The sequence below is a fragment of the Hibiscus syriacus genome, unplaced genomic scaffold (genome assembly GCF_006381635.1).
Source record: "Hibiscus syriacus cultivar Baekdansim isolate YM2019G1 unplaced genomic scaffold, ASM638163v2 tig00110777_pilon, whole genome shotgun sequence".
In the NCBI taxonomy this organism is placed as follows: Eukaryota; Viridiplantae; Streptophyta; class Magnoliopsida; order Malvales; family Malvaceae; genus Hibiscus; species Hibiscus syriacus.
The window spans coordinates 223,710-295,798 of NW_024062858.1; the positions used below are offsets into that span (position 1 = coordinate 223,710).

A 72,089-nucleotide genomic window follows, 5' to 3' on the forward strand; every position below is an offset into this window, starting at 1 on the left:
TTGGAGCACCAAGAAAAATGAAAGCTCCCTCATCATGCTCATCTAAAATTCACCTTGTATTAGCTTAGAAAATTCTTGGCAAAGAGCATCATTTGTAGAACCAAAAATTATATCATCAACATAAATTTGTACTACTAATAAATTTTACCTTTTCGTTTTAAAACAATGTAGTGTCAACCTTCATTTTTGAAAACCCTTTTTTAATTAAAAAAAATTGACTTTCTTTCATACCAAGCTCTAGGAGCTTGTTTTAAACCATATGAAGTTTTTGTCAATTTAAAAACATGATTAGGAAATTTTGAATCCTCAAAACCAGGAAGTTGTTCCACATACACTTCTTCTTTAATAAAACTATTTAGAAATGCACTTTTAATATCCATTTGATATAATTTAAATCCATTAAAACATACAAATGCTAATAACATTCTTATTGCTTCCATTCTAGCTATGGGAGCATATGTTTCATCAAAGTCTATTCTTTCTTCTTGAGTATACCCTTGAGCAACACGTATAGCATTGTTCCTCACTATGTTACCACTTTCATCTAGCTTGTTCCTAAACACACATTTAGTACCTTCAGTAGATTTATTACTAGGTCTTTCAAATAATGTCCATACTTTACTTCTCTCATATTGATTTAACTCTTCTTGCATAGTCATAATCTAATTTTCATTGTTTAATGTTTCTTTAACATTATTAGGCTCTATGCATGAGATAAATGCAACATAATTACAAATATTTCTAAGAGAAGATCTAGTAGTTACCCCTTTTGATGGATCACCTAAAATATCACCATCCTTGACATAGTTTTACTCCCTAGGGTATGTGACTTCCCTTTCTTCAATGGTTAGATTCTCAAAGGCATCTTGAGTTTCCTCATCCTTTACCTCTTTCTTTGATGATGATCCTCCCACGTCATTTGCATTCAATTTACCTACGTCATCATCAACACAAGAATCCTTCATCGGAAGGGGATCATCATCGAAAATAACATGGATAGACTCTTCTACCACTAACGTTATTTTATTAAACACACGATATGCTTTAGAATTTAAGGAATAACCCAGAAAAATTCCTTATCACTTTTAGCATCAAATTTGCCAAGATTGTCTTTACCGTTGTTTAAAACAAAAATTTGCGTCCAAAAGGATGAAAATAACTAATGTTAGGCTTTTATTTTTAAAAATTTCATATAGAGTTTTCTTTAAAATAGGCCTAATCATTACTCAATTTATCACATAACAAGTGGTATTTGTGGCTTCCGCCCAAAAATATTTTGGCAAATTGTTTTCACAAAGCATGGTTTTAGCCATTTCTTCTAAAGTTCTATTTTTCCTCTTAACAAACTTCATTTTGTTGAGGGTTCTAGGAGCTAAAAAATTATGGCTAATTCCATTTGAATTACAAAAATTAGTAAATCCAAGATTTTCAAATTCAGTTCCATGATCATTCCTAACACTTGAAATGGAGTAACCTTTTTCATTTTGGATTACTTTTGAAAAAGTGATAAAATTTTCTAAAGCTTCATCTTTAGTACTTAAGAAAAGAACCCAAGTAAACCTAGAAAAGTTATATACCAACACAAAAGCATATTGTTTTCCACCCAAACTAGTTGTTCTAATTGGCCCAAAAAGATATATATTGATCAATTGTAATACTCTTCTAGTTGATACATCATTAATAAGTTTAAAGGAAGCTCTCTTATGTTTTATTTTTGCACATGCATCACAGATTTTATCATTATCAAATTTTAGTCTTGGCAAACCTCTTACTAAATTACCTTGAATAAGTCTTTGTAAAACACTCATACTAGTATGTCCTAGTCTCCTATGCCATAACCAACTATCATGCTCATCTTTGGAAACTAGGCATAAATTAGTCATGTTTATCGAATCTAAATGCACCATGTATATGTTTCCTATTCTATGACCAATAAGAATAATCATATTAGATGCAATGTCAACAATCTTACAACCGTTTGATTGAAACAAGATATTGTATCATTTGTCACATAATTGACTAATACTTAATAGATTATGCTTTAACCATTTCACATATAAAACATTTTCTATTTGTATGGAAGACGTATTACCTATAGTACCTATACCTTCTATATAATCTTTTGAGTTGTCACCAAAGGTTACTACTCCTCCATTTTTGTCGTTAAGCTCTGAAAACCGGCTCTTGTCTTCGGTCATATATATTGAACATCCATTATCAAGGTACCATGAATTTGATCTTGTATTTCGTGCCTTGTAGCAATGCTCCTTTACTTGAGAATCCTCCTCAGTGGCCATTAAGCACAAGTTTGCTAATTCTTGTTCCTATTCATCGGATGATTCATCATTACACCAAGTAGCCACGTGTGCTTTATGCTTCTTCTTTGAAAGACCATTCTTCTTCAATTGTGGGCAATCAAATTTAATATGCCTATGCTTTTTGCACTCATAGCATATGATTGGGTCCTTCTCATTGGACTCATTTTTGAAGCCTTCATTGCGTTGGAATTTTCTTCCTCTATTGGGTTTCATTAATTTTCTGAGTCTTTTGGCAAGCAATGCAATTTCTTCATCCTCGTCATCGTCAGAGTCACTCTCAACTTTGGTGGATTTGAGAGCAACACCAATGTTCTTCTTCTTCTCCATCTCATTCTTTGCATCGTCATTCTTCTATTGATCTTCCTCATCTTTAATCATCATTTCGTGAGTGAGGAGATAACCAATTAGCTCATTGAGGGTTAAAGACTTTAGGTCTTTAGCTTCGATAATTACATTCTTCTTTGATTGTCAAGCTTTTGGAGGAGAATAAATTATCTTCCTCACAAGTTTCTCATTAGGGATTATTTCTTCGAATCCCTTGAGACCATTGAAAATTACAGAAAATCTATCCATTATAACTTTGATATCTTCATATGGTTTCATTTTGAAATTTTCATAGCTATGATTAAGAAGACTAATTTTGGTTTCTCTTACCTCGTCAGTTCCTTCATGAGTGACTTTGAGTTTATCCCGTATCTCTTTTGCGGTTGAACAAGATGATATTCTCCCGTATTCATCCGGTCCAAGTGTGCAAAATAGAATATGTATTACGTTTGAGTTGAGCTGGAATTGTCTCGTCTCTTCTTCACTCCACAGATCCATGTCTTTGGATAATACAAAATAACATTTCATCATGATGTTCCAAGCTCCCATGTCACTAGCTTGAATGAATAACTTCATCCTATTCTTCCAATAGGCGTAGTTAGCACCATTGAAGAATGGAGGCTTGTTGACGGGCTGAGAATCAAGAACGAAGTCGAAATTTGATGTAGAGGCTATAGATGACTTAGATAACGATTGAACTCGTCTCGGATCTTCTCAAGAGGTGGTAAAACATTCAAATGAGTCAAGCTCTGATACCAATTATTGTGTCAATCGATCGGATAAAATAGCCAAGAGGGGGTGAATTGGCAATTAAAATTTTTGGTGGAAACTTAACAGAAAATAGAAATAATTTGCACAACGATTTAGAGTGATTCGACTTTCTCAACCAAAGTCTACGTCCACTACCTTAGTTATCCACACTAAGGATTTTCCACAAATTTACTAATTTGTCTTTGTTTTGAGGACAAAGAGTAACCTTATAACTCCCTCAAGAATTATACCCCAAATTCTTGAGACACACTCTCTCAAAGAGAAAGTTATAAATTTCGCAAACTTATAAGAAATCCTCACAAGGAAAGATTGTTTGCACAATTCAGAACAAACAACAACACTCAAGAAATAAATACAAATGAGCACAAATTGTGTTCTTGGAAAGCAAAATGAATATTGAAAGAATGTTGGCTTAATTTGCTCAAACTTGATGTTTAAGGCTTTCTCTTGTTTTTCTTCTCAATTCATGTTTACCAATGGCTTCAAAACTTGTTTAAATATCCCTTGAATGAATTCTAAACGTTGGGGATGATCATGGAGTCAATATAGTCGTTGTTGTATGTTTTCCACTTCAAAAAACTGTCGGGAGCATCTGGGTATCGATACTCCACTAAGGGGTATCGATACTACCTGTTATAAATTTAAATATTTCAACTGTTCCAATTCAACAGTATCGATATTGTTCAAGGAGTATCGATACTAATTTGTATAGTAGTATCGATACCGTCCAGTGAGTATCAATACCATATTTGCATTCTGTTAAATCTTGGAGTCAAAACCAAATGAGTAGTATCAGTACCAATGATCATGGTATCGGTACTACTATAGACAATGGTATCGATACCGTGTAGGGTATCAATACCCTTTTTGCATTCGATGTAAGGAGTATCGATACTAATAATGCAGTAACGACACTACCCTATTGAAAATCTATTTTTGACTCGATTTACGTTCAAGACACTTTGTAAAAATTATTTCAAAATTGTTTTTAGAGTGAAACTCAATTTTTCATTTAAGTAAGGACTAAAATATGACATTTTAAAACTTTTTAATATTCGAATAATTAATTCGAATATAATATTTGAAATAGAATATAAAATCTTAAAATTCATTAACACATTTATTTATTATATCGAAATATCAAAATATTTTCAACAAAAAGGAAGAGATGAGGGTTGAGAGGAGAATAGAACATTCATGGGGGTTTGAGGGAAGAGGGAAGAAAGTGGAAGAAAAAAGGGAAAAGTGGAAGAGAGAAACGTCTTAGGGTGATTAGAAAAAAAATGAAACAAATGGCTAGAGTTTCTCATCTTACCTAAAATACCATATATGTTTGGGCACCAAAATGACGTCGTTTTGTGTCTTGGCTCTTGGGGAGGGGGTAAATTACGTGAGGACTCCATTTAGTTTCATGTTGTTATATTTTGGTCCTCAAAATCGAAGTTTTTTATATTTTCTGATTTTGTCTTTAAGTTCCAATAATGTTGCATTCTGGTCCCCAGGCTCAGTTTTTTCTAAAGTTTCATTAGTTTACGCATTTGACATATTATTTGTGAGATGTTCATTTTAATCCCAAGATTATTATGGTTTTATTATGATTTGACCACAGTTTTCCCTTTTGTTTGTTGTATGTCATCCCTTTTTGTTTTTGCATGTTTATCCCGAATATGTTACTCGTATAAGTTATGCAAGCTATGTTTAAACCATTTTACTGTCTATGTTCATTTATTCAAGCATTGCATGTTACCACTTTCCAATTTAGTTCTTTTTCGTTTGTATGTAGTGTAATTTGTCTAATATTTTACATGTTTGTTTGCATATAAGTTTTGTCACATTTTTATTTGATATGTATGATACCCTCACAGGTATGACTAGACTCGACCAAATAACTGGATTAAAGGTAATGCCCTTGTATTTTATCATTATCATGAGATGACTGTCTTAAGGCATAAGAGTGTCTCTCCGATAATTTTAAAATGAAAAGGTATTCCTACAAGTGAAACCCTGGAAATTTGATTACACCTAAAATTTGGAAACGAGGGAAAAAGAAATGTTCGTCTATTTAAATTCTTAAAGAAAAAATCGTTAGAACTTATAAAAAGTCTGATCTCGATGTCTTTAAATAATCGAATATCCTTATTCTTTCTAAAAGGATTGACAATTTCTAATTAAATTTGATTTATTTTATCATTATTCATGCACTTTGAGATTTAAATTAATAATGAATTTTAGAATGAAATAGCAATATTTCTTTATTTCGATTGGAGTGAGTATTGACTGCTTTAAGGAGCGAGAGGTCTTTTCTTCTCGATAGGAAATAATTAAATATTATTGTGTTTCATCCTAAAATTCAAAGAATATTATTTGAAGGGATCTTAAATTAAATTAAATTCGAACTCTTAAATTTCATTGCAAATACAACTAATTAATCGACTAGGTACCGATTTAGGGCGTTGTAGGGGTGCTAATCATTTTCCACGTGTAATCGACTCTCAAACTCAATTTTTTGTACGTAGACCTAAGACATTGTTTTAATAAAATTATTTTTATTAAAATGACAATTTTTTTGTGCCCAATCACACCCTAATCAAATATTGGTGGTGACTCCTCAAATCACACTTAATTTTAAATTAAATCTATTTAAAAAAAATTTGTTTCGACAATCTCTATTTACTTCATCCTAGTTTAATATTTTTAAATCTTTTTTGGAATTTAATTACTCTTAGCTCGAATTTTCTCATTATAAAGACGGAGAAGAACGTCGTACAAGCAAAAGAGGTTAGTGCTTCTTTAGATTGTAAGACCAGTTGAAATGGGACTAGGAATCTATTGTTAAGTCGTAATTTGTTGTGAGATAATTTTGAATTTAAGCTTGAGATTCTCACCGTGTCTTGTTGCAGTGATTGTAGGAAAAGTTCTGGCGGGATTAGAATTGATTTTATCTTCCATTATTCATTTTGAGGACTAGTTTCATATCTCAACCCATAATTTAGTGAGAGACTTGTTAAGCGCCTTTGGGATAGCTCCAGGCAAACTTATCGAAATTTCTTGGTGGATTCTCATCATATACTTTATTTTCTTTCATCATGGGAATAGGTGCCTTTGATGCTATGTTACAAAATCTATTTACTCTGAACAATGTTGAGCAGAAGACCTGTCTTGATATATTAAGCTTTACGTGGAAATGTACAAAGGGTTTTGAGTTTATTGAGCACATTATTGATTGGAACAACGAGTTAAAATTGGACTTGGATTATTCAAAATTTATTAAGGTAATTGTTGTCTGTTAATATGTTGTGTAAGTGTTCACGTAAGTGACAAGTAATATTATATTGAGAGAGTATTGTCTCCACAGAGATTGAGTTATGACTTTTAATCGATTAATTATTACTCACATACCACTTAAGAATGGATATAACTAATTGGAATGTAATGACTATAAAAGGTGTGATTTAAGAGGAAATAATTAACTAAATATTCTAATTTATTTTAGAAAAGTAGGAAGATCGTTGAATAACTCAAACAAGATTAAATGATATGATTAAGGCGATATGGACTACTAAAAGATAATCTAATGCTCTGAATAATGTTACGACTCAATTTCTCAAGTATATGGGGGTATTTATCTGCTGACTACTAACCTTAGGATGACCATATTAGTGAACTAGATATGTTTATAGAACTAAATATGATGTCTTTTTTTCTAAACTTGTGAAGGACGTGTCTCAATGTTTAGAGTTGCACAAAATATAACTTCGTATATTCTTCTTAAATTACTTAGTCATGAATTAATTCTTCTAACCTTTTCAGAATTAGGTTAATCATTATAAACCTGCATGGACAATCTTCAAAGTGAACATTCAAAATAATTAAGTAAAACAACCATGTAATTTAAACAACACTTTAAACATTAAACATAATAATAAGCATACATACAAACAGTTCTAGCCAAAGGAATTTAGTTCAAGGTTAGACTTAAAACCAAAGTTAAGTATAATATCATCATCATTAAATACAATAAACGAAAAGAAGAAGAAGAAGATGGAAGCTAAAAGTATGTTATTACAATCATCTCATGATTGGTTTTGAGGCATTCTCTAATATTCTGCTGAAACTGAGACTAAATAGAGGGGATTAGTAAGAAAGATGGAAGTGGAACGATGGACTAAGAGTATTGATGTAGCGGTTTGGAGTCAATGGGGTTAATACGTTGGCACCAGTTTTTACAAAGGCATAAGGACAATACCAATAAGATAAATGAGGAAGCATCGTCAATTTATCATTATTTTTAACTCGAGTGAATATTGTAGAAGGATACAATAAAAAAAGGCATATAATCAATGGAATATATGTATAGTTAATCTTATTTGAAATGTAAACTATTTGTATTAAAGCATATCGTAAATGGAAAAAAAGATATCGATTGCATTTGTTTCAGGATTAGATCAGATCAAATAGCGAATGTAAAATACAGTGTGGTGGCGAACCACTGAACTTAAAATTTAGCTCACTTCAAACAGGAAACAACAACATTCTTGACTAGTTTATCCACTCAAGTGATCACAGTTTTTCATGACCTTTTGAGATTCTATATTTTTTCATATAATTTTGTGATAGTATCGGTAATCTTTAATATGATCATGATAATTTTTTCCTTAAAACTTTGATGATTGAAGCATAGTAAGGATTCATGTGTCAGAAAAGCATCTATGTTTTGTCCAACTAGATCCCTGTCTAGTTGATGTCAAAAAGCCCTTCTCCGCTTCAAAGAATTTTGTGATAGTATCTACAATCTTTTGTGATTTTACATGATTGTATGCAATTCACTTCTTTTAATTTTAACAGAAAGTCGTAGTCGATAATTTATAATATAATTATAGACAATGAATATCGTCTGGTTTTAGAGATCTAAAGATATAAGAGATTAACATATATACAAACCTTTACCTTTACTGTTGTAGTCAGACCTAGGACCATATTAACTATTTCACATAAGACCGTCGATGGTTACATCATAAGATTATAGCTGATCAAAAATATAGAAATTCAAAGATTTAGAACAACGCTAAAGATACATCCTAACGTAACATGCGGAAGATCTATGGAGGAGGTATAACACTACCTAAATTATCATGAGTCATTATTCTACATTGAAACCTTGTTGATTTATCCATGTCCAGGTTCAACCGCAACCAAAATGAGTTTAAGATTGACTAGTGCCTAACACCACGTGGAATATGAATAATCCTATAACACCTACATGTGTTGATAACGAATTCACTGAAATAGGTTTTTTTTCCCTTTCTTTTTCTCTATCTCTAGTTTCATGCCGGAGTCAGTATTATCATGTCATCTTAGAAATTGGGTCGAATATATTCATTCTGAGTGTAAGAGAGGTGAAAGAGAAGGAAGAGCTTGCGAGACACATTGATCAAATGATATATGGGCGTCTCAATGTTTTATTGTGTGCAAGTGTTGGCAATGATTACAGTAAAGTTTCATACTCCCAAAATAATTCCTTTGTTTCATGTATCATTCTCTTAATTAATTTGTGGTCTGAAAATCAATTTGTTTAACAGGTGACTAATCAGTATCAAGCAAAGGTGGTTCAAATAATCATGACCCATGTGAGTTGATTACATGTCCCAACGGTACAGCAAATTCAAAGTAGTACAAGGCAATACCAAAAACTAATTTTCATAAAAAAGATTGTCAAAATAAAGTAGACCATTTATTAATGAAATAAATAAAAAAAAGGAGAATTACGCGTTACGTGTTTGGTGTAATACATACAAGCAGATATATATAAATATAGATTTGTCTGACACTGCGAGACAAAGTTATGTACAATTCAGCAAACAACCAGTTAATAAGCCCAGGCAACGACTGTTTAACAGAATTTGAGCAAATCTTAGGTGTTTTGTGTTTATTGTCTTCCTCTTTGTAGCCAATCAAATGAGTAACGGTTCACAGTTTCGGACTAAGACTTTCCATAGGAGGTCTTAAAGCAAAAATTGGTAATTCTAATATCATTGTTTCTGCTAATGTTCAAAGCATTGGATCCGATATATCTAGGGATACGTATTCGATCGAGTTTAATCAAGTTAAAAGATTTCGAGTTAGTCGAGTCCTATTTTATAACTCAAACATTGTTTGATGTTCCAAAGAAAGCCTAAATACCCAATCTGAAGTAGCTTTTAGCTCTCATTTGTCGTAAAAGAATACGAGAAATCATCACCACGTTAATGAGAAGATAATACAGTTCCTCACTAAAAAAAACCAACAAGATTCAAAATACATGTTGAAAATTCAAAGTTGGATCTGTTGAAGCTGAATTTTGTTGAATTCAAACTTGGGCAGCTAGAATTTAGGCAGCCAAAATTATTGAATTTTGGCAAACACATGGGCGGCAAATTTGTTTATTATTTTGTAATAGGTATAATTACAAAATTGAGTCATTGCACTTTAGGGTATTTTCAAAGATTAGTCTCTAAGTTTCAACTATAAATATCCTAGCTCATTTAGCTTCAAAATCATCCCAAAAATCATTTCTTTCTCCCAATACTAGAGAGCTTTCTTGTGAGTAGTGAGTGTTTTGTAAACACCTGTAAAATTTCTCTCTTAGTAAAAGATCTGCAGCAGTCCGGAGACATAAGCAAAATTGGCTGAACTCCGTTATCAATTTCGGGTATTATTTTTCCGCTTTTATTTCGCATTCTCACTAATCTGGTTATAGGGAAATTACTTGTACTCGATTTATTTCCTAACAACTGGCATCAGAGCTTTTGGTTGTGAATTCTGTCAATTTTTTACGAGGTTACTATTCAGGTTACTATTCATATGAATAGTGAATTTCATGAATAGTGAAATTCGGTCGGCGATACGAGTTTGTCGACGGAGGTGTTCTAATACATGACGGTTCGCAGAAATTGTCAGAAACGATCCAAACGAAGCCAGATTCGAGTGGGAGCGATGGCTGCAGACGAAGGGAATGTGAAAATTGAAAAGTTCGATGGTGCGGACTTTGGATTTTGGAAGATGCAAATTGAAGATTTTCTATACCAGAAAAATCTATATCAACCCCTCTCAGGAAAACAACCAGAGGGCATGAAGAATGAAGAATGGGCTCTTCTCGACGGACAAGCCCTCGGAGTTATCCGACTGACGTTATCCCGCAATGTTGTTTTCAACATAGCAAAGGAAAAGACCACGACGGGTCTTATGGCGGCTCTCTCCAGTATATGCAAGAAGCCATCGGCCTCAAACAAAGTTCATTTGATGAGGAGATTATTCAATTTGAAATGACGGAAGGCGCATCGGTGGCACAACACCTAAATGAACTCAACACAATCACAACCCAGTTGAGTTCAGTGGAAATTGAATTCGATGATGAAGTTCGAGCTTTAATTCTCTTATCATCTTTACTAGACAGTTAGAATGCTACTGTTATAGCAGTCAGCAGTTCGTCGGGAAACAGCAAATTAAAATTCGACGATGTTCGGGATCTGGTACTTAGCGAAGAAATTCGACGGAGGGAATCGGGTGAAGCATCAACCTCCTCAGCCTTGCACACGGAGTCTAGAGGGAGAACTTCAGAAAGAAATTCAAATCGTGGCAGATCCAAATCTAGACGGGGAAAATCAAGAACATGAAATAAAGATTTTACCTGTTATAATTGCGGCAAGAAGGGTCACTTCAAAAGAGATTGTCGAGCACCGAAGAAAAATACCGGCGCACAAGAATCTGCCAACATGATGGAGGAGACAGGTGATGCCATGATTTTAAGTGTCAACAGTCCGATTGAATCATGGATCTTGGATTCAGGGGCATCTTTCCACTCCACCCCATGCCGAGAAATCATGGAGAACTATGTCAGTGGTGATTTTGGGAAGGTTCATCTAGCTGATGATGAAACCTTGAAGATCGTCGGAAAAGGAGACATCCGACTAAAGCTGCCAAACCAGACCACCTGGAAGCTGACAGGAGTAAGACATATTCCTGGCCTAAAAAGAAATCTGATTTTTGTTGGACAGCTTGATGGAGAAGGATATAGTACAACCTTTTCAGGTTGTGAATAGAAGATTACCAAAGGAGCACTCGTCATTGCTCGTGGTAAGAAGACTGATACTCTCTATGTAACCTCAAATTTAGAGAATATCATTGCAGTAGCAGATGCTGATGGAAAATCAAACCTATGGCACCAAAGGCTTGACCATATGAGCGAGAAAGTGATGAAGACATTTTTGTCAAAAGGGAAGCTGTCGGATCTAAAGAATGTAGATGTCGGACTATGCGAGGATTGCATCTTTGGCAAACAAAAGAAAGTCAGTTTTGCAAAGATTGGCAAGACACCCAAGACGGAAAGGTTAGAGTTGGTTCATACTGATGTATGGGGACCATCTCCAGTTCCATCTCTTGCAGGCTCACTATATTATGTCACCTTCATTGATGATTCAACAAGGAAGGTGTGGGTTTATTTTCTGAAGAAGAAATCAGAAGTCTTTGATACATTCAGAAAATGGAAGGCCATGGTGGAAAATGAGACTGGTTTGAAAGTCAAGCGGTTGAGGTTTAACAATGGAGGAGAGTACAAAAATAGTATATTCAGAGATTTCTGCGCAAACAATGGGATCAAGATGGAGACAACAGTTCCCATGACACCATAACAAAATGGCGTAGCAGAGCACATGAACAGAACTCTGAATGAACGTGCCATAAGCATGAGGATACATGCCGGATTGCCTAAATTTCTATGGGCCGAAGCTATCAACACTTCTGCTTACCTGATCAACCGTGGGCCCTTAGTTCCCTTGGATGGTGGAATACTAGAGGAAGCTTGGAGCAAGAAAGAAATAAACCTTTCACACTTAAGAGTATTTGGTTGTATTTCTTATGTACACATAGACTCTGCTGAAAGAAGTAAACTTGATGCTAAGTCTAATAAATGTGCCTTTGTTGGTTATGGTGGTGATGAGTTTGGTTACCGATTTTGGGACTATGAAAATCGAAAGATCATCAGAAGCAGAGACGTCATTTTCAATGAGAATGTGATGTACAAAGACAGGTCAACCATAGAATTAAGTAGCTCCAATACCGAAGCTGAAACAAAGGAATTTTCTGAGTTCGAGGAGATTTCTGGAAATGATGATCAGATCAATCCTGTAGTTCAAGAAGAACCACGTACACCAGAACTGAGACGCTCCTCCAGAATTCCTAAACCAACCCAACGGTATTCTCCTTATTTGCACTACTTGTTGCTGACTGACAATGGTGAACCAGAGTGCTATGATGAAGCAATGCAAGTGGAGGATTCAGTCAAGTGGGAGTCTTCCATGAAAGATGAGATGGACTCGCTTATGTCAAATCAGACGTGGGAATTAGCTGAATTACCACCAGGCAAGAAAGCGCTCCACAACAAGTGGATTTACAGGATCAAAGAAGAGCACGATGGGAGAAAACGCTACAAAGCAAGATTGGTAGTCAAAGGTTTTCAGTAAAAAGAAGGTATTGACTACAATGAAATTTTCTCTCCAGTCGTGAAACTGTCTACTATCAGACTTGTGTTGAAAATTGTAGCTGCAGAAAATCTACATCTTGAGCAGTTAGATGTAAAGACAGCTTTCTTTCATGGTGATTTGGAGGAAGAAATCTATATGAGGCAGCCAGAAGGCTTCATAGAGGCAGGCAAGAAAAACCTGGTATGTAGGTTGAAGAAGAGCTTGTATGGTTTAAAACAAGCTCCTAGACAGTGGTACAAGAAGTTCGATAGCTTTATGAGTAGCAGTGGTTTTACCAGATGCCAAGCAGATCATTGTTGCTACATCAAGAGGTTCGACAATAGCTTCATTATTTTATTGTTGTACGTTGATGACATGCTCGTTGCAGGCTCATACATGCAAGAGATTATAAACTTGAAGCAAAAATTGTCGAAGCAGTTTGCAATGAAAGATCTGGGTGCAGCAAAGCAGATTCTTGGGATGAGGATCAAGAGAGACACAAAGTCGGGGACTTTGATGTTATCACAGGCTGAGTACATCAACAAATTACTCTCCAGGTTTAACATGCAAGATGCTAAACCAGTAAGTACACCTTTAGGTGTTCATTTTAGACTCTCCAAAGAACAGTCACCAAAGACGGAGGAAGAACGTGCACAAATGGTGAAGGTGTCGTATGCCTCAGCAATTGGAAGTCTGATGTATGCCATGGTTTGTACCAGACCAGATATTGCTCATGCAGTGGGAGCTGTTAGCAGGTACATGAATAATCCGGGCAAAGTACACTGGGAAGATGTCAAATGGATCCTCAGATATCTGAGGGGTACTACAAACAAAGCACTTTGTTTTAAAGATGGAGATACGATACTGACAGGCTATGTAGATGCTGACTTAGCCGGAAATGTTGACATCAGAAGGAGCATTACAGGGTATGTCTATACTCTAGGAGGTACTGCAGTGAGTTGAGTTTCTCAACTACAGAAGATAGTTGCTCTCTCCACAACTGAAGCAGAATATGTCGCTGTTACGAAAGCCAGCAAGGAGATGGTTTGGCTTCAAAGTTTCTTGGAAGAGTTAGGAAAGAAACAAGAAAACAATGTCTTGTATTGCGACAGTCAAAGTGCTATCCATCTAGCGAAGAATCCATCTTTTCAGTCCAGGACGAAGCACATACAATTGCGATATCATTTTATCTGGTCTCTTCTAGAATATGGGATTTTGAAAATTGAAAAGATCAGTGGAGCTCAAAATCCAGCAGACATGTTGACAAAGACGGTGACTACGGACAAACTGAAGTTGTGTTCAGCTTCAGTTGGCATGCTAGAATAACAAGACCAGAAATGCTGCTGCATTAATCAATGTGTGAAGACAAATTAAAATCAATCTTCAAGTGGGAGATTGTTGAAAATTCAAAGTTGGATTTGTTGAAGCTGAATTTTGTTGAATTTAAACTTGGGCAGCTGGAATTTAGGCAGCCAAAATTATTGAATTTTGGCAAATACATGGGCGACAAATTTGTTTATTATTTTGTAATAGTTATAATTACAAAATTGAGTCATTGCACTTTAGGGTATTTTCAAAGATTAGTCCCTAAGTTTCAACTATAAATACCCTAGCTTATTTAGCTTCAAAATCATCCCAAAAATCATTTCTTTCTCCCAATACTAGAGAGCTTTCTTGTGAGTAGTGAGTGTTTTGTAAACACCTGTAAAATTTCTCTCTTAGTAAAAGATCTGCAGCAGTCTGGAGACGTAAGCAAAATTGACTGAACTCCGTTATCAATTTCGGGTATTATTTTTCCGCTTTTATTTCACATTCTCACTAATCTGGTTATAAGAAAATTACTTGTACTCGGTTTATTTCCTAACAATACATAGCAGCAATATCAATATGTCCAGAACATTAAGACCAGAACATAAAGACGGTCAACAAGGAGAGGTGAATTGCAAGAAAGGAAACAAGCTTTTAGTCATAAAAGTAGCAGGTGCATAAACGATATTGCTATTCACCTACTCCTCAATGAAAGGAGAGGCAGTAATTCTCAATGAAGGAGCTCCTCTACTCCTCAAAGGAAGCTCCTGCATAAATGATGCCCACTGAACACCAAATCCAATATCAAAGTCCACAATGTGAATTCGATCAGCACCATCAAGAGCTTCAAGTAGAGCCTGGTTGCAGGTAAAATTTACAAATTGGATAACCGGAGAGACTTCAGAGAAAATCTTGTAAGCCCCCATTTTGAAGATAATATCAAAAGGGGCGGGGCTCCTCGGTGGTGGCGGAGAGACAGTTATTCATGAGCAGTAATTGCAAAGCCTCCTTGAAGTAGAAAGCAGCCCTTTGAAGGGGCTTACCTACTGGAGACACTTGATGATTGAGCCGCGCCAATATCCCTTGCGCGTTAGAAAAATTCCCAGTCCATACCAGCTCTGCAGCCTTGTAAAGCAGTTCGAACAATGTGGCTTGCCGTTGCTTGTGTAACTGGTTCAGATGCTGCTGCTGTTGAGCCATATCCTCTCTTGGACTCAACATTTCCTCTTTTGCCACCATCGGCTGCTTCTGCTGAGGAACAAACTGGGAACCCTGAGGAAACCCCGTATGTTATTGCAGCTGCTTTCTAGTAAACAACTCGTGCCCGGAATCAGAAAACGAGAGTTTTGGGATCTGAGAATAAAATTCCAAGTTACTAGGATTGAGACGCTTTGACAAAAGTTGAAGGAGGTGCTCTTCTTGAGGTAATGGCCAGGTAAAGTTTGGATTTTGAGGAAGCCATTGTTGATCCATGGAAGCAAGTGGGTTAAAAATCTGTGGTTTCTCATCTTGGGTTTCAAGATATTGAACAAGCTGCAGCTGCAGAGAAACGGGATGACCAGTATTGTTAGGTGGGGAAGTAAAAATCATATCTTGGATGTTTGTATTCAACCCAACAGTAGCACCAATAATCTTTCCATTCCCATTATTATTGGCATTTGGTACAAACCCAGAACCAGGAACACCACCGATATTCGGGACAGCGCTTGAAATCATATTACCAGGACCAGAACCAACAAGGCTACCCATTGAGTCAACAACCCACGGCCCTGTATTGCCTTCAAAATCAAATCCCAGATTTGGACCATTAATCTCACTCTGAAGTAGCTGTTTGAGACCCAAGGATTGGTCACCACCGATCCAACGCAGAAGCGAGTGGTCTTCACTCGGTGAGATGGTTGATTCTGACAGCATGGTCTCCCAATCTTCATGCCCCGTAATAAGGCCTATTTCTCTAGGAACCGGTTGCAGAAGCGGGTTCTTAGGTGTTGCTACGGTGGCCAATGTGATGGTGGTGTTTTCGGTGGAATCACCTCCTCCACCCGCATTGGCGGCACCGTCGTTGAAAGATGACGAGAGAGTGGATGCTGATGTGGGTGGGCTTTGGCTTCTTCTCATATGAACAGAAATTGGTTCTTTGCAGTAGAAGCCATTTGCAAAGGTAAAGCTATCACCTTCTTGCTGCTTTATCCACTTGTCTTGTTGACAAATCGGACCAAAACCCCCGAGTTCTACAACCCCGTCAGCCTGTAATTCAAAGTGCATTTGTACCGTATAGAAACGAAAATACAAATAAGCTGTTTTGGAAGAATTTGAGATCAAAAGAAAGACAACATTTTTATTTTCCTACAAAGCAAGAGAAATAAATTATATATATGGTTTCCTTCAAGATTTATCAAAACCACTCCAGCTTTCTTTGTATTCCATGAAATCAATCTACAAACTTCAATAAAAAAAATACCAATTTATCTTGTTCTTTCTCTTCTTTTTGAACTCCATCCTTTTTCTCATCTCCTCTACTCAATCTTGCAACAATTCCATTTTTTTCTGATTTCAATCTCTCTCTTCTGGAAAAACTTGTTCAGTTTGTAGACTTCTTGTTTACTTGTATCCCTCTTTCTCTCTCTCTCCCGTGGTGGTGTTGCTTCTAGTTTATTGTTTGCAGCTATGTAGTTTCAATTTTTTTTCTACCCTTGTGTCATCGCAGTACTCTGTACCCTTCTCTGTTCTGCCATGGATGCGTGCATCACAATAAAAGGAAATAAATTGCTTTCCCTCTTCTCAATTACTCTCTTCCTCTCAATAAATTTTGTAGATTTTTTCATTTTATACAGCCACGAGCCATCCCTCACCCCACCCTACAGTATTATTTTTGCCTCGTTTTAGAAGGCTATATATTGTGAAGTTCTAGGGATGTGAAATTCACGATAAGGTAAAAAATAAAACAACTATATTAGAAAAAGTTGGCGATTTTACAGAAAAATCACTGACATAAAATAATTATCTATTAAATAATATTTCGTCAAATTTTATTAATTTAACACACTTTTTGACAAGCTGACGTCACGTAAGAAAATACGCATATCACCATCAACACCTTAACATTTTAAAAATTAAAAAAAATAAAACTATAAAGACTAACATCATTATTTAATACATATTAATTCCTTAAGTTGAAGAGCTTAATGGGTTAGCTTATATAGGCATATTGAAGTATTTGGGTTATGTTTCTTGACAATGTGAGATAAAAATTAAAAGGTGTATTTATTGATGGACATATTTATATGTATTTACATTATCTTTAATTAGAAATATTAAGAATATAAAGTAAAATTTATGTAAAAAAATATGATAGTTTATATATTATTATTATTTTTATTTATTAAGTATTGATTGACATATCTTTCACAGATTCATGTTATTATTATTATTGATCGACGATGTCATCATCGACCATCGACCAATAATAACAACATGAATGGAGTGAGACTGTCTTCAAGCCTTTCATATGCGCTGGGTTCTCCCTCTTGTGTTTGTTTACCCCATACAAAGTGAATTTCAAACTGGTCTTATAAATGGGAATGAAAGGGAACATAACCTAAATTCTAATTGCCTCTCATTGTATAGCTGCCAGCAATTGCATCTAGAGCTGACTTCTAATAATACGGTAAATATAAACAATGGTTTACAGTCTAAAATGGAATTCTCGACTGGAAAAACTCATGATCGATTTGAGAATGGAATAACATTTTCGCCTAAGACGCCATTATATCAGCCTAAGCTGAGTCCTCTTAATTCTGCTCAGTTAGATTCACCCTTTTGTGAAGGCTCTGCATCAAATATCTCCAAACCAAATGGTCTATGTGCTGATTCATTTGATTTTAAAGAGATATTAACGGACGAAAGTTCTAAGAAACTCCTAGAGACCTGTGCTACTTCATGGTTGTATTCACGTAATCTATTGCGTGGAAATATTGTCGCACACTTAACAAATGATAGATGATCAGACTTACATCAGGATTATTGATAATTTATCCATTTTGTATCACTATATATTTTTATATTTTTTATTATATTTTGGAGACACGAGTTTTTGTTACTGTCTTTATATATATATATATTTGTATCACTAATATTTTATATTGGATATGACTATATATGGTTATTGATATTAGTACACTTCCATGCATAATATTATGGATTTTACCGGATGGATTTTATAATGGTTTTACAAAGTTTTTCTGGGATATGATATGCAATTGACTATATTTGATCGTAACGTTTGAGTCGGGTTTAGGAGGTTGTCTGAGTCGGGTTTAGGAGGTTATATTGATTATGTGGGGGCTCATTAGGATACAGTGTTTGTGGATCTAAAGAGATGGATCAATTGTAGTAGATTTTAATATCATTTTTTAAATTCTATTCTTCGATTTTTGGAGAGAGAGAAAAAAGCATAAGGATAGGTGAAAAATCATCAGTGATTGATTGTCCACTTTGCATCATCAAATAAAGAATCTGACATTAAATGTTCAAACTTTTATATTCGTGTACTCGAATATGAAACTTTAAAAACTAATAATAATTCTTTAACTACTTAATTTAATTTTAGCTAACAACTTCGTATCCCTAAATAGTCTTGAACTAATCTCATTGTATATTTTTTCTAACTATAAAATTTCCCTAATTTTACCAAATTACTTTAATGTGTAAATAAGATTATTATATGGATAACATATAAACGAGATCCTAGTATAAGAAAATAACTATAGAACTGAACTTTAATATCGTGTTAAACATTTAAATTAAATTAATTCCTAATTATATTGTTTAATCGAGTGTAGTTCGTTTTTCACAGGTCCATATTTTGATGGCTTCGTCTTCAAATGGGCCATGGGTTTGATTGGTATTAAGTATTCACTATCAAAATTCCATAGCTAATCAATTAATTCAGGAAACCGCTGTTTGGTTTCAGAAGAAAACCCAAGGGGAAAAAACATGGTAGGAAGATTGAGCAACGTGGCATCACGGATCATGGGCGGAAATGGCGTCGTTTCGCGCTCCGTCGCCTCCTCTCTTCGAACCCGTTCCGGTATGGGTCTCCCGGTGGGCAAAATATCGTTCCCGACAAGCCCGTAAGAGCTATCACTTCTTAATTTTTCAGATTTATTCATTGATAAGCATCGGAAAGGTTAACCTAAAACCCTAAAATTTTACTCTTTTTTGGATGCTTCAGCTTCCTGTAAATGACGAGCTTATGTGGGACAATGGAACTGCATTTCCAGAACCTTGTATTGACCGAATCGCTGATACTGTCGGAAAGGTAAGCATTTTTTTCTTTTTTTAGCTTCATTTTTGTTTAGGGTTGCGGAATCTTGGATTTTTTAAAGAAATTGACTTTTTTTCTTCCTTCATTCTTATTCTTATTCTTATGCTTCGTTTTTTTTTTCCTGAGCGTAGTATGAGGCATTAGCTTGGACGTGTGGAGGTTTGAGCTTCTTTGCATCTTTGGGATTATTGGCTTGGTGGAATGATAAGGCCTCTAAGATTCCATTCGTGAGTTCAAATCTCTGACTTGATTGTTTGATTTTGCCTTGGTTCAATTCAATTTTCTTGGTAGTTCTTGAATGTATTCTTGTAATATTAATATTTGTAGCTTTGGTGGTGTTCTTGGATTTGTTTCAAAATGGGAAAATAGGAATGTAGGATACTGGTAAAATCAAATGGTATCATAGTGTCACTCTTTTTATCTGCTGAGGAATTTTTAACTTCATGCTCAAGTGAGTTATTATCCCAAAATAGGGGGATACATTAAAGATATTTTGTCGTAGAAGACTTTAGCCCCTTTTTCCCATCAATTATTACGACTTGGAGGAAGAATTTTGCACAGGTTCACAATATAAAGCCGTTGTCCTTGGTTTTTCCTTGCTTTCTTCTCTGTTGAATTGGGAAATGTTTACAGAAATGCAATTACCCTCTTTGATGTATTGAATTGTTGAGGTGAGCCCTTTCCTTGTGGGCTATTATGGCTGCCAGTCTCATAGTTCCACCTGTTCGAGTTTGAAATTCTTAACGATCAGTTAGCAGCCTTGACAATGTTTTTCGGGATTTGCAAGAAGCCCTTGTAGGATATATCTTGACAATATGTGTAAAAGGGGGAGGCAGTTACATCGCTCTAGAAGAGAGTTTACAACAGAGAGTAATGTGCTGGAAACTAGAAGTCTGAGCAATTGTAAAAGGGTATACAACAGGTCGAGGGAAAGAAGATACTGGTATGGGGATTTGTTGAACATCTCGTCTGAAACAGGGGGTGCCGTAGTTAAGCAGAGGGAGCTAGATGTTGATTCCAGTATTAATAATCAGCTCTGTTTATCAGCAGAGAACATTGCGGATGGGAGTCTTTTTCCTTTTCTTGACAATGGATCTGGGGGTGGGAGTGTAGGAAGGGAGATTGAAGGTTACTTTTCAGAAGGCGATTGCTTAAAGTCCAAATCTGGTTTGCTGATTAGAAGGAAGAGAAGAACTCAAAGGATCCTGTATCGTGAAGCCCTCGACCAGGTGAGCATTGATACAGCATCCTCCTCAGCTTTTTCGATTCTGTTGAAAGAAGCGGTAGAAACTTGGGAGGTTAGCAAGCTTTTGGGTGTGTCTTTTAAGGAAGGGAAAGAAGCCTTTTTGGATAAATTCATAGCTTTAGAGAAAGGCGTAAATGGGGTGAATAAAGGTTTGGTTGATTGAGGATTGTGTCTGCACCTATTTCCTTTTTGAAGATAACAAAGTTAGTAATATGTTCATGGAATGTTAGGGGTTTGGGGAGAAACGAAAAAAAGAGGGCTGTTCAGAATTTAGTCTCCAACTGTAATCCTACTTTTCTTTGGCTGCAAGAAACTAAGACTGAGAAATTTAGGAAGTCTTTTTTTAGGAGAAGTGGAATTAATAAGCTAAAAGGAATTTTGGAATCTCCTTCAGTTGGATCAGCGGGGGGCCTGTTGTGTTGTTGGGATGACAATGTTTTTGAGCTGGAGAGTCAGTTTGTTAGCAGGAGATTCATAGCTACTTTCGGTAAATTTCGGAGTATTGATTCCAGGTGTGGTTTCATCAATGTCTACAGTCCAGCAGTGGAGGAGGAGAAATCTGGTTTTTTTTGAAGAATTAAGCAGTTTTCTTAGTGGACAGACTTACCCCATTTGTGTGGGAGGGGATTTCAATGTATATTTACAAGAAGATGAGAAATTGGGAAGGGGTCAAAGTAGGAGTTCAATGGAGATCTTTAATGAGTTCATCCTTCATACGGGCTTGATTGATCTCCCTTTGAATGGGGGTAGGTTCACTTGGTGTAATAACCAAGATAATCCCACTTTTGTAAGATTGGACCGTTTTTTGGTTGATTGTCGTTTCCTAGAGCTGTTTCCGGGCGTTTTGCAGTCGCTTCTACCAAGATCTTTGTCAGATCATAATGCTATAGTTCTGGAGAATAAAGGAGTGGACTGGGGTAGAAAACCGTTTAGATTATTCAATTATTTGATGGATGAGGAGGGTTTTGAGGATCTGGTTGTTTCTTCTTTTCAGAGTGGTAAGGATAGTCAGAATGAGGCAGGCGTTTTTAGTCTGATGAGGAACACCAAACATGCAATTAAGAAGTGGTCTGGGAACAGAGATAAGTATCCAGGTGCTTTGATTTCTGAGTTAGAGAAGAAAATTTCGTTGATAGAGGATGATATTCAACAGAAGCAAGGAATTGTTGACAGTGAGGTATTAACTGAATTGAAAAATCTTAGAGCAGAATTGTGGAAGCTTCACAAGATTCAGGAGCAGATCTGGTTTCAGTACTCGAGAACTAATTGGATTGTTGATGGGGATCGCAATACTAAATACTTCCACACTTGTGCTACGATTAGGAATAAAAGGAATGCTCTACTTGCTTTAAACTTCAAAGGAGAAACAGTTGAAGACCCAACTGCAATTAAGGCCATAGTTAAAGAGTATTTTTTTAAGATCTATAATGAACGAACAACTTTAGAAATTGATGATTTGAATCTGGATTTTCCCAGAATTTTTTTGGAGCAGAAGCAGTTCTTAGAACAGGAGTTTTATGAGGAGGAAGTGTGGGATGTGGTGAACTCTTGTGGCAGCAACAAAGCTCCGGGTCCTGATGGCTTTAATCTGGGATTTTTCAAGAGGTTTTGGCAGGTCCTTAAGGTAGATATTATGAAATTCTTTCATAATTTTTACCTGGGGAAGGAATGGGAACATGGAGTAAATCACACATTCATCACTCTTATTCCTAAGATTTCTAACATTGGTGGGCTGGACGATTTTAGACCTATAAGCCTTGTTGGTGGATTGTATAAGATACTCTCTAAATGTCTGTCAAGAAGACTTAGGAGCTGCATTTCAGATTTGATCAGTCCAAGTCAATTCGCTTTTATCCCCGGTCGGCAAATCCTGGACTGTTCTCTTATAGCAAATGAAGGGATTGACTTTTGGAGGAAGAATGGTTTAAAAGGGTGTGTTTTTAAGGCTGATTTCAAGAAGGCATATGATACTCTTGACTGGCCTATTTTGTTCAGAATAATGAAGGAAATGGGCTTTGGTTCTAGATGGATAGGTTGGATTTCGAAATGTGTCACTTCAGTAACTGTTTCAGTTTTGGTGAACGGAGTTCCTACTGAGGAAATTCCTATGGCGAGGGGTCTTCGGCAGGGCTGTTCCTTGTCTCCATTGTTGTTCAATATAGTTGGGGAACTCTTGAATCTATTAATAGCGAAGGCTGTTTCAGGTGGGCTTTTTTCGTGATTGGTCATTAGAAAAGAGGAGAGGAATTTTAATTTAACTCATTTGCAATTTGCTGACGACCTTATTATGTTCTGTGGGGCGTCGGAAAAACAGATCTTGAATGTAAAGAGGGTCCTTCGGGTGTTTGAGATTATTTCTGGTCTCCAGCTGAATTTAAAGAAGTGTAAATTATTTGGAGTGAACTTAAAGGAAGAGGAAATTAAGGATTGGGCAGCTATGATTGGTTGTTCAGTGGGCTCTTTTCCCTCAGAATATTTGGGACTCCCTCTAGGTCCACATAGGAACTCCAACATTCTATGGGATCCAGTGGTTCAATGCTTTAATAAGAGGTTAGCGGGCTGGAAAGGCTCCTCTCTGTCACTGGCAGGCAGGCTAGTTCTAATTAAATCAGTTCTGTGCTCACTCCCTATTTACTTTTTGTCAATGTTCAAGGTTCCAGCTTCAGTTTACAAGACTCTAAATTCTATCATGTCAAATTTTTTATGGGGTGGTGGTGATGGGAGAAAGAAGATACATTGGGTAAGCTGGTCCGATGTTTGTAAACCAAAAATTGAAGGAGGCTTGGGGGTTCCTAATTTAAAGGTGGTGAATAGGGCACTTTTGGAAAAGTGGGCTTGGAGGTTTGCTATTGAGAGGGAGGCGGTTTGGAGGGAAATGCTCTGCATCAAATATAAATTGGATCCTTCCTTGATGCAGTTTGACAGTAAAGTCTCTCCTAAACTTTCTTGGATGTGGAAAGATATGGTGAGGAATCATTATAATGCTGATTCGTTGGGCTGTAGTATCAGAGGTAAATATAGCTTTAAAATTGGCAATGGGAGGAACATTCGGTTTTGGCAAGACAATTGGACAATGGATCATCCTTTGATGGTATTGTTCCCTAGAATATTTTCTATTGCAGTGAATAAAGAAGGAAGATTATCTCAGTTTGGGGAGTTCAGTTCAGGGGGTTGGATTTGGAACGTTCAATTGAGGAGAGAGTTGAATGACTGGGAATTTGAGCAATGGGCAAATTTGATGGTTGTTATCTCTGATTTTTCTATTTCTGCTGATGCCGCTGATGGACTGTTTTGGAAGGGGAATGGGGAAGGGGTTTTCACTGTGAAATCATGTGTCAATCTATCTTATTCGGGTTCTCCCGATTCAGAGGAAGCTAAATTTTGGAAGTCTAATGTTTGGAGGGGTCTGTTGCCTCCAAGAGTTGAGACTTTTCTTTGGCAAGTTATCTTAAAGAAGTTGGCGGTCAAGACAGCTCTGGTTAAGAGAGGTGTTCAGGGCATAAATGATACTTTGTGTTCTTTCTGTAATCTTGAAGAAGAGTCTTCATCGCATTTATTTTTTTCCTGTTCGGTTGTTTGGCCAATTTGGATGAAATTCTTGGGCTATTGGAATTTTCAGTCGGTTTTTCATGCAGATGCAAAAAGATTCCTATTGGCTTGGAATGACTTGAAGACCAACTCTCTTATCTGGCCATTTATACCTGGAGCTGTTCTATGGACAATTTGGAAGACCAGGAATTTTATAGTGTTTGAAGGAGGGAAGCTTGATCGAGCAGAGATTTTCTTTCTAGCTAGGTGCAGGCTTGCTTCATGGTTTCTAGCTAAGGAAACTCATGTTACTATTTCCAAGGATGATATTATTGTTGACCCGTCCATAGTGGATTCCTACTCGTCCCATTCTAATCGGGTTTCAACCGTGTTTCCTTGGTCCCCTCCTCCAAAAGGGTTTGTTAAACTTAATGTGGATGCGGCTACCTCGAGTGATTGGAAGAGGAGTGGCTTAGGTGGTATTTTGAAAGACATGTCTGGTTCGATTCTTGGCTCCTTCAAAGAGCCTGCTGGTCCGGGGCCCCCAACTTTAATGGAATTGAAGGCTATCCTAAAGGGTTTAGATTTTTTTGAATCTATTCGTCATAGGGTTAAAGATAGATTGATTATTGAGAGTGATAGTCAGGTGGCAGTTGGTTGGATTAAGGATGTGGTCTCTTGTCCTGTTGTTTATGTTCAAATAGTTAAAGACATTATTCAAAAGCTTAGTGTTTTTGAAGGTTTTATTAGTTGGGTTAGTAGGACAGCCAATATAGAGGCGGATGTCCTAGCTAAGGAGGGTATTGGTTGAATTATGCTCTGTTAAGGGCTGTTTCTTTCTGGTTTTGTATCTCTTGAGGGAGATTGGTTTGTATTACTTTGTTATATTTGAGTTTAATGAATCCTAGGACACTCCTTTCCTCCTTGTGTGGATTAAGGAACTATTTTTAAGTTCCGTTAATCACCAAGGGGGTTTTATTGAGGCCTTTTATTCCTATCAAAAAAAATATGTTAGCACTGTCATATCACTTGCATAGATACTTCAAAGTTCTTGGGAGTTGACGTTAGATATTTAATGGGAAAAGAATGGAAACCACTGTTTACTTGTACAATTATATATTTTTCTTTTCATAATATACTCCAAAAATCTTCTTGAGAGTTGAAATTGAGAAATTTAAACAATAATGTTTCTACTAGAAGAATTGAGGTTTCCTGCTTGCATTTGGTTTAGAGTTCTGTTTGGAAGATTCCTTTACTTATCCTTCTGTGCATCATTAGTAGCGAAAATGTAATTAGAGAGAAGTAATCTACATTTCATTTGGTGTAAATTTTTTGACACTGCTGCTTGCAAGAATTTAGTTTGTTACAGTCTTAAGCGTATGTTACTTAATGGCATAGAGTGAATGATATTTCTGATGCTGATTGATATCTTTTCCCCTCTTTGATGTATTGAATTGTTGAGGCGAGCCCTTCCGTTGTGGGCTAGTATGGCTGCCATTCTCATAGTTCCACCTGTTCGAGTTTGAAATTCATAACGATCAGTTAGCAGCCTTGACAATGTGTTTCGGGATTTGCAAGAAGCCCTTGTAGGATATATCTTGACAATATGTTAGCACTGTCATATCACTTGCATATATCTTGACAATACGTTTACAGAAATGTATTTCCCGTCTTTGATGTATTGAATTGTTGAGGCGAGCCCTTCCCTTGTGGGTTAGTATGGCTGCCAGTCTCATAGTTCCACCTGTTCGAGTTTGAAATTCATAACGATCAGTTAGCAGCCTTGACAATGTTTTTCGGGATTTGCAAGAAGCCCTTGTAGGGTATATCTTGACAATATGTTAGCACTGTCATATCACTTGCATAGATACTTCAAAGTTCTTGGGAGTTGACGTTAGATATTTAATGGGAAAAGAATGGAAACCACTGTTTACTTGTACAATTATATATTTTTCTTTTCATAATATACTCCAAAAATCTTCTTGAGAGTTGAAATTGAGAAATTTAAACAATAATGTTTCTACTAGAAGAATTGAGGTTTCCTGCTTGCATTTGGTTTAGAGTTCTGTTTGGAAGATTCCTTTACTTATCCTTCTGTGCATCATTAGTAGCGAAAATGTAATTAGAGAGAAGTAATCTACATTTCATTTGGTGTAAATTTTTTGACACTGCTGCTTGCAAGAATTTAGTTTGTTACAGTCTTAAGCGTATGTTACTTAATGGCATAGAGTGAATGATATTTCTGATGCTGATTGATATCTTTTCCCCTCTTTGATGTATTGAATTGTTGAGGCGAGCCCTTCCGTTGTGGGCTAGTATGGCTGCCATTCTCATAGTTCCACCTGTTCGAGTTTGAAATTCATAACGATCAGTTAGCAGCCTTGACAATGTGTTTCGGGATTTGCAAGAAGCCCTTGTAGGATATATCTTGACAATATGTTAGCACTGTCATATCACTTGCATATATCTTGACAATACGTTTACAGAAATGTATTTCCCGTCTTTGATGTATTGAATTGTTGAGGCGAGCCCTTCCCTTGTGGGTTAGTATGGCTGCCAGTCTCATAGTTCCACCTGTTCGAGTTTGAAATTCATAACGATCAGTTAGCAGCCTTGACAATGTTTTTCGGGATTTGCAAGAAGCCCTTGTAGGGTATATCTTGACAATATGTTAGCACTGTCATATCACTTGCATAGATACTTCAAAGTTCTTGGGAGTTGACGTTAGATATTTAATGGGAAAAGAATGGAAACCACTGTTTACTTGTACAATTATATATTTTTCTTTTCATAATATACTCCAAAAATCTTCTTGAGAGTTGAAATTGAGAAATTTAAACAATAATGTTTCTACTAGAAGAATTGAGGTTTCCTGCTTGCATTTGGTTTAGAGTTCTGTTTGGAAGATTCCTTTACTTATCCTTCTGTGCATCATTAGTAGCGAAAATGTAATTAGAGAGAAGTAATCTACATTTCATTTGGTGTAAATTTTTTGACACTGCTGCTTGCAAGAATTTAGTTTGTTTGTACAGCCTTAAGGGTATGTTACTTAATGGCATAGAGTGAATGATATTTCTGATGCTGATTGATATCTTTTCCCTACTTTTAAGCAGACACCAAAGGTATATCCATATGACAACCTGCGTGTGGAGCTTGGTGGAGAACCATAGGTAGATCCTCATACAAGTTATATTAAGTTATTGTTGTTTCACACGTGTCCTCTGCTCTTTATTTTTTACTTTTGGAACTTAAATAATGGGTTCTTGGGGTTTGTTGCGTAAACAAATAAGCCTGTGTGCTTTGGTTCAGAAAATCTTATTAGAAGATGCGTATCCTTTTCTTTTTGTAGTTTGGTGCCAAATTCTGCAGTAATTAGCATATGATGCATCGTTATAGTGTTGCGGATTACAGATTGTGTTGTTCTTGAAAGCCGATCCTGATTTCACCACCGCCCAAGTTTATAAATGACCGGTTCCAAAATAATGTAAGATCATAGTATGTATTATTTTCTCTCTTTTTTTTTCGCATAATTATAAGGTCAATTTCTTAATTCTTTTTATGTTAAATTTGATCATTAATTTAAACAAAAAGTTAGATAATTGTTAATGAAAATCTTAAACTGCTTAACTTTTTACAACATTGATTTGTCATTTCGTAATTAAGTACTCCATGATAATTTAATCATGTGGTCACTGATCTAACAATTTTAGAATATATGGAGATAATAAGTTTATATAATAACATAAATTTATCTAATCTTCTAATTAGATGATGATATTTATCTACATTTGATTAGAGGAATTTGATAATATTTTTTATGTAATTTAATGAATTTATTTCCACTAATAAGTGGAATGGACACACCCTAGCAACTAGGTAAATTCTTATATGGCGTTTGGTTCGTTGGATTATTTTTGAGAGAATTGAAATATGTGAAGGGATTGGAATCTGAATATGAAATCTGTTTGGTTGGTAGGAAATTGAATTGGAATTCAATTCTATATTCTATTTGGTTCGTAGACATGTTAGATTAATTTGATTTCAGTAATGTAAAATGACAAAATTGAAATTCTTGTTTTTTTGCTTAATTTTAGTTTGTTTTATAATTTACATGTAGCAATATATTATAAAAATTTTAAAAATATTAAATTTTTATTTTATTGATTGATTATTCATTTCAATAAATTATAAAAATCATACTAATAAACATTAAAAGTTAAAATCATTTCAATTAGGGATGATCATAGGTCGGGTTGAGTCAGATTTTTGGTCGACCCGACCCGACTCGAGAACAAGGGAACCTCCACTCGAGACCCGATCCGACCCGAATATATGAATTAGAAACCCGACCGGACCCGAATTGAAATAATAAAAAAATATTTTTATTCAATAAAAATAGTGATTTAATTGAAAAAAACTATATATGGAGGGGTATTATTGTAATTATTCTTAAATATATAAGGTAAAATTATATTTATTCGGGTCGGGTCGGGTATTTTTCACCCTAAACCCGAACCCGACCTGAATATCACTTAAAAAAACCCGACCCGAATATCACATTTAAAAAAACCGACTCGACCTGACCCGAATATCAAACTTAAAAAAACCCGACCCAAACTCGAATTTTTTTAAAAAAAAATCCGACATGATCCCGAATTTTTTTTTTAAAAAGAACCCGATCCAACCTGAATATCAAACTTAAAAAAACCCGACCTGACCCGAACCCGAAATTTTTTTTAAAAAAATCCGACCCGAATACCAAAAGATTGACGAGGGTAGTATGGTTAAATTTCACATTTCCTCCAAAAGATTTCAATTTCATCATGTTATGGATGAAATTTATTTTCCCTCCCTTAATGGAATTAGATTCCAATCCCCCCTTTGAAAACTTGAACCAAACATGGGAAAATGGTGAAATTGGATTCCAGTTCCCCCTAATTCCAATGGATTTCAGCGAACCAAACGCCAACTTACAATATTTTATATTAAAAAACTTAAAAGTGACCAGTTGAGTCTAAATCTTAGGTTAAGTAAGGTGTATGAGAGCATCTAACTCACTAAAACAAATCTAATAGTTGATTTATAATTATATACATTTTATATATTATTATGTCCCTAGAGTTTCGATCTAGTGAGAAGTGTCACACTCCCAATTAGGGCATAAATTTTTCTTAAAATTTATTTTGAGGATTAAATTGAAATTTTAATTAAATTTGGGGGTTATAGTGAATTTTTATATTAAATTCGAATCCAAATTAGAAAGTAACTAAAACTAGAGGACTTATTGTGTAATTATATCATTTTTTCAAATGTGGGTTTAAAAGCCCAAAAAAAATCAAAAACTTTTTATTTCTGGAAAGTTTCAACCCTTTTCTTCTCTCTCTTCAACCTTTCATCTTTTAGTAGGAAATCTTTAATCAATGTTTGTCGTCGACTGTTGTTCTGTTTTTTATATCTCACACCATCGTGTTCTTTGCATCATCCCGAGTCCACCTGTGTTCATCTTATCTCCGTTGCCGCCGGCATGTGAGGGGGTGAGAAAGATCAAGTTTCCCACGTTGCGAAATCGAGCTCTCTGTCGTTCACCGCTATGAACCGAGCTTGGTAAGTATCTCAAAACCCTTAAAACGCATATAGAAATTTTTCCATAAATTTTTCGACCCTCGAAGGCCCCACACGTGCCCTCACGCGCCACCGCTGCGCGTGAGGAAGGTCCACTGCCTGATGGGATTCTAGAAGAGACCCGACCCAACCCGTTTGCATAACTCGACCCGCCTGTCCGACTCGATCTAACCCAAACCGAAACGGTTGACCGTTGATCGTTGACTGCCATTGACTTTTTCCGAAAACCTCCATCTTGATGTTTTTCGACGTATTGAGCCCAATTTTGCAATCTGTTTTGCCAAATTTTGACCCAAAATCCTTGAATCGAATCTGTTAATCCGAAAATGCTTAGTATTTAATTAGCATTTTTACTTATTTATTTGAGATTTGATTATGAAATTGATTCGAGTATATATTTTTATGAATGTACTTGTATTTCCCCCGACCGAATGTCGATTAGATATAGTGTTTCTTTATCATACTACTCAGACTGATACATGTGTGTTTCATGATGGTGTTACATTATTATTTTAAACTATTTATCTGAACTGCTTAAGATTTCTAATGATATTGAATATTTTTACTACATGATACCTGTTCTTTTAATATTGTTTATCTAATACCTGATTTACTGTTTATTTCTGATATAATATCTGATTAATGTATTTATGTATACGATTTCTGAGTATGGAATATTTTCATGTTTTAATCGATTAAACTACCGTTTTTACTTAAATACATACATATTTATTACTGTCAATTGGGGGTATTATTGGATGAAGTATATCAGGTCGAGTATATGACTTGTAAGACCTACACATTTTAGTGTTCGGATTGGGGTAGTGTTCATATTTTTAAAAAATGCTTGATGAATTGATTTTTACTGAAGTATTTTATATGTATGTTTTTATACACCGTAACGAGCACACTAACATTTTAGCTCATTCTGTAAATTTTAACCTTTTCAGATAGTAACAGTCCGTAGACTAGCAGACTTGGCATCAGGAGGACCGACTACTCCTATTTTTGTATCGTTGTATATCTCTATATGCATTTAGTTATACTTTGGTGGCAGTGTTTTCACTATTGTCTTGGTATATATGTATTACCGGTATTTTGTTCTATATATGTTTTATACGGTTTTCCGATTTATGTATATATATATATATATATGGTTATCGTATGAATCTTTCTTATGGCTAATTTCATATTATAATGTTATATAAATTTTAACGTCGTTTTAAATATGAAAAAAATTTCTAAATATGATATGTAACCGCCTAGATTTGGTTATAACGCTCAGGTTGGGTCTAGGGGATTACACTTGGTGGTATCAGAACCTTCGGTTTTAAACACTCGGGTTGTGGATGAGTCTTAAAATCTAGATTTTCAAGATATTTTAGATATTTTCAAAAATCGTCTCACCTTATTTTATGAGTCTTAAATATAATTGAGATTCTTGACGCTAATCTAACTTAGGTTCAAATTCTTTCTGTAGGGCTTTGTAGATTTATCCGATGAGTGGTGCGAGAGGTAGTAAGCCAGGCCGTGGTCGTGGTCGAGGGCGAGTTACTCTACCTTCTATTAGGATAGACGATCTGATGTCACCTCGAGATCATCATGTTTTGCATGTAGATCCGTTTATTTATCGTGATGATCTGGTTACACTTGTGAGAGACCTTCCCGTCACTAAAGACGAGGACACTGATTTGGATAAGGATGATGAGATTAATAGAGTTGTCTTTTGTATGTTCCAGAGAGCTGCTAGAGTCTCTGGTAATGTATGCGGTCGAGATTTCGAAGTATTTGGTAGCTGCTTGGGTAGTTATGTTCGATGGAATTACTGGTGACCTTCGACTGATGCTGAGTATTGGTTGGAGGATACAGAGAGGATTATGGATAATATGAATATGATGCATGAGTAGAAGTTAAAGGGGACCCTAGCTATGCTGAAGAAAGAGAGTTTCAGATGATGTCAATAGATTTCTGGTAGTATATCGGGGAATTAATTAACTTGGGATCTTTTCAAGGCACGTTTTCGGAGTCTCTAAATCAGAGATAGAAACCTGTAGGAGCGACGCTAGGAGTTTTAGAATTTGGAGCAGAATGATATGTTTGTTATGGATTATGATATTGAATTTATCAGATTGAGTCGCTATGCTACTGGATTGGTTGACATTGAGTTGGATTGGTGATTGATATTCGAGAATAGACTCAGGTATGAGATCATGAGTCGGGTTTCTACCCATTATGAGAGGAACTTGGATGCATTGGTTGAGATAACCAAGACTGTTGAGGAGATAGAGCTAGTAGGTATGTAGCGCATGAGAGATAGTGACCGAGACTAAGACCAATTCATGAGGTTTTCTGTTCTGTTAACTCTTCTGCACACCCCAACAAGAGAGACAAGGGTGAGTCTTTTCAGAGAGGTGGTGCGAGTGTCAGACATATGTGTTGAACTATGTTTTGATATAACAATTTAAGTAAAAATGGTTTTTGGACTTAATTGAATTTACAAAATGTTTTTGGACTTAATTGAATTTATTCAAAGTTTTAAAAGGTTTCAAAAATAATTCAAAGTCCATTAAAATTCAAATTTGAGCAAAAATGCTATAGGGTACCGATACCCCCTGTAGGGGTATCAATACCCCCCTGAAGGCTCAAATTTCAGATTGCTCTGAGGGTATCTATACCCCCTGTCTAGAACAACTAGTTTTATTTGAATTTAATAAAGGAGTACCGATACCCTATGATAGGGTACCAATACCCCCTATTATGGGCAACCTTTTTAGCAGAAAAATCATCCCCAAACGGCTCCAAAACATCCCCAACGGGTTTATACGACTTCAAACACATTCCAAGCTATAAATACAAGCTAAAGACACTTGAAGACATAGAGAACAACTATCCAAGCAATCAACCACAAGAGAAGAGTTTTTCATTCTTATTTCATCTTTCTCTTGTAAATATTTTGTTCTTGTGAGCTCAATCTTGTAAACACCTACCTTAGAGAGGTTTTCTTGTTTACATCTTTTATTCTTTTGTAAAGGGGAAAGGTTCTAGCTTATCCCGTATAAAAGCTAGGGAAAGATTCTAGTTTAGCCCGAAAAAACTAGGAAGTTGTAAGGTTAATCTTTGTCCTCAAAAGAAAGAACAAATTAGTGAATTTGTTGGAAAATCCTTGGTGAGGAACTAAGGTAGTGGACGTAGACTTTGGTTGAGAAAGTCGAACCACTATAAATCGCTGTGCAATTCTCTATCTTTTAATATCATTACTCCCTAAACACAAAATCGTTATGACCCCTCTTTACAAACCGTTCTGGTTTTCGATTTGAGCTTCCGAAAATCCCAACAATTGTATTAGAGTCTAATTTGTTAAGAAGGTTTAACCACCTTGAGACGATCCTAGAAGAAGCTCTACCAATTCCCTACACAACCGAGAAGATGGCTTCCACCTCTGGCTCGTTCCACATGGAAGACTCCCTACCAACCGACAAACCTCCATACTTCAATGGAGTCAACTATCATCATTGGAAGAAATTAATGAAGGTATTCATACAATCCAATGATCTTGATGCATGAGAGATAATCGAGAACGGCTACTCTTCTCCAAAGAAGAAGGAGAAGAAAATGAGTGACAAAGAACGGAAGAAAGCTCAACTTAATGCTAAGGCCATGCACATGTTGTTTTGTGCATTTGGTCCTGAAATCTATGAAGGGGTTTCTTCATGTTCAAGTGTCAAGGAGCTTTGGAATAAGCTCGAGGAAATCCATGGAAACAAGAAAGAAGAACCAACAAAGGTGGTGTCTTTAATGGCTCTTGAAGAGCCCGAGGTATCTTCTAGCTCAAATGAATTAAATTCTTATTCTTTTGATGAGTTACAAGATGCTTATAATAAGTTGTATTTGGGATTTGAGACCATGAATTCCAAATATAAGAAAATGATTTCAAAATTTAAAATCGAAAACGATTTTCTTTTGAAAGCAAAAATAGATTTTGAAAGCCAAAATGAAATTTTGAAAAAGGATTTAGAGCTTTCAAAAATAAAAATTGAAAGTTTTGAAAAGAAAATTTTGATTTAAAAGTTAAGCTTGAATGCTTAACAAAAGAAAAAGAAATCATTTTAAATAATTCATTTAGTTCAATAATGACAATATGCTCACATTGTCATTATCATGGTCATAAGGAACATACTTGTCCTTTGAAGAAAGGAAACGTTTTAAAATTAGACAAATATGGGTTCCTAAGGGAATAAGGGGCATTGAAGCTAACGTCCAAGGATCCAAAGCAATTTGGATACCAAAATCGAAATGAATGTCTCTTGTAGGTGTGTGAGAGCAATGGAGATGAAGATGATGATATTCAAGATGCTCTAGCCACACATGAAAAAGGAATGGGTAACCTCTAAGCTTAATGTTTTTACTTTTGGTTATTTGGTTGCTCATTTAATTTTAAGCATGCATGAGTTTTGATTTTAAATAATTATGTATTATTTTTAATCTCATGTGTGTTAAAAGGAATTTATGATGAACATTTTAATGTTTTAATAATTTTTCAGAATTTTTAGTTCATCATAATGAATTTTGGTCAAAATTGGTTTTAAATGCAAATGATATCTCTCTAACAATTGATATCAACTTTTCAAATGTTTTGAATTTATAAATTTTAAAATTTTGACCTAAATTTAAATGATTATGCATATGGTTTAAATGAAAATGATATCTCTCTAACAATTGGTATCAAAATTTTCAAAATGCATAACATTTTTGGAAAACTTTATGCAAATGCACTTAATTTTAAACAATTGGTATTAATATCAAATTTCAACAATTGATATTGCATAAAGTATTTTAGACTTGGATACATTGAATTTCATGTGCTAATAACATGTTTGTTATTCTTTGTTGAAATTCAACTTTTTTAAAGTGTCAAGACCTTAAAGCATAATTTTTGTTTGAAATGCATTTATTGAGGGGGAGCTTTGATTTTTCAAATGATTTTTAAAATGCCAAATTTATCACTTACTCTCCAAATTTATTTTAAATTTAAAGATTGAATTATTTTTTATATAACAACAAGGGGGAGAAGTTTTCGTTTGAAAAAAAATTCAATTTCTTAATGAAAAAGGGGGAGCTTAACATTTTCATATATTTTCCAACAATTGGTAATAATTGGTTATCTTTTTAACAATTAGTATCATTTTGTAATAATTGGTATCTTTTTCATTAAACATTTTATTAAGGGAGAGTTTTGCCAAAAACAATTTTTCAAATGTTTTGTTATATCAAAAAGGGGGAGATTGTTGAATTATGTTTTGATATAACAATTTAAGGAAAAATGGTTTTTGGACTTGAATTGAATTTACAAAATGTTTTTGGACTTAATTGAATTTATTCAAAGTTTTAAAAGGTTTCAAAAATAATTCAAAGTCCATCAAAATTTGAATTTGAGCAAAATTGCTATAAGGTACCGATCCCCCTGCAGGGGTATCCATACCCCCCCTGAAGGATCAAATTCCAAATTGCTCGGAGGGTATCTATATCCCCAGGGGTATCCATACCCCGAGTATCGATACCCCCCAGGAGTATATATACCCCCTGGTTGCAACAACTAGTTTTATTTGAATTTAATGAAGGAGTATCGATACCCTATGATAGGGTACCGATATCCCCTATTATGGGCAGCCTTTTTGAGCAGAAACATCATCCCCAAACGGCTCTAAAGCATCCCCAACAGCTATATACGACTTCAAACACATTCCAAGCTATAAATACAAGCTAATGACACTTGAAGACAGAGAGAACAACTATCCAAGCAATCAAACACAAGAGAAGAGTTTTTCATTCTTATTTTATCTTTCTCTTGTAAATATTTTGTTCTTGTGAGCTCAATCTTGTAAACACCTACCTTAGAGAGGTTTTCTTGTTTACATCTTTTATCCTTTTGTAAATGGGAAAAGTTCTAGCTTATCCCGTATAAAAGCTAGGGAAAAGTTCTAGTTTAGCCCGGAAAAACTAGGGAGTTGTAAGGTTACTCTTTGTCCTCAAAAGAAAGAACAAATTAGTGAATTTGTTGGAAAATCCTTGGTGAGGATTTAAGGTAGTGGACGTAGACTTTGGTTGAGAAATTCGAACCACTATAAATCGTTGTGCAATTCTCTATCTTTCAATCTCCTTACTCCCTAAACACAAAACAGTTCCGTCCCCTCTTTGCAAATTGTTTCGATTGTCGACTCGAGATTCCAAAAATCCCAACAATATGGCATCAGGTTCGTCAGCTGTAATGCATTCTAGTTAGGGTAGTTCTTCTGGGTTGCAACCTTTGCCGTCATGTGAGAATTGTGGGAGACGCCTTTTTGGTGAATACAGAAAGATTTTGGGTACCTGTTTTAGATGTGGTTTTGGTGACCATCTCTTAAGGGATTATCTAGAGACAACTCCTACAGTTCAGACACAAGCTCGTACTCCCGCTCGTTCTAGTAGAGGCTAAACTTCTTAGAGTAAGGGTCCAACCATGTCTAAGGCCAGACAGTCTGGGTTGGTTTACGCTGCTAGACGTCAACAAGACCGCGATGAGCCTGATTTGATTGCATGTACTGTTACTATTCATTAAGTTCCCTACTTTGCATTATTTGATAATGGATCTACCTATTTCTATATGTCGTATTTCATTTTCAGGGGCCTTAATATTCCGGTTAAGAATACTGAGAGTTCGGTGACAATTCAGAGTCTCGTAGGTCAGTCCATAGAGTTAGATCGTATTTTTAGAGGGAATCCTATAGAGATCCATAGGGAGATCTTTCTGGCCGACCTAATGGAGTTACCTATGGAGGAGTTTAACTTGATTATTGACATTGATTGGTTGAACAAGCATCTAGTTATTCTCAATTATGAAACTAAAAGAGTTGTTCTGAAGACTACTGATAATCGAAAGATTGTGATGATTGGGGAACGTCGTGGATTCCCGACAAATGTTGTGTCTGGTTTGGTAGCTGAAAGGAAGATCATGAAAGGTTTTGAGGTGTTTCTTGCTTATATTCTGGATACTAGGAGTTATTGATCCGACATTGAAAGCATCCGGACCGTTAAGGAATTTCTCGATGTTTTCCCTGAAGAGTTTCCTGGATAGCCACTGGATAAAGAAGTTGAGTCTGAGATTTATTGGGTCGTATTGTATTCTGAAGAGAGACGAACATGTTGCTTACCAGCTTGAGTTACCTACCCAGCTAAGTCGCATTCATGATGTTTTTCATGTATCCATGTTGAGGTAATATCGTCCAGATCCAGTTCATATCATTCAGGTTGAGGAGATAGAGTTGAGACATGATTTGTCCTATGAGGAGGAGCTCGTTCAGATTTTAGATCGGGATGAGAGAGTTCTTCGGAATAGGCATATTTCGATGGTCAAAGTTCAATGGAGTAATCGTGGGCCCTCAGAAGCTACTTGGGAGACATTGGAGTCGATGGTGGCTCAGTTTCTGCATCTATTTCCATCAGGTAAATTTCGAGAACGAAATTTCTTTTAAGGGAGAGAGTTGTCACACTCGAAATTAGGGCCTAAAATTTCTTAAAATTTATTTTAAGGACTAAATTGAAGTTTTAAATAAATTTGAGGACCATAGTGAAAATTTTGATTAAATTTGGATCCAAATTAATAAAGCAACTAAAATTGAAAGACTTATAGTATAATTATACTATTTTTCAAATATGGGTTTAAAAGCCCCAAAAATCAAAAAAACTTTAATTTTTGGAAAGTTTAAACCCTGTTCATCTCTCTCTCTCTTCGTCATTTCCTTTTTTAGTAAGAAATCTTTAATCAACATTTCATCACTAACTGTTGTTTCGTTTTCGATACCACCTGCACCATCGTATTTCTTTCATCGTCTCAAGTCCACCGGTGTCCATATTGTCTCTGTTGCCATTGGCGTGTGACGGGGTAAGGAAGATCAAGTATTTGACGTTGTGAAATTGAGCTCTCCGTCATTCACCACTGTGAACCGAGCTTGGTAAGTGTCTCAAAATCCCTTAAAATGCATATAGGAATTTTCCCATAAATTTTTCAACCCCCGAAAGCCCCGCACGCGTCGTCGCTGCATGTGGGGAAGGTTCATCGCCTGGTGGGCTTGTAACACCCCCAACCCGTATCTAACCCGAATCCGAGTCCGATGTGTCACATCAACTTTTAAACCTTTACTTATTCAAAATAATGAAAAATCTCTGTTAAAGAAAACTTCATATTATTTCAAAATAAAAGTTTTCACACTTATCAGAGCATATACAATTCAAATCGTTTATATGACATGCCAACTACATCTAAAAGAATAAAATACATATCAAACATTTGTTTTCTGATCTGAACTTTGTAATAAAGATGCTTACCTGTCTTGCTCCTCTCAGCTTCTATATTCACTTTCTGTAATCTGCGTGTGAAACACTCACACGCTAAGTCGATGACTTAGTGAGGCATAAAAAAACACATCTAATGAAATTTATATCCACTAATCATGCATGACTGTTTTATGCTATCAAATCATACAACTCATATACTTTTTCCTTATAACTATTACATACTTGTGCACATACATATCATCATTTATATTTTTATCATACTCTTATACTATTATACTTCATATCTCTTTTTTTTTCATATGATCTCTTACGTTCATATTCTATATCTTATAACAAATTCTTATATCATTATCTAAGTCATTTATACTCATTCACATATACATCAACATATATTCATGTACATCATGTAACAGATGCAATCACCCATATATCATGTCATACAATTCATATCACGCATCATATACATATATTACATACATTGTTTTCACAATTATCTCTTTATTAACTCATGTACACATGAGAACTATAGATATGTGAGTCTATAGAGGTTGTGCACTAATGTTGTCACCACAACTCGTATAAATGCACCGAAGTGCCATATAAGGTTGTCTCTAAGGACCACGTAGAAAATTCCTTAAGAATCATATACATATGTCAAGGATCAAGTATGTGTCTCAAAAGACCTCACACATGTTCCAAAGAATACATATATGTCCCGAAGGACCGCGTAGACCCTCAACTCTTGGCATACCAACTATACCTCTAGCTCTCATGTAATATAATATGGGCATTAATATTTATGTTAGCATACATTCACATATACACATAGTCACATAGTTTTTTCACATAGCTCATTGTCATATAAATCACATATACATATAAACATATGGTTCACTTATGTGTAGAACATTTTCATATGATTCACATATCACAGAGCTTATCACATATAATTGTATTCTTTTTCATATAATCACATAGTCATATAATATTTCATATGACATATATTTTCTCTTTCATATATCTCGTATCATGTATCATATCTTGTGATCATGTAATCATGTTACTTATAATCACATAAATTCTACTCATAGGGTTCAACATAATTAAACTTAGTTCCCTTTCCATATTATCATAAATTTATATAATCTTATATGTCCTATCATTAACCTATAAAATTACTCATATACTCATATATATTCTTTAATATAATTTGTATAGTAATGTTCTATAATTGTATCATATACTGAGTTTACCTAAGTCTTCCTTTATAAAGTTTATACTACAAGTTCAAATAGTCTCATTCTATCCTATACATAGTTTCTACTTATCTTATCTTACTTCCCCTTTCACTCACATAAATCATTTATATACTAGTTTTATCTATTTCTTTAGTTCAATTTCCATGACTTCTATAATACTCTATCATAAAGTGTTGTAATTCTTTACTTTATAACTCATAACCTGTAGTTTCCTTTAAGTATATAAATCTTCCCTATATAACTTATGTATCATTACTTATGTTTATGCCCTCAAATTTATACTATCCTCATAGAGTCTCTTAACCTTTCTCGTGTAATCACTTATACCATATAATATGACTTATACTTGGTTATATTATGTTCACACACATATAAATATATATATAATATCAATGATTAATTAACATATGGCTTATGTCATATGTTTGTTTCATTCTTTATATCTTTATCATATAACTTATTTCATGTTCTTCCATTATTACATAATAATGTTTTACACAAATCATATAGCATATACAAAGCATATCAATATTTTTAGTCATGCATACATACAATTAATGTAATACATATAATCACATATAGCACATATAATTATAACAAACACATAATCATGTTCATGACTTCATGCATATTACTCTAGGAAATAGACTCATCGCAAGTCTTATTTCCATTAAACACTACATGTCACTAGCATGCACTCACCTGGCCTCACTAGTCAATACCAATCTCTTATCTTTCCCCTGGATCAATCTTACTGGGTAATTGTTTTGGAACTTGTTTAAGCTCTGAATCTACATAGTAATATATGGATACATATCAGTATACTAATTAATATATTCTAAACTATCGATTTTTAAGCTAAAAGAAAGCTATTTTCATCTTTTAATAAAGGTATGCATCGATGCACTCTACAGTGTATCGATGCATTCCTTAACGTGTGCATCGATGCACTACCTGTGCATCGGTACACAAATCACCTTCGATGTTTTATTCTTAAGGGGATGCATCGATGCACTCCTTATGCATCGATGCACTAATTGCATTCGATGTTCATTTATTTGAGAGTGCATCGGTACACAATGAATGTGCATCGATGCACATAACCCAGAAATTCCAGTTAGAGAACGAAATTCACTTTCTTTTTAGCTCAACTCTTCATATTTCATCCCCTTTTATATTCTTAACTCACATACACATATTCAAACTCATTTCTATTCATTCATCACCTCTTTAACATCAAAATCCTATTCTCCATAAGTAATTCAAGAATTACACTAAATTTCCAACATGTTCCAAATTCAATTCTATTATTTATAACTTCATAATTAGAATTTGGTCTGGAAATCCCATAAATATCTTTCTACCAAGATTTCATTTATTCAGTTCCTTCCTTTAATCCTTTCTTTACCTTTCCTCTCATTGTTTTATGACAAATTAAGCTTCCCTTAAGCTTAAGAGTCACTTGATAATCAAAACCAAACTTAAAATTCAACAAGAAATCAATTAACCAGAAACTCACCTTTGCTCTTGGCTTCCACGTGAAGAAGAGAAAAAAAAAGAGAATAAGAGAACTCTAGAGAAATCTTTCCCTTTCCACGTGGTTCCTTTATCTTATAAAGGAAAATAAAAATCTTACTTGTCAATTGATCATTTTACCCTTTAATTCATTCAATAATTACCAAACAACCTTCAACTATATTTCCAATAAGTCATTGAACTATTGAACTATTCTACTTTTATCACTAAATTTCAAAAATTCTCATTTTTAGTCACTGACCTGGATTTCGGGATGTTACAAATCTCCTCTCCTTTAAAGAAAATTCGTCTTCGAATTTTCACTGCATACCTTTATAATATCATGCCTTCTAATATTTTCATGTTGCTTCCCTTTCTTAATCTTTCTTGTTACCGCTAGCAAACTTACAATTTCCTCATACTCAATTCTTCATATACGTCCATATCTTTATAAGTCTATATAATATCATTCATTATATAGACAATAGCCTCAATCCTTATTCCTTAATATTTTGGATCAATTGATCTTTTTCATCATTCTCTATGTACTTTGCACATAAATCAAGATTTTGCTCATTTCTTAATCCTTGTCTGTATTATTATACACACAATCTTTTCATATAACCCTCAAGTATTTGTTCAAAGAATAATAATTCATTCTCGTTCTTCTAATAATTGAAAATTGTATCATTTCAATATTAAACTTATAACTTATATCTCAATATACCTCTTGTCATACTTGATCTTTTAAACTCCATTTTTGATTTTTCCTATCCCTTTATTCTTTCATTCCTTCAAAATCAAAATCTTCTTATGCACATATCTTATCTTTTCTTTAATGTTCACATATTATTTTCTTATCATTTATACTCATCTCTGATTATCGATCTTCATCACATCTTCATAACTTTGATAATCCACTTTACTTATACAAAACCTCATTCTTTATCATCTATTATACTTGTATTTCCTTCCTTAAAGCCCCCTTTTTAAACATACAAATACTAATTTCCTTGCCTACATCATATCTATATGATCAAACTCATATCCAAATTCACATCATACTTGATTAACTTAACTTTATCTTTTCTTCAAATCTTATAACTTTATTATCCATACTATTACAATTAATCAGTAACAATTTTTTAATTTAGGGCATAAGCCCTAATCAGACTACTCATATTCATCTTCTCAGTTGAAATCCAACCAGTGCAATTTACTCACTTATCCAACCCACACTCTTATTAATATACATTATTATTCTCTTATCTCTTCCATTACCTTACATTTATGTGATAAAAATACATAATCATGTCTCAATTCACACCATACTTAGTTAATTTACCCTGACATCATCTTTTGATCCTTTAACTTTAATACACTTATCTTCACATAATTATATTAGTCAGTACCAATTATTCCAATCTAAAGCATAAACCTTCATCGAACCATTCATATACATTCCTTTCAGTCGGAATTATCTCAACAATAGTTTACTTAACTTATCAAATCCACATTTACTCTCATACACCATGTAATTTCCGTTGTTCCAACTCAACATTCTAACTTCCTTTATCTTATAAATTGATCACTTATGTATATATTCTTAAACTCTTCTTATCAATCCTTAGCTTTACTCAAACATACAAATCCTCACCTTCTTCACTATGTCACATTATTATGATCAAAATATACAATTGTATCCCGATCCACCTCATCTTTGGTTGTCTTATCCTGACAACATCTCAAAATGTTAAATTTCTATACATTTTCCATCACATAATCTGGTTAGCCAACGCTAACTCTTTCCATCTAAAATGCAAACCCTTATTCTATCCACATTCTTGCTTATACATGGTACTATTCCTTTATTTCAAACTCATAAACTCTAGCTTTATACATCTTATACGATTGTCACTGATGCATTTATTCTCGAACTCTCTACAAATTCTAACCACATATTTAGATCTTTTAACTTTCTTATGATGACACTTGTTCACCATATTCTATCGAATCCAAGAAATAATAAGAATACTTCACATCACTTTTCCGATTCAATCCTATGAAAACCTTCTATCACTATTTTAATATGATTTCAACTTTCTGAAATCAGTCTTTGATCTTACGAGGCACTTCCTGAGGTGTCCGCTCTTCCTCCTGCCTGGCCAGGGAAGGTGAATTGCTATCACAATCAACAATATCGCCTCTCACTTCACTTCGAAACTATTATAATCAGACTTCTACTATATTATACTAATCTTATTATATTAGCAAGACAATACACTCCTTACACTTATCAGATCAGAAATTATTGACTTGGTGTTGGTATGTACACATTTTACTACTCATTTAACTTCAGTTTAAGCCTAGAATTGGCTAAACCTTAGCTCTGATACCATTAAATGTAACACCCCCAACCCGTATCTAACACGGATTCGAGTTCGAGATGTCACATCAACTTTTAAACCTTTACTTGTTCAAAATAATGAAAAATCCATGTTAAAGAAAACTTCCTATTATTTCAAAATAAAAGTTTTCACACTAATCAGAGCATATACAATTCGAATCGTTTATATGACATGTCAACTCCATCTAAAAGAATAAAATACATATCAAACATTTGTTTTCTGATATGAACTTTGTAAGAAAGATGCTTACTTGTCTTGCTCCTCTTAGCTTCTATATTCACTTTCTGTAACATGCGTGTGAAACACTCACACGCTAAGTCGATGACTTAGTGAGGCATAAAAAACACATCTATTGAAATTTATATCCACTAACTATGCATGACTGTTTTATGCTATCAAATCATACAACTCATATACTTTTTCCATATAACAATTACATACTTGTGCACATACATGTCATCATTTATATTTTTATCATACTCTTATACTATTATACTTCATATCTCTTATTTCTTTTTCATATGATCTCTTACGTTCATATTCTATATCTTATAACAAATTCTCATATCATCATCTAAGTCATTTATACTCATTCACATATACATCAACATAAATTCATATATATCATGTAACAGATGCAATTACCCATATATCATGTCATACAATTCATATCACACATCATATACATATATTACATACATTGTTTTCACAATTCTCTTTATTAGCCCATGTACACATATGAGAACTATAGATATGTGAGTCTATAGAGATTGTGCACTAATGTTGTCACCATAGCTCATATAAATGCACGAAGTGCCACGTAGAATTGCACCGAAGTGCCGCGTAGAAATGCACCGAAGTGCCATATAAGGTTGTCTCTAAGGACCACATAGAAAATTTCTTAAGAATCATATACATATGTCAAAGATCAAGTATGTGTCTCAAAAGACCTCACACATATTCCAAAGAATACATATATGTCCCGAATGACCGCATAGACCCTCGACTCTTTGCATGCCAACTATACCTCTAGCTCTCATGTCACATAACATGGCATTAATATTTATGTTAGCATACATTCACATATACACATAGTCACATAGTTTTTTAACATAGCTCATTGTCATATAAATCACATATACATATAAACATATGGTTCACTTACGCGTAGAACATTTTCATATGATTCACATATCACAGAGCTTATCACATATAATTGTATTCTTTTTCATATAATCACATAGTCATATAATATTTCATATGACATATATTTTCTTTTTCATATATCTCATATCATGTATCATATCTTGTGATCATGTAATCATGTTACTTATAATCACATAAATTCTACTCATAGGGTTCAACATCATTAAACTTAGTTCCCTTTCCATATTATCATACATTTATATAATCTTATATGTCCTATCATTAACCTATAAAATTACTCATATACTCATATATATTCTTTAATATAATTTGTATAGTAATGCTATATAATTGTATCATATACAGAGTTTACCTAAGTCTTCCTTTATAAAGTTTATACTACAAGTTCAAATAGTCTCATTCTATCCTATACATAGTTTCTACTTATCTTATCTCACTTCCCCTTTCACTCGCATAAATCATTTATATACTAGTTTTATCTATTTCTTTAGTTCAATTTCCATGACTTCTATAATACTCTTTCATAAAGTGTTGTAATTCTTCACTTTATAACTCATAACCCGTAGTTTCCTTTAAGTATATAAATATTCCCTATATAACTTATGTATCATTACTTATGTTTATGCCCTTAAATTTATACTATCCTCATAGAGTCTCTTAACATTTCTCGTGTAATCACTTATACCATATAATATGACTTATACTTGGTTATCTTATGTTCACACACACACACACACACACATATATATATAATATCAATGATTCATTAATATATGTCTTATGTCACATGTTTATTTCATTTTTTATGTCTTTATCATATAACTTATTTCATGTTCTTCCATTATTACATAATAATATTTTACACAAATCATATAGCATATACAAAGCATATCAATATTTTTAGTCATGCATACATACAATTAATGTAATACATATAATCACATAAAGCACATATAATTATAACAAACACATAATCATGTTCATGACTTCATGCATATTACTCTAGGAAATAGACTCATCGCAAGTCTTATTTCTATTAAACACTACATGTCACTAGCATGCACTCACCTGGCCTCACTAGTCAATACAAATCTCTTATCTTCCCCTGGATCAATCTTACCGGGTAATTATTCTGGAACTTGTTTAAGCTCTGAATCTACATAGTAATATATTGATACATATCAGTATACTAATTAATATATTTTAAACTATCGATTCTTAAGCTAAAAGAAAGCTATTTTCATCTTTTAATAAAGGTATGCATCGATGCACTCTACAGTGTATCGATGCATTCCTTAACGTGTGCATCGATGCTCTACCTGTGCATCGGTACACAAATCACATTCGATGTTTTATTCTTAAGGGGATGCATCGATGCACTCCTTATGCATCGATGTACTAATTGCATTCGATGTTCATTCATTTAAGAGTGCATCGGTATACAATGAATGTGCATCGATGAACACAACCCAGAAATTCCAGTTAGAGCATGAAATTCACTTTCTTTTTAGCTCAACTCTTCATATTTCATCTCCTTTTATATTCTTAACTCACATACACATATTCAAACTCATTTATATTCATTCACATCACCTCTTTAACATCAAAATCTTATTCTCCATATGTAATTCAAGAATTACACTAAATTTGCAACATGTTACAAATTCAATTCTATTGTTTCTAACTTCTTAATTAGACCCTTGACAAATCAAATTTGGTCTGGAAATCACATAAATGTCTTTCTACCAAGATTTCATTTATTCACTTCCTTCCTTTAATCCTTTCTATACCTTTCCTTTTATTGTTTTATGACAAATTAAGCTTCCCTTAAGCTTAAGAGTCACTTAATAATCAAAACCAAACTTAAAATTCAACAAGAAATCAATTAACCAGAAACTCACCTTTGCTCTTGGCTTCCACGTGAAGAAGAGAAAAAAAAAGAGAATAAGAAAACTCTGGAGAAATCTTTCCCTTTCCATGTGGTTTCTTTATCTTATAAAGGAAAATAAAAATCTTACTTGTCAATTGACCATTTTACCCTTTAATTAATTCAATAATTACCAAACAACCTTCAACTATATTTCCAATAAGTCATTGAACTATTTAACTATTCTACTTTTATCACCAAATTTCAAAAATTCTCATTTTAGTCACTGACCCAGATTTCGGGATGTTACAGGGCTTCTAGAAGCGAGCCGACCCGACCCGACCCGTCTGTCTGACCCAACTTGGTCCAAACCCGAACAGAATTAGTGATCCTTGGTCACCGTTAACTTTTTTCTGAAAACCTTTATCTTGATGTTTTTTAATTTCCTGAGTCCGATTTTGCGATCTGTTTTGCCAAATTCTGACCCAAAATCCTTGAATTTAGCTCGTTAATATGAAAATGCTTAATATTTTTGCTTATTTATTTGAGATTTGATTATGAAATTGATTCGAGTATATATTTTTATGAAGGTACTCGTGTTTCCCCTGACCGAGGGTCGATTAGATCCGATTCTTCTCATCCATCAGACCCACTCGACCCGCGTTCTTCGAGAGTTACTCGTAGGTTCCCGTTAAGTGTTTAAATAGAGGTTATTATTATTTATATTAGGATTTTGATATAAATTTTTTGATTCGTAGGATCTAGCGCCGCCACTAGTCGTGATCGGAAAACTCAGTAGTAGGCTTTCTTATTAGACTTCTCAGACTGGTACATGTGTGTTTCCTGATGGTGTTACATTATTATTTTAAAATATTTATTTGAATTTTTTATATTTATGATAATATTGAATATTTTTACAACATGATACCTGATTTTTTTAATACTATTTATCTAATACATGATTTATTGTATATTTCTGATATGATCTTTGGTTACTGTATTTCTGTATTTGATTTCTGAGTATGGAATATTTTCATGTTTTAATGGATTAAACTACCGTTTTCACTCGAATACATACATATTTATTATTGTCATTGGGGTATTATTAGAGGAAATATATCAGGCCTAGTATATGACTTGTAAGACCTTATCGCATGCTCCTCTACTTTGTGCATAGGGTAAGTGCTTACCGCAAATCCTTATGCTATATATATAAGGCCCTTATCAGGTGTACAGGTGGGTGTATAGTTCTGGGGAACCTACACATTCTGGTGTTCGGATGGGGGTAGTGTTCATGTTTTTAAAACATGCTTGATGAATTGATTTTTATTCAAGTATTTTATCTGTATGTTTTCATACATCGTAAGGAGTACACTGGGCTTTTTAGCTCATTCTATAAATTTTAACATTTTCAGATAATAACAGACTGTAGACTAGCAGACTTGGCATCATGAGGACCGACTACTCCTATTTTTGTAACATTGTATATCTCTATATGCCTTTAGTTATACTTTGGTGACATGTATTTTTGCTACTGTCTTGGTATATTTGTATTACCGATATTTTGTTATGTATGTGTTTTATATGGTTTTCCAATTTATGTAAATGTGTGTGTGTGTTTATCGTATGAATTTATCTTATGGCTAATTTCATATTATATTGTTATATGGATTTTAATGTTGTTTTAAATATGAAAAGAATTTCTGAATATAATATGTAATCGCCTAGACTTGATCATAACGTTCAGATTGGGTCTAGGGGGTTATAGGACGTGCGACTTTAGACGCTTCATAACACTTTTTGGTCAGTTGTGTTCCTAAATAAGACTTGTGAGAACAAAGAACGAGGACAAAGTGATAATAAAACAAATGCTTAAAGTTGTATTACTCTCTCTAAGTGAGAATGGATGGAATGTGATACAAATAAGGTGGAAAATCTCTCTATTTATAGTTGAGCTCCCACACAATCAATGACCTAAATCGATTTACATCTACAATTAAGGTGAGTCCAAATCCCCTAATCTAAGGAATCAAATCAATCGTCATCTAATTACATCAATTAGTTCTATTCTTTCCCTAGATAGAAGATCTCCATGGATATGCAAAGATTTCTTTATAATTGTCTTATCTGTAAGGCTAGTGTGAACAGACTCATTAGCGTTTTTCAAGTGATGTGTCAAGTCTGGTGGTCTTTACAAACCCGATACTTTGCACATAACCTCTTTGACGGATACTTAAATTAATCTCCCGGACCCAAATGTGTTGGTCATGAAAATATATATCAAATTATAGTTAATACATTTCATACTCTAATTTGATCAATTTTAATTCCTATACTTATAAAATTTTAAAATTTTAATACTAATCCAAACAACAATGATAAAATGGGATAAAAATGATCAAATTGAACAACAATAATTAAATATACAACTTATGTATATTATATGGACTAAATAAAAAATTTCTTAATGAATTTAATGACTAACATTCATATCAAGATCAAAAATTTAAAATTTTTAAAATACATAAATTTAAAGTGATCAAATTAAACCGCAAAAATTAATATATAATTTTAGCATAATACGTGATAGAAAAAAAATTATGTTTTGAGAATTTTAAAATAACTATTTTTATGTGTGACATTGTTAACTAATCACAGATGTTTTGAAAACTAATTTCTTTTGAAAGGAGTATGTTAAAACATATAGATAAACAGCAACTCAGAGAATTGCAAAAATTCCTTTTAACCAAGAAAACTACAATCATGAGATATCTAAGATGATCATAATGGATGACTATCACCTTCACATTGTGAAACACTCGGGTTTTATTGATTTTGTGCGGACTCTCCAACCCACTTCGTTATGATAATGTTCTCAAAACCCACTATATGTTGGTTGCTCAAAATTGTTAACCCGAGTATGTTTTATATGTGCTGGTCAACTGTTATTGTATTATTGATTAATTGGATTGTTTTATGTGATTTATTGTTATTCTTGCTACGAGACTAATGACTGTTATCACCTGGTCTATTCAAGGACAGAATCATAATTTTAATTCGAAAGTAATAAAATATAACTTTTTTAAAAGTAAAAGAATAATTTATAAATATCCCATAAATATTTAAATTTTATATGTAAATTCAATTTCAAAAAAATCCCCAGTTGAGGGTCACAGCCCCTCCCATACATATAGTAGTTCCGTCCCTGAATCTATTAATATTGTATGACCACTATTACTGCATGCGCCATTAATATTGTTGGTAATATTGTTTCTTCATGTCTTACAGTTAATATTCACATTATTATTATTGCATGCATTGCATATTATTACTGTACATCTGAAAATTATTCTTAGTGAAACTCATTACACTAAAATTCATCTTGTATGTCTCTAATATTACTAAAAAAATTATATCAAATCTTTTTATAACAAATTCCTTTATAAGTTTCAAATCATAACTTTGTTATCACTAATTAGGGATATGTAAGTAAAAAAACAACACAATAATGATATGAAATAGATCACACAAGAGAGTTAAGATTTAAACGTGGTCCAACCATACATACATTCACAAATGAGATAATCAAATGATTCACTAAAAATGTAGAGATCAGTAACAACACAAATATATAAAATTCCATGTATCATATAACTTTGATATATATTCCAAAGATGAATGTATTCTAAAACAATCTCTCAACATCAATACAAAATACATCTTTACAGCATAAATCTTAATAGTTACATAGATCACAAAAGTGATTACATTTTCCCAAATAATTTTCTTTTATAATTCTAAATGTTAAGACATACTTTATATTTATAAAGAAAATAAACTTAGTCATTAAGAATTCTTATACTATAATTTTTTTAAATAAATTTAATTATCAAGTAACATTTGGATCTGTTGTTATTCCTTGAGCTCCCAGTTTCAAGCACCACATATATAAGAGTATGAACGTTCAATATCAAAAAGTTGAGTATTTGAACAAATATTACATTGTATTCACTCAAATTTATAGAAAATAAACTATAATAGAATTTAATTTAATTATCAATTAAAATTTAAAACAATATATAAAATATATATTATTTATCAAAACAATCAAAAGAAAACAAATAAATAAAAAAACTGTAGGTTGAGCAATCGATGCATGAGTTCATCAGGCATCAAATCCAAGTTTTGTAAAGAATTCAAAGGCAAAAGAATTCAAATATGCCCCCGAAGCAATACATCAGCCATACGAATAAACTAGCGTAAGAAACTAATCATTTTATGCTTGGAATAGATTATCATGATTTTCTCATATATTGAATCGTATCTGTCTATAGGGAATAAAGCTAAATATTGTCAGTCAAGCTTGCCTCGAGAAGAGCACTTCCAAGTTTTCAAAATGCTTACATATATTATATATGAGAAGTATATATGAGAAGTTTTATAGTGTGACATATTTGATATATAATTAAAATAAGTGTTATTGATTTTGTTATTATTTAAATAATAAAATTAGTAAAAAAAAATTATCTAATATATTATTATTTTTATTTGAAACATTAATATTTTTTAATATTTCCGGTTAAGTGCCCATCAATAATAAAATCGATAGAAAAAATAACAAAATCGGTAAAACGTTTAATAATAATAAAACCGGTAGAAATAATAATGTTTCCGATAATTTTTTACTGATTTTATTATTTAAATAATATTTGATATACAATTAAAATAGGTGTTACTGGTTTTGTTATTATTTAAATAATAAAATCGGTAAAAAAATTATCTAAAACATTATTATTTCTACATAAAACATCAATATTTTTTAACATTTCGGGTTAAGTACCCAACAATAATAAAATTGATAGAAAAAATAACAAAACTGATAAAACGTCCAATAATAATAAAACTGATAGAAATAATAATGTTTCCGATAACTTTTTATTGATTTTATTATTTAAATAATAATAAAAACGATAACATATTTTTTTAATCGTATATTAAAATTATCGTACGTATCATTTTCCTATATGTGTGTGTTTGGGGGGGGGGGGGGGATTGTCAATATTGTCGACCATTGCAACCTGAGGTTGTTTTGTCCTGGGAAAACATAAATCAACCTTGTCTGTCTGGATCCACATGGCTTAAGTTTGAAGATATAATTAATGTTTCCTGGAAAAATATATTATTTGCGGAGGGAATTCTATTTACAGATGAGGGCACAGTTCCAAATGGATTGCTGGTGGAGCCCACGGTCGGTTCTAGGCTCACCCGTGACACTTAAATCCACATGTTGAAGCTACAAATCTTCCATTGATGGAAGATTTTTTTTATTGTATCTGAATGCCAAAGTTATAGGAGCAAAAAAGGTTTGTTTGCAGCAAACATGAATACATTACAAGTACTATAGAACAAAATTAAAGGACGGACTAATAATAAAATTAAAATAATGAAGCATTTTGTTGATAATAATAAAGAATTAGTCATAGTGGCGGTTGTACATGGTATTCTGACTGAAATTTAATTTTTTTTTGTTATTTATTTATTTTATTAATAGTGTTCATCTTAAAATTTTATTTGTGCTCATCTCACATACAAAAATTTATATTATTAATATATGTATATCTATTCTAAAAAATATTTATTAATCTCTCACTGTTTGTTGATAATAAATTTTAACTTTGACAAATCACATATATCTATTAGTAATGACCAGAGGTCACAACCTCCAGAGAGGTGAAAGGTTCATGAAATCATATGCCTGGAGATGTTCTCTAGTGACTTTTGGATTAACTGCCATGACAGCATGCAGTCAAGATTGGAACATAGCTCAATCAAAGCAAAACTAAAAACAATGTAGGTGGAGGATCAACATGAAGGTCGGACAAGCTAACTTTCAACATAGACAAGTAATTACGTACTTCTGAATCTGTATCAATTTTGTCTTCAACAGTTAGCTGTTGACGGTTTGCAACTATTCCACAGAGAAGCTACATATTTTGTTAAATAAAAGGAAACTAACTAAATACTTACACTATTAATTGTCATTGTTTAGGAGACAATGGAAACAACACAATGTTTTTACATTAAAATTTTGTGCGTTTGGTTAAAAAATTAGCTTGATTATGCTCTAAGGACGGATAATATAGATAGATTAAGTGATTTCAAGGTCCTATTTCTCCCATGGTTATAGGGTTCGATGCAAACAACTTAATCTTGCTGTTGCTTTGCTTTGTAAATAGTTTGATGTTAGGTGTCATGTCTCGGTGAATTGAAGGATATTAATTAAACATTAAATAAAGGGGGTATTAAGAGGTTTAAAAATGATTACAAGCACATCTAATCAGACAGACCCTTTAGAAAGATAGTAATAATTTTATGACAAATAATATTAAAATAATCTTTTGATTAATGATTTTATATTACAATTTTCGATGAATAGATGGATAAATAGGAGAAACAACAATGATAATAATACCTGACGAAAACGTCATAAAATTAAATAAAAAAATATCACACCTTAAAAAGATAAAAAATTTTACTCATACAGAAAAAATTTCTGGAATTTTATACATTCTGATAAACTTATATTTTATGAAAAGGGTAATGAGAGAGCATTAGTTACATGCCAACACGCTAATCTCCACCTCACGTTCACCAAAAATCTTGTGCCATCAGCCAGCTCAAGTCCCAAAAAGGTAAATGGATTTCTAGTACAAATTCATTAATTAAGCTTACGAAGAAAACAACCAAGTTGCCATCTTGAAACACAATAAAGTCGGGAAAGTCTAAGAAACTGTAATTTAATTTAAGGGTAGAAAATAACGGAAATAGAGGTGATTTTCCGAAAAATCAGCCTAGCCCCTATATTTTCCGGTCAGGTATCATTCGGATTATATTTTTTATCTAACATCCTTTGTTGAAAGGCGCCCCCTGTACCGCGTTTTATATTGATCTGGCGCCATGTAAGATAAGACACGCCTTGTTAAACGTTTAAAAAACTTGGGTGTTAGTTTTGTAAATAATTATAAACTGATACCTAATAGTTTTGTAAAACGCCAATTTTATCTATTTTTTTTTTGTGATATTATTTTTAATATCAGTTAATAATATTTATTGATTTTTAAAATTAATTGTTTAAAAATATTAAAATAAACTTTTAACTAAAATTAAAAGATCAAATGAATTATTATTTACTTTTTTAAAAAATATAATAAAAATGAATAAAATTCTATAAAAATATAATGTAAAGCTAAAAAATATCACTTCTTTATTTAAAATATTCTTTCTAATATTAATTTTAAAAAATATAAAATAAATATTAAATTTTAATTTTATTAAAAATAAATAAACATTATTAACTGTTGTTAAAAAATAATAATTAATTAACAATAATTCATTTGATCCCTCAATTGTAATTAAAAATTTATTTTAATATTTTTTATATTTTTAAACAATTAATTTTAAAATACTCTATTCTCAAAACCTAAAGTCAAGTTTATGATTGTTAAACAGTCGTAGGTGTAAAAAGCTACAGGGATTTAATGAAAATTTGATTGTACAAAGTCAATAACTCAAAATTTTCTAATTGTTGTCTAAATATCAACTCAATTGTACCACGAATAAACATCCGATCAAAGAGTTAATCTTTTCTGCTCAATCTTCACAAAAACTGTTTTGTATTATCATTTTCTCTCGCGTATGAGCTCCTTTCTTTTTATAACATTCATGCAAAAGAATATATGTATTGTGTAATTTCATACAAAAATCAAAATTTGTCGAGTTATAAAATAATTTGTAAAAGAATATTTAAAAGTATTTTAAAATATGAATAATTTTATAAAAGTTTTATAACTGTTATTTCTTTTACAAAATGATGATAATGAAAATTTTATAATTTAAAAAATTATAAATTTCATATATTTTTGAAAAATTTATTGATTTTTAAAATTAATTGTTTAAAAATATAAAAAATATTAAAATAAACTTTTAATTACAATTGACTTTTGTAATAAAAGTCACTCTACTTTTGATTTTTTTTGTATGCACATATGCAACTATATTCAACAAAAAAGAATTGAAAAAGAAAGGAGCTCATATGCGAGAGAAAATTATGAGAAAAACAGTTTTTGTGAAGATTGAGCAGAAAATATCAACTCTTTGATCGGATGTTTATTCGTGGTACAATTGAGTTGATATTTAGACAACAGTTAGACAATTTTGAGTTATTTACTTTGTACGATCGAATTTTCATTCGATTTCTGTAGATTTCCACTCCTACGACTGTTTAACAATCATAAACTTGACTAAAATAAACTTTTAATTACAATTGAGGGATCAAATGAATTATTATTCATTAATTATTATTTTTTAACAACAGTTAATAATGTTTATTCATTTTTAATAAAATTAAAATTTAATATTTATTTAATATTTTTTAAAATTAATATTATAAAAAATATTTTAAATAAAGAGGTGATATTTTTTAGCTTTACATTATATTTTTATTGAATTTTATTCATTTTTATTTATTTTAAAAAAATGAACAATAATTCATTTGATCTCTCTAATTAAAAATTTATTTTAAAATTTTAATATTTTTAAACAATTAATTTTAAAAGTTAATAAACATTATTGAATGTTGTTAAAAATAATATCAAAAAAATAAATAGATAAAGTTAACGTTTTTACACAAATATCACCATAACAGAAATTAATTACATATTAGACATCAGTTTAAAAAATATTTATAAAATTAGCACCCGATTTTTTTACACATTTAACAAGGCGCGTTGCAGGGGTGCGTCTTACCCCACGTGGCGTAAAGCACGGTGCAAGGGGCGAGTCTTTCTGCAAAGGATGTTAAATCAGAAAATATAGTTTGAACGATGCCTGATAGGGAAATAAAGAGGGCTAGGGTGATTTTTCGGGAAAATCGCCCGAAATAGATATAATAAAAATATTTTTTTAATATTTTAAATTCAACGTAATTTAGAATATTATTTTTTATAAAAAATATTATCTTCTTTCTACTATTTTCAGTTGATAAACAAAAAATATGATTTTTTATAATATTTAAAGTTTAATTAATTTTTTAAAAAAAATATATAATATTTTTATTATGCAAATTTTTATTATATTTTAACCTTAAATTAAATTATCTTACAGTATAACTTTCCTATAAAAACCCCCCTACCTCCACTCCAATTTCTCCATCCTTGAACCATAAACTCTATAAATTTGTACTTCAGTGAAGAAGCTATAAGGTTAGAGAGAGATGGGTTCAAAGAGATCAGCATCTCAAGCCCTCTTTTTTGCTCTCAACATTCTCTTCTTCTCTCTAGTCAGTGCTTGTGGTTCTTGCCCTTCTCCCAACCCCAAACCAAAACCAAAGCCCACTCCCTCCCCATCTCCTGCAATAGGCAAATGTCCCAGAGATGCCCTTAAATTAGGCGTATGTGCCGAAGTGCTTGGTTTGGTCAATGCCACCGTTGGTTCACCACCGGTGCAGCCATGTTGCAACCTTATCCAGGGCCTTGCTGATCTTGACGCTGCCGCTTGTCTTTGCACAGCAATCAAAGCCAACGTTTTGGGCATCAACCTTAATATCCCAGTTTCCCTCAGCTTGCTTCTCAACGTCTGCTCAAAGAAAGTTCCGTCCGGCTTCCAATGTCCCTAATCACTCTTTCAAATTCCTTCTCTTTCTCTTCTTGTTGTTTTGAAGTTGTCATTAATTTTCCAGTTCGAAATGGTAACTGCTTGTTTCCCTCGTTGTAGCGTTTGTTTCCTTGTGGATTGATAGTGAAAAATTGTGTACTACTTTTATTTCTTCAAGTGTTTTTCTTTGGGTTGTTTGTATCTTTAAGGAAGAGTTCAAGACTTGTATTATTCAGTGCGTTTATTTGAATGAACCAACATTCGTTCTATCGAGAGTGGAAGCTTGTCCAAATTTATCAAATTGTCAGGCTATATAACTCTTAAGTCTACTTATCTGTAATGGCAAAGACAACTATCTAGCATTGTTTATATATGTTTGTTGTACCTCCACATACTTCTACTCAGTCTTCTATATGATGGGTTAAAACTTCCCAAGTTTTCTCCAAGATATTTCATGATTCATTAGTTACAGTCTTTTGACATGATTATTGTCAATTTCATCATCAGTTATATCTATTATCTAACAAATTGAATTTATCTACCGATCAAATCGTCAATAACCATCAATTCTAAGACTAACATTAATCACCCTACTATCTGATGTTAAGGACATATGTATATACTCGTACAAACAAAATTGAAAGAAGGATAAAAGACCTCACAAGGTCACACCCACTATTCATCATTTTTTTTTACATTTTTTTGGTGTCTTAAGACCACGAATAACAACTTTTCATCTTATCACAAAAGAATGAACCCCTAAAACTACCATCTTCCAAAATATATATATTAATACTGCAAGCCCTAACAAAATATGTATTAGCTAGTAAGGTATGAACAGTATATATGTAATAAACCAGCTTGTTATTATGTGAATTAAAATAACCTATAAAGCTTCTTATGGCCATGAATTTTCCCGAGCTATCTAAAATTAACATCTGTAAACCAGAAAGTGAAGCTATTCAAAGAAAAAAGACGTGGTGGCCTATAAATGCTGATTTTGATTTTGCAAGCATCAGCTATGGAGGTGTAAAAGAGCCTTGAAGGTCAGTTTACCACAAGATGTCTCTATCATTCCTATAGTTTTTCGTGTCATTTATCCCTTGGGATGGAAACTTAAAGTAGAGATGTGATGGACAACACAGCGGTCGGGGTCCATGGCGCACTACAACTACCAGTGTTGAGTTGCTTGACTTGCAATTTGTTGACGAACATGTGCGCATGGGACTATGGGAGGGGGAAAGATTGAAAAAGAAAGCTCATTTTTTCTTCTTCAGCCATCACTGAACATAAAGGCAAAGATTCCTTGGCCTTTCCTACTGTTTGATTTTTCCAACTATCCTCAGACGTTTAAGTCTAAAGATGGTGAATCTTCTAAAAAAAGTTCAACAGTCATCAACTCACTATTGGATTTCTGATAATTGATAAGAAATATACCTGGTTTGGGTAATGGGTTTTAACTCTTCCTTCAGTTCCAGATTTTAAGGATTTCAATCTTTTACTAACCTTTATGCTAAGAAGCACCATAGTTTTCCTAATTCCATATATTTAATTCCTTTAACCCTAAAGGATCGATCTTTCGTATAAATTTCATCAAGGATTGATCCTTTCTATAGGATCTTGCATCTTCAGACTAGGACCTTATTAATTAATGGGTTATTTTATCAACTACCAGCCACTGAACCTTTAAGGGACAAGCGGAGGCCATGTCTCCCAAGAATATTTAAAAAGTAAATAATATATATTAAATTATTAAATTTGATTCCTTAATAAACATGTATAATAATTATTAAATACGAATGTCTAAAATTATTAAATTTGAATGTCCAAACTTGTGTATATTAATTTAAAATTTGGAAACTATCTAAATATCATTTAAAAAGTAAAATATATATATTAAATTATTAAATTTGGTTCCTTAATAAACATGTATAATAAATATCATTTATTAAATTTGGTTTGGTGGGATGGGGCACTAGGTCCCTTAAGTAAGGTCAGGGGTTCGAATCCTGGTGTTTGCGAATGGAGCAAACTGTGTTGGGAGAGTCGTCCTCGCCTATGTAGTACCCGATTTAGATTAATCGGTCAAAAGATCGGATACCGGTGATTAATTTAAAAAAAGAGTTAACATCTATTTTTTATATTACTAAGTTGTTTTAAATGAATGAAAATCCTTTTTTCATTTAAGATACAATTTTTGTTGTTGTGTTTTTTGTGTTTGGTTCTTCTTCTTCTTTGTGTTGTTCATCTTCTTTGACTTGAGGACTTTAATCAACTTATAAAATATTCAACTCTTAACTTCATTTCAGTTTTTGGTATTTTTTAAAATAATTTTTTGATGTAATTTATATTTATGGTTTTATTTCATATTACTATTTATTACATGAGTTCATGAATCTTTATCTCTAAAAATAAAAATTTAGACACAATTCTAGATAACACTATTCTAGATATATTTTATTTAAAAAAAATTATGTGAATAATTGTGTTTTAAGGATTTATAAAATTTTCTTTTATTAGTATAATATTTTAATATATAATTTACATTGAAAAAGTACTAAAATATTTTAATTAATACATACCATTTTTTTAAATGCCATCTAAAAAATACTATTGAGTTCTGCCAATATCAACTACTAATGATATCTACTGTTAAAGAACATACAAAGGCATAGTTTATACATCAAGAACAACATGTTAAATATACATTTCATGCTTTGCATCAATAAAAACAACATTTTAACATGCTTGTATTCAAGAATTTACACTATAGATCATTTAGGACATAATGATGCATATTAAGGCATAAATTGGTATTTTTGGTCAATTCATCTAATCTAAGCATAGTGACATAGGGCTAGAGTTTCTACTAGTTGATCTGTGCGCCCTTATACTATTAAGTTTGAATCGATTGCCTAAGTAAGCCTACAAAATCACCTTGCGATAACTTAAAGCTCACCAAAACAACGAACAAGCTCTTTAGACTTAAGAATAATGTAGAAACGTAAATATACATGGTGTTACTATAAACATCAAGAGAGGCAACAAAACAAAGAACAAAGTAATAAAAGAGAATCAGACTAAATGCTTCTTTTATTACTCTGAGGTAAAGACGTGATATAATGAGTATAAAATGATGTGAGAAGTCTCTATTTATAATTGAGTTCTCATATAATGGATGGTTTTGATAGATTTACATCAACGACTAAGATGTGTCAAATCATACAAAATTCCCCTATCTAAGGAAATCAAACAATTAGTATAGAACTTTCCTTTAATAAGTGTTCATATTAGATATGACTGAAACCAACATACTGTAAAGTTTCTCCCTCAAACCAACATTCATCAAAATTTGTGAAACAAAAAAAAATATACTTGACTGAAACTAAAGCAATAATATTATTAATGGAAAAGTGGACTCAAATGAGAGAAGAAGTAAATAAATATCAAACTTCTGCTCAAATCCTTTTTGATGAGCATCGGATGGCCTTGTCATTAAGTAGAGGGATTAGTGGCAATTTGAGGAGTACTAAAGGTCAGTGAAAAAAGCGGTGAAGGATAGGCTAATACGAAAGACACCTCCATTCCAGTGCTAATAAGATAGATATAATCAGAAGTTGATTCAGTCCTAAGCTGCGTCTTTAGTATTGTGTTCTAACTTATGAATCCATCATTACATCTAATTATGAAAGCTTTATTGAAATAAAGAAAAGATGTTAGCTTCAAAAGTCGAGAATCAAGTGGGCGCAGGTTGGTCATAGGAGTTCAAATTTTTTGTTGATATAGTAAAAAAAAAGCATATAAGGACACGCCTGCACTTGAATTGAGTGACTCGGCAATCACTTATTCATTACCTTGATTTCGATACAGCCTATGATTTAGTCAGCTGGGGATTGTTAGACTAGATAATGCAGAAGCTGGAAAACACAAGTAGAATTAAAATATTAAATCTTTGGACAATGTGTGCAGTAAGATCCAGTTGTTGTACTTGACTAATTCTACAAATAAATCTGTACCACTTCTGTTAAACCTTAATATCTAAGGCTTGCAGCCCTACATATGGATTTTGGGTCCTATAAGCATACACTACTATTCTTGCTGGATTTGGCAAAACAATCCTCGTAATTTCCTCACACATGTTCATTTAGATTTTTACAATTCTGGGATGATTTTTTATTTTTATTTCCACCAATGAATTTGAAGCTCTTATGTAAAACCAAGTTAACTACTCTGTGTGTTACTATGACTGTAATTAGGGTAATTTCATTTTATTATATTTTCCATAATTTAAGTAGATTTAGAGAAAAACCGTGTGATTAGAGTTAGTTGTGATCGTTTGATAGAGTTAGAAAAGTTTGAGTTATTCAAGTTAACAAGTCTTATTTTATAACTCAAATTTTATTTGATTTTTTTTCTAATCGAATTTATAAAATTCAAGTCGAGTCGAGTTGTTCGAGTTTCTACATATATATTTACTTATATTTTTTTATGTAATATATATATCATACATAATTGAGTAACTTGACTCAAACTTGAAAATTAATCTACTTATTATTAAAAAAATTGAGTTATTATTCGAGTTTTATTTTATAATTCGACTTAAAATAATATAATTGAGTCGAATCGAGTTTATAAAATTACAAGTAAGTCAAAATATCGAGTTTTCGAGCCAAATTTTGTTCACCTTAATTAGATTAGGCTCTAATACTAATAGTTATTTTCTCTTTGTATTAATCAGGGATTTTATTATTAAAATAAGATTTACATGATAAATAAGTACATAAAGTATATTATTTTTTAATCAAAGTAAGTATTTAAATTTATCTTTTTGATTAAAATAAATACCTAAAATATTTTTAGTCATAATAAATATTTAAAATATTCAAAAAAAATTCATAAAAGTACCTAAATTATTTCTTATTTGAGGGAAACACAAACATTATATGGGTGATTAAGATTGAATTACTGCTAAACCAAGTGATTAGATATAAGAAGGGTGCGGTGAGAATGATGGGGCAAGTGCTCATGGCAATAACCATTATCAACTACACTACAAATGCCTTCATTTCAAGGCCCCACACTTCACTGCAATGTAAAGCAATCTATACAATTATTGTAGTTTTGTGTTATTATTATTAATGCAAAATAAGTTGGATTTTCAATTTAATAATTTCCAGCTATTATGTGTTATCCAAGGCAATTGAAGCTTCAAGTGGAAATATAATCTGATGGTAATCAAGCTCGTGTCAGGTGCAGAATTTAGGATGCTTTGGCTTGATATGTTGTGTTTGGAGCTGCCCCCACCAAATCTGGGCACTCACAGAGCAAATGTAAACAATGTTTTCGGTGGAAAAGTTGAGTCGTTGGAAACGAGAAACAACTTTAAAACTCATCAAAACCTTCAAAAAGCAAGGTAAGATGATAGACTCAGCCCTTTTTCTCTCACATTTGCAAGGAAAAGTTGATATCCGAATGTTATAGATGGTGAAATATTGAAGTCATTGGTCAAGTTGAACCTTGTTGCTTATGGCACATAAGATTTTACAGAACAAGCAGGGAAATCTAGAACCAATAGCTCTATGGTTGAGTGATAAGCTTCAATACTTCCAAGCAATTCTTTGCAATGCTTGCTTGATTGTTCCTGCTTCTGCAACACTTGATCCTTTGAACTGCAATGACCACATGTACTTTTGTTTAGACTCAATTGTTCATAATGTTCATCAACAAAAGTTCGACTTGAAATGTTTGCGAATGTTCCGAATCACTACCTTGGATTTTATAGTCAGGGACAGAAGCCCCCCATTGGTAAACGACTGAACTGAGTGGCAATCCAAGCTGAGAATGCTTAGTGCATCCATTATCTCAAGCAAAACTCCTTCCCTCCATGGACATTTGAGCACAATTAGAAAGTCGTTTTTGTTCATACTGACAGTAATATTATCAGTTGAACCATCTTTAGATGCAACATGGTCAATCTCCTCGTCTACTTCATCAGCGTCACGGGTTTTCCTTTTACTGAAGGATGATTTCTTTACGTTGGTGGTTTTGTTATTGCCATAGTTATCAGATGTCCGTTCAACGTGATCCAGAGGTTTTCTTTTTGTTCTTGTCTCTAACTCGGTTAACTCTCTGCAGGATTCCAACTCTGCAACCCTTCTCTCAAGGTCTTGTAGGTAGTCTATTGTACTGTCTAGTATAGAGACCTTATCAGCCTGCATGAAGTTTGAAGAAAGCAGGTTGATTAGTAATGTTCATATTATGAATAACCAAGGGGAATGGAAATTTAGATACCTTGCTATTTGCAGGGACAATTGATTTGAGAATCATAAGCCTATCGTTTATTTTTTCCCTCCGCTTCCTCTCTGGCAATGCATGGTTTCCGCAAATATCATCAGCCTCTGGTCTCCAAACTGCATCTGTAAAACCATTAGCTTCAGGAGATTCAGGCAATCTTCTATCATGCATATGAGGAACAGAGAACAATATCATCTTTAATAACTTTTGAGGGGTTCCATCCCTTGCTTTCTGAGGCTTCACCAAGCCATTTTTCAGCCAGCTGAAAAAGCTGGATTCCTTGTTAGAGTTTTGAAACTGTGGTCCTAAAATCAAGGGGTGTGAGCCCTTCAATATGACCGAAAGAACTGCATGAAAGTGAAGATCATCATTTTGAAGACCAAAAGATGACAGTTTTGTCTGATTGCACTCATCAACATCTTGCAAACCATTGCCATTATCTTTTTCTTCCTGGCCAAGAGGAATGATGCTTCGATGATCCACAAAAGTTTGAGAAATGCAGTCGCTGGAATTCAATGAATGGTGTGCATAATTGCTGAACTCCACATCCATGAATTGCCAACTTTGTACTTGAGAAGCTCCGCCATCTATCCCTTGAACCAAGAAAGAATATTCTCCTGGTTGGTTAGGCTCCAAGCCATCCGGACTAACATCGGGAGAAGCCGTTTCTAGATGTTCACATCCTAATATTGGACTCAGTTCGGTGTCAATGATCAGAGGATCAAGAGATGGACACACAAGATCATTCTTATTTCCAGAAACAGGAATCGGTTTATTAGAGACAATTGGCTGTGGAGAATCCAAGAACAAAGTTTTAATCCACAGAACGAGGCTGAAGTCTTCCAATACCTGTAGAATAACAATCAACAATATATAGGAATAACTGCACTGAAAGAAAGTTCCTCAACGAAAATAAACAAAGAAAAGCATGGCAGAAGAATTACCAAATCAGTTACACCAAGCTCAATCACACCTCCTGAAAATGGAAAGCATACTACGGTCTGAAATCAAGACAAGTGCAAGGATTTCAATAAGAAATATTTACATAAATGTAACAATACTAGACCTTCCAAGATGGTTTTCCATGTATAAACATGAAGCATCCAGATTCTACATTCACTACAAGGTGATCCGCTTGAAACCTATGCCCATAAGTCAACACAATATTGAAGGTTCTGTATACATGGGACCTTTTTCATGTAGATTCATTGAAAATGACAAAAAAATCAGGAGTAGAAAGAAACTGGATGAATACCTGAATAGATGCACTCTGAGAGAGACGGTTGCCAAAATTTCCAGCCATGAGAAAAAAAACCAAACTCTCATTTATGACCATTTTAAGTTAATCATAAGTAAAACAAGCACAGCACATACCTTTGCAAGCAATGAACGACTGAACACTTTACTCTCTGCACAATGAGCATTACAAAGCCAAACAGGTTGACCACTAGACAATGTTCTTCCCGGCAATCTAACAACAATTTAGAAGAACCATTAACAATCAGAAACATAGATTTTATTTTAGTTTGAAGGAGCTGAAAACACAGAACAAGGAAGAGAGATTACCCTTGGTCAATGTTGAATACAAATGACATACAAACTAAGTAATACCACTCAGTATCTGTGAGATCTTCAGGAGATAATGCTGCTGAAGGTCTTCTAGCCTGAGGACTAGTTTGACCAGACGAGAGGAACTCATAAAGTTCTTTCAGTTGCTCACTTCTCTGCAAATCCAGTTGGTCAGCGTTGAGCTCTACAGCCTGAACTGTTTTCCTCGTCTTTATATCTCCATTGTAATAACCATCACCCCATTCCAAGACCCTAAAAACAGCAAACCAGAAAAAATGCATTAACAGAATACCAGATTTGTAGTAGTAATTATAACTAGTTAGAAGAAGGTTCAGCTTTAGAGAATGGATGGGGCAAAAATGGAGCATTTTGTACCCTGGCTGTCTAGTTGAAATGGACCAGAAAATTGCATAACTCCATTGGATGTTCCTCACAGCAAGAGCAAGCTGTTTCTTCAGGTTCTTTGGCACACTCTCTTGATTTTGAACTCCAGTACCCATGTCAAAGACGAAATTATATGTGTGTGTGTGGGTATCCACTAACAATTAGATCAGATGCAAAACCATTCCAACTCTGCTGGAAATATCTAGAAATATATTTGGATGTGGAATATTCCAAACAAAGTATGAACAAGAACAAGTGCTAGAGTTCAAGTTCATGATTCTTTTAAGCCCAACCAGCGAAATCTAGAAGGCTTTGCTTCACTGCTGCTCCTGTTTCCTATACCAGAAACAACCCAGAGCTAAATGCAAACATTTTTTTTAATCAAAAAGGAAAAAGCTTCAATAGCTAAGAACTAAAAAGAGCTTTTCGAGGTAGCTATGAAGTTCAAAAGCCAGAGGAAATGAGTAAAGGAAGAAGCTTTTGCAATTAGTTTACTGTTTGTGTACATAATGAACAAATAAACGAAGTTATCGCTTTTTTAGTATTATTTGAAGCTCTTGAAAGGGGGAGAAAATAGTGTTTATAAAGATTCGTGTTTCAGTTTTCTCTAGGTAAAAGTACTCCACGGATAGTTAAATTATTTGAACTAAACTACAATCAACACAATGAACGTACCACATTATTCGTAAATTTCATATAATATTATTAAATTATGACTAGAGGTGATTAATGAGTTGAGTAGTTCATGAGTTGTTTATAGTTGATTTAATTAAAATTCGATCAATTTTTGACTTGAGTTGATTCAATTTGAACTCGACTCGAGATCTTAACGAGTTGAATCGAGTAAAATCCTACTCAACTCGATAAGTTCGTTAATTTTTAATATTTTTTAATAATTACCTTAAAAATTATTGTATTAAAAAAGTCTATATAATAATTACTAATTTATTAATAGATAATAAGAAAGATATTAAATTATCAATTAATACTTACTATTAATTTATTAATATATTAATTTTTAATAAACAATAAAAAATTAGATTATTAATTAATAATTATTAATTTACTACAACAAAAAATCAAACCCTAATTATCTTACCCAAAAATTATATTGAGCTTAACGAGCAACGAGTTGAGTAATAATTTTTTAACAAGCACGAGTCGAGTAAAATTGTAACGAGCTTAACAAGCAATGAGTCGGAACAAGCAATGAGTCGGGTCAAGCAACACAATTTTTTAATGAGCACGAGTCGAGTACTGCCCTACTCGCGATTGATTCACTCACTAAGCGTTGACATAACATTGCATGAACCAAACGATCTCAATAATTAAAGAATTATTGTTATTTCTTGAGATTCTGGATTTGAACACCATATTTGAAGAGATATGAACATTTAATATCAAATGATTAAGAGATTTTTTAAAAAATATTAAAAAAATATTAAAATTTAATGTGAAAAAAATATTTTGGAAAAAAAACAATAGCATAAAAATTATTACTATATAAAAAAAGATTGTAAAAAGATTTACATCATTTAGAGTTTAATCAATTTACTTTTAATTTTTTTTATCTCTAATCTTTATTTTTAGGGATAAAATAAATTTTTATTAAAAATTGCATAGAAAAAAATCTACTCAATCTGAATTTCATTCTCTTCATTAACGTGCAAAGGGAATAACGTAGAATTTCATACGAATTGACTTGTTTTGTACCCCGTCACTGTAAATATTCATTTTAACATCTATTTTAAATGATTTTTTAACCATTTCAAACCCGGTTAAAAAAGAATATATAAACAGACCAATGATACTTTTACTTTTTTTTACTCAAATTTTAAAAAGGGAAATTTTTAAATTCATACGGTATTTTTACTCAAATTATTTTATCACCAGTTGATACGATGTCAAAATTATTCTCTATGTATCGATAAACCCAAAAATAATTATTTATAAACTCGAAAATCACTCTAAAACCCTCACAATCACTTTAATTTAACCCAAATCGATTTCTAAAACTTAAGGGAGTTGCAAAGGCTCATATAGAACCATAAAACTATTTTATCATCTAAGCCATAAATCATGCATAACACTCAAAAGAAAATTAAATGTTAAACCACATATAATGTAACATTTATCAAATGCTATGATATCATAAATGATTATAAATACACTAAATTACTATTAGAATCTCGAAATAAAATTCTTTTACTTAGCTGCCACTCACTTTCTCTTTCCTTTATGCATTTGAATACTTCAAGCTCTACTCTTTTTATAATCAAGATATGGAGCTCAGATTGATCCCCAACAGATTCTAAAGTTGAAACTTATTCTCCAATAAAATCCTAAGAAATTAACAATTTTTCAACAATAATCTTTTGATCATTCCTTATTTACATTCTAATAAAAAATCTTTTTTTTATGACCAATTAGACCCACATTCAACCCATCGATTCCATTTACCAACTCACCTAAGTCCATAAACCTTTCGGCCAACCTCCATGTGTTGATTATGAAATTTGAGGTGTTATTATGATTCGAGGGCTATATGTCATATATTATATTTAGTTCTAATAGATCACATGAGTCTATCGATGGTCATGACAAATAATTGTATCAAGTTGGAGGATTTTTTAGCTCTAGAGGACAATATCAAACTAGATGATATGAAACTTCGGAGGCTTTGATAGGCGAAAGAGTAGAGGAAGCCAGAAGTCGGGGGAGATAGAGGTTTGGCAAAGATGAAACATTAAAAAAAAAAGGTAAATTAACAATTTATCCCCAAACTACATTAAATTTACAAAAAGGTTCATAATTAATATTTTATATAAAGTTCAAGGAATAAAATAAAAATTAAACTATTTTACTAATGGGCCATGTCATTAACCTTAACACCATTTAACGTCTCAATGACTAAAACTTAATAAAAAATAACGTAAGTGACCACGAATTATGGTTTTTAAAAATTAGTAAAGAAAAGTATATAAAACATAAACAAAAGTGATCAATCATGTAGTTAACCCAAAAAATAAATTAAATATTCATAAATAAAATTTATGACTGGAATCACATTCCTAACCTATATTTGGATGTGAAGAATCGAAAACAAGTGGGAATGACATAACGGTTATAATTAACCCGTGATTATTTATACTTCCATAAAAAACACGCACACAGTTTGGCGAGGCGCGGCGGCGGGCGTCTCTTCAGTCTCCTCAATTCTAAAATTTCCCGCCAATAATATTTTAAAAACCACTTGAAACATAGTCGAAGAAAGAAAATCCCGCTTAAAGGAATACCGGCAGAAGCCACCTGCCTTGTTTCCAAACGGGGAACCGAAGGGTTGCTCAGGTGTCCACTAGCGATGACGATGATGAAGTACCGATGACTCGCTAGCGGACCCAGTCCGAAGATAATGGGCATCAAAGGAAGAGAAAGTAAATGAAGTTACAAGAAGACGACTATGAAGAGATGTTATTGATGAGAAGGAAGAGAGTAATAAGAAGCGAGAAGAGGACAAGGAGGAAGGAGACCCAGAGGAAGAAGAAGAAGAAGATCCGGTGGATGAGGGAATTCTGGAGGATGCCAAACCGATAGGGGAGGTTGTTAGGGTTTCCGGGAAAGGGAGAGGAAGGAGGAGCCATTATGAAAGCTTTGAGATTGATGGCCATCGATATGATCTCGTTAGTTCTTATTTACATTTAGGGTTGTTTAGATTTTTGTTTGCCGGAATAGCTTGTAAGCGTTTGAATTATGAATGTAGTGATGTCTTTTCTTAGGCTTGTGGTTTTGGTGCTTAGTTGTTTACTAGCTTTTGTGGGTTTTAGGATTTTAATGTTTTGTTTGTAATATGAATTTTGGTCTGATTTACTGGCTGTTGGACAATTAGTTTCATAGGTCAGGAGTTTTTAATGTTTTTAATGCATGCATTTTTCATGCTTGCTCAAGGTTCCATTTTTAAATCTTGAAGGGTTCAAGAGAAGGGTTTGGTATTTATCTTTGTTTATGAAGAGGGATAATACTTTCCGTGCCTTCTCAAGAGTTAACGGATTATATTCATTTTGTTGTGTTTTTGGTGGATTTGCGTTGTGTCATTGTGGTAGTAGGGCAGGAAATCATGTGGTCTTTTTGTATGCTGGTAGTTTGTAATGATATGAACAACTTTGTATTTGGAGCTGCTTTGAGTAGTTAATGAACATTCATGCGGTAAATTTTTGTGGCATTCTGTTTTATTTTGTTTTCAGCTAGTATTTGGTAACTTGGTATTAATTATTGTTTCCACACATGGTCCATTTTTCTGATTTACACCTTTTGATCTTTGTGTCATTATTTATGTTTATTAGTGTTGGTTTACAGGAGGATCCAGTTCTTCTAGTTCCTGAAGATGGGACATTTTTAGTGTTGGCTATCATTAAGATACTTGGATTGCGTTGTATACAATTTCTTTATTTCCATGACTTTTTAGTCACGTTCCTTTGCAAATAATGGAGCTTTTATCTATTGATAGGACATTAGTCAGACTAAAGATGGGATTGGTTTCTGGGCAGTGGTTTTATCGCCCTGAAGAGGTTGAGAGTAAAGGTGGTGGAAACTGGCCGTTACATGATACAAGAGAGCTTTTCTATAGCTTCCACCATGATGAGGATCCTGCAGAATCCGTGATGCACAAGTGTGTGGTGCACTTTGTTCCCATACAAAAGCAAATTCCAAATCGTAAACATCATCCAGGTTTTATTGTGCAGAAAGTTTATGACACAGTGGAACAAAAGCTTTGGAATCTAACTGATAAAGATTATGAGGATAATAAACAGCATGAGATTGATCTTCTTGTTCAGAAAACTTTATCATGACTGGGAGAGCTCCCTGACATTGAGATTGATGCTGCTGCTGCAGTTGTTGATCAGGAAGAGCAGTTGAAGACAAAGAATTCTCAGAAAAAAGAACATTTCACCTTTTGATGTTAAGAGGAATGATGATGGAACTACCAAGTCTGATCAAAAGCTGAAAGCTGAAACGCCTGGAAGCTGTACGAGTACTACCACTGTATACTACACAATTTTGTCACAATCTAACATGCTAACTGGAGAAACTCATCGTGATAAGTGGACGGCAAGGCTTCTCCAAGGAGTTCAGTACATGTGTAGTTGTCCTGATGGTTTGGAACTTGAAAGAGACACTAAGAGTTCAAGAACTGCAAATGGATCTCAAGAGAAGAGTTCAAATGTGAGCAGTGATATCTTGTGTTTTTGCCTTGAGTATTTTTTCTATAGAAGGAATATGTTTATTTTTTGCTAATTTATGATTAATAAGAATAGGTATTTTTATTTGATCAGATTTAGTGATTTGCACAATACTTAATATTTTTCTTACTTTGCAGAGGGGCAAATCTTTTACATGGCCAAATGCTGCTGTTCCTGCTGTAACTGCACTTGAGAAGGCCTCGCATGATGCACTTTCAACTGATTTCCAGAAATATAACCAGAAGTTTCGGCAGCTTGAGTTCAATCTGAAGGTCGAGGCCTTTCTGCTTGTAAAGTTCTACAGCTATATCGCCTTATTTGCATTTGGTGTGGGTTACTTGTTTCTTTTAGCAGAACAACCCATTGCTAGCTAGACGTCTACTAAATGGAGAATTAGAACCTTCAGCAATACTAAACATGTCACCAAATGAGTTGAAGGTATAGTCGGAGTCTGTTAGGCGTTGGGTTCTCTTGTTTGTTTGAGCGAGTGATATACTGATTGATACCTTATGTTAGTGGAAATGTGTAATGTGCCAAATCTGATGACTCTTGAACACATTAAACATACATTGGTTATCCGCTAGGTGTTATTTTCTCTTAAATTTAGAAGAATGCAAAATGTGATAAAATATACCTTTTACAAGTTGGAGAGTAGAATTTTGACATGATCTTTTCTATATAGATGTGGTCGCTTTATAAATCTTCTTTTTATACACATAATCTTATTAGTAAATTTATTTTGGCCTCCTTGGTTGTTTTCTGTACTGTTAAATATTCCAATGTGTCTTTTTTTTTATAAAAAAAAATTCAGAACAATGGCATGTAACCATTACTTACCCACCACTTTGTTGCATTTATGACACTTGGATTTTGGTTTGTTGTGATTGAAAAAATATATACTAATTATTTCAACTCTAGGAGGGTTTAACTGCAGAAGAGACAGCTAAAAAGGAGCCTGATGAATCAGAGCGCATGCAGGTCACTTCTCTCTACCTAATTTTGTTTAAGCATAGAATTTAATGACTTTTTTTTTGTTTTGTTAATGTGGCTGAAATGTGCTCTCTTGTTGTTCTATTACTGTGGAAGCAGACGACCGATGCTCGGTGCTCAAGGTGCATGGAATTTAAAGTCGGTCTAAGGGACATTATCCAAGCAGGACATGGAGACCGTTACCAGGTAATCTCATATTTTCTTCTTCCATTCAGTCACTGTTACTATTTTAGTTTAAAGAAGTTGGGATTTATATTGAGCTAGCACTTTTTTTGTTTATGCTTCTCGTGTAGTCAGACATGTACCTCACAGATTATTAAACTTGTTTATGTAAAAGAAGCATTAATGTGAAACTGCAGGGTGCAGACATGGGTCTGGGATCTCTATGCATAATGTTATCAACACTCTAGATCATGCAAGCTTATTTGTGGATTAGTTGTGTTTTAGAATTTTATACAAGATTTCAGTCAAATGACAAAAAGTTCACTAACCATATTGAACAAGAAGACTATTTTTGGGTAGAAATTACTTTTTATTAGAGCAAATGTAGGTTCACTAACCATATTGAACAAGAAGACTATGTTTGGGTAGAAATTACTTTATATTAGGCTCAGTTAATATATCAGGCTTAAAAGATGTTATAATTCTTTCATTGTATTATGAACTGGACATGGGCATGTATCTTGCATCTCCCAATGTTAATAGAGGTGAGTGTTCGATCGAGTCGAGTAAAGTCGACTAAAAAAAATTTTGAGTTATTCGAGTTGACGAGTCTTATTTTATAACTTGAAGTTGACTTAAAATTTTGCAAGTTGAGTCGAGTTGATTCAAATTTCGAGTTTTTGTTTAAATTTATTTGTAAATATTTATAATATTATGATATTTATTTGATTCTAATTTAAATGGCTTTTTATAACTATATACAATATATATTTTTTTCATATGTGATATACATATATCATACATAGTCGGGGGACTCAGCTCAAATTTAAAAATCAAACCACTAATTACTAAAAATTTCGAGTTATTCAAGTTTATGAAATTATAACTTGAAGTCAATCCGAGTAAAAAAAATCGGTTTTTCAAGATGAGTCGAGTTTTGCTCACCCTTAAACGTTAATGCTTTTGTTTAAAAATTTGAAAGACAGAACATATAAAGTGCATAATGCGCATCAAAAGAGATGATTGTATATTCAGGGTGGGGGGAAATGGAGTAACAGACCCTGAAACTTAATTAAAAATGTTCCAGATGATAGGTATTTAAAGGCAACTGCATGCAGCTTAGTATATGTTTCCTATCTGTAGTGTAAAAGCCCATTGCAGTTTAAGAACCTAAATTCCTAGTTATTTCAAGCATGGTTTATATGCTCTTTAATTTCTTAAACATAATCAGATATAAATTTCTTTTCAAACCATTAACATTATTGGAGCTTTTACTCTGATTTCAGTTGGAATGTATTGCCTGTGGAAACTCTTG

General features: G+C 33.3%; 2 protein-coding genes and 3 pseudogenes across 2 annotated transcripts; 3 read left to right on the plus strand and 2 right to left on the minus strand.

Annotated features, from left to right (window-relative positions):
- Positions 1-14,916: 14,916 nt before the first annotated feature.
- Positions 14,917-16,804, minus strand: LOC120139973 (annotated as a pseudogene).
- Positions 16,805-19,143: 2,339 nt separating this feature from the next.
- Positions 19,144-27,590, plus strand: LOC120139911 (annotated as a pseudogene).
- A 28,121-nt stretch (positions 27,591-55,711) lies between these two features.
- On the plus strand, positions 55,712-56,405 carry LOC120139866 (14 kDa proline-rich protein DC2.15-like). The gene has a single exon (XM_039154980.1). It carries the CDS (start codon positions 55,759-55,761, stop codon positions 56,158-56,160), a length of 402 nt encoding a protein of 133 aa, XP_039010911.1. The 5' UTR covers positions 55,712-55,758; the 3' UTR covers positions 56,161-56,405.
- A 5,307-nt stretch (positions 56,406-61,712) lies between these two features.
- LOC120139886 (transcription factor EGL1-like) lies at positions 61,713-64,678 on the minus strand. The gene is made up of 8 exons (XM_039154990.1): positions 64,377-64,678; positions 63,999-64,253; positions 63,807-63,903; positions 63,688-63,702; positions 63,377-63,433; positions 62,430-63,281; positions 61,907-62,350; positions 61,713-61,807 (listed from the first exon to the last, which is right to left on the minus strand). The coding sequence occupies exons 1-8, from the start codon at positions 64,499-64,501 to the stop codon at positions 61,736-61,738; spliced, it is 1,917 nt and encodes a 638-aa protein (XP_039010921.1). The 5' UTR covers positions 64,502-64,678; the 3' UTR covers positions 61,713-61,735.
- A 2,298-nt stretch (positions 64,679-66,976) lies between these two features.
- LOC120139974 overlaps positions 66,977-72,089 on the plus strand; it is a 5,225-nt pseudogene continuing 112 nt past the window's right edge.

Excerpts from the sequence above, each read along its gene's own strand:
- LOC120139866 (XM_039154980.1), top strand. The coding sequence starts at position 55,759 with ATGGGTTCAAAGAGATCAGCATCTCAAGCCCTCTTTTTTGCTCTCAAC.
- LOC120139886 (XM_039154990.1), bottom strand. The coding sequence starts at position 64,501 with ATGGGTACTGGAGTTCAAAATCAAGAGAGTGTGCCAAAGAACCTGAAG. Across the intron at positions 64,254-64,376 it reads ATTTCAACTAGACAGCCAGG|GGTCTTGGAATGGGGTGATG; the intron begins GTACAAAATGCT and ends TGCTGTTTTTAG. Across the intron at positions 61,808-61,906 it reads CCCTGACTATAAAATCCAAG|TTCAAAGGATCAAGTGTTGC; the intron begins GTAGTGATTCGG and ends TGGTCATTGCAG.